This window comes from Bombina bombina, chromosome 9, assembly GCF_027579735.1.
Source record: "Bombina bombina isolate aBomBom1 chromosome 9, aBomBom1.pri, whole genome shotgun sequence".
Classification (NCBI taxonomy): domain Eukaryota; kingdom Metazoa; phylum Chordata; class Amphibia; order Anura; family Bombinatoridae; genus Bombina; species Bombina bombina.
Window position 1 is genome coordinate 69,150,048 of NC_069507.1, and position 72,089 is coordinate 69,222,136.

A 72,089-nucleotide genomic window follows, 5' to 3' on the forward strand; every position below is an offset into this window, starting at 1 on the left:
TCTCTCTCTCCCCCCTCTATTTTGCTCTCTCTCCCCCCTCTTTTGTGCGCTCTCCCCCTCTTGTTTGCGCTCTCTCTTGCTCCACCTCTCTTTTCCTCTCTCTCCCCTCTCTTTTGCTTTTTCCCCTCTCTTTTTGCTCCCTCTCTCCCCCCTCTCTTTTGCTTTCTCCCCCCCCCCCTCTTTTGCTCTCTCCCCCCTCTCTTTTGAACTGTCTCTCCCACACTCTTTTGCTCTCTCTTCCCCCTCTCTTTTGTGCTCTCTCCCCCCTCTCTTTTGCGCTCTCTCTCCCCCTCTCTTTTGCGCTCTCTCCCCCTCTCTTTTGCGCGCTCTCTCTCTCCCCCCTTCTCTTTTGCGCTCTCTCTCCCCCTCTTTTTTGTGCTCTCTCTCTCCCCCCTCTCTTTTGCTCTCTCTCTCTCCCCCCTCTCTTTTGCTCTGTCTCTCTCCCCATCCCTCTCTTTTGCTCTTTCTCCCCCTCTCTTTTGCGCTCTCTCTCTCCCACCTCTCTTTTGTGCTCTCTCTCTCCCCCCCGCTCTTTTGCGCTCTCTCTCTCCCCCTGTCTTTAGCTCTCTTTCTCTCCCCCCCTCTCATGCCCGGCCACGCCCACATTCGCGTGCGCCGGCTTTTCAGGTAGGGACTCTAAGGCCAGGTGTGTTTGTCCTCGCGCGCAGTCTCTACTGTGCATGGCAGCTTCGGACAAACACACTTGGCCTTTTATTATATAGGATGTAAATGTCTTTTGATTATTGTACTTTGCAACTGTATAAGTAATTTACTGTGTAATATGTTGGAGATTTATTAAAGTGATGTTAAACTCTCCCCTTTTTAAAATCAGATCCAGCTTGTTAGTAATATTTTAGATGAAGTTTAATTCAAACCGTTCAGTCACAGAAAAACTGGCTTTGGAGCGCTTGGTATTTGAATTTCATATCTATATTAAAAAGTAAATTAAAGCGCTTCTTCATTACAACTGATTAATTAAACTCCATCTAAAATATTACTTTCATTCCAGGGGCGAGATTACATATGCGGCATAGGTTAGCGCTGCAGAATCTGTTGGGGCTCTACAAAAAAACGATAATAATAATAATAGGTTTCAGCGCAACTTCTGAAACCCTCATCGCCTGTAAGTTCAACTCGCATATCGGGTGAATCACATAAACCGAGCCGGTGTTCTATCAGATTCTGCTCCTTCGTCAGAATCTGCTCCCTCTGACTGCGCATGCTCTGTATGACGTAATCGCACTCCACATATGTTAAATAGGAATGTGTGGAATGCGATTATGTCAATCAGCAACATGCGCAGTCAGAGGGAGCAGATTCTGACTTGGAAGCTGTAGTGTTGGATTTTACTGCCCAAACAAATGCGTGCATGCGCTGTTAGATCGCTTGTCATGGTGAGGAGGATAAATGCTACAATTAAGGCTGTGACACATTGCAAGAGATGCAGCGCGAAGCGAAGCAGTTGCTTCGCTCCACGTCGCATTGCTTCTGAAGATCAAATATTAAATCTCTGAGCGCTCAGCTACGCGACCTGACACAGCAAAGTGCTCAGAGATGAAAAGGCAGGACACACTGAGCGCGCACAGCCGCATCTACAGGCGGCACGCCGCTCCGCTTGCAGTGTGTCACAGCCTTCACTCTCTCTTCCTTTTCCCTCATCCCAGTCTTCATCCACACATCACTTCTATTTAACCCCATGCAGTGCCACAACACAGCAGGTGCAGTACATCTCAAAGTAGCTAGTTTAATAAAGGCTGTACAGTTATGAAAGAGATGTACTGCACCTGCTGTGTTGTGGCACTGCATGGGGTTAAATAGAAGCAATGTGTGGGTGAAGCCTGGGATGAGGGAACGGGAGAGAGAGTAATTGTAGCCTTTATCCTCCTCACAGTGACAAGCGATCTAACGGCGCATGCACACATTTGTTTGGGCAGCAAAAGCCGACACTACAGCTTCCAAGTCAGAATCTGCTCCCTCTGACTGCGCATGTTGCTGATTGACATAATCGCATTCCACACATTCCTATTTAACATATGTGGAGTGCGATTACGTCATACAGAGCATGCGCAGTCAGAGGGAGCAGATTCTGACAAAGTAGCAGAATCTGATAGAACACCAGTGTTCTATCTTATTTTCATACCCGTTCTATCTGATTTTCATACCCATCCGATTTTGCTTCCCTCTAACTGAGCATGCTCAGTATGAAGTAATTGCAATTCCACAGCTGACTGAAATGAATGTGAGGAATGCAATTAGGCACGCACAGAGTTAGTGAAAGCAAAATCTGAAGAGACATTTACCTCTTAAAGAGGCAACTCACCCCCACGCGCATGCTCAGTAGAAGCAGAGGGGATTTTGTCCGATATTCATACCCCTCAAACTGCCCATGCGTGACAGCCATAGGTATCATAGCCATTAAACAAGTTCTTTATTCTTAAAGGTGCAGGTGTGTGGGGGGGGGATTTTATTACATATTCATACTATATATACATTGTGGTGCCCTCAACTGCGTGTCTTAAAGGGGTAGCTGTTTTTTTATGATATCCCTGTGTCTTAAAGGGGCAGTTGGGGGAATTTAACTGAATCCCCTGTGTCTTAAAGGGGCAGTTGGGTTAATTTTTAATGACTATCCTTTGTCTTAAAGGGGTATTTGAGGTGATTTTACTTATTGCTCTGTGTCTTAAAGGGGCAGTTGGGTTAATTTTTAATTCACACAGAGAGTGGAGGTGATAAAGTCACTTCCACGAAAGAATGCGGTTCTAGCACTCACTGTCTTAACCTCTTATGCGGCGTTAACTTCCAGAGTGTAAAACTTAACTTTTATTTATTTAACTAAAATAATTGGAGAAGGGGGGAAGACAGGGGGGAAAAAAACATAAACAGTTAAAAACCTAGGATAGAGTAGTCCTGTATAGATTTTGTTATATGTAATAATGTGTCTGAATAGGCCTTTGGGGTATGATAGCCCAGATAATAATATTACAGTATAATCTATACAGAAATCAATGTGGCACACCGGCTCAATTAAATAAAGCTGTGTTGATGTAGTGTAGATTGTTATAACGATACCCAGTGTGGGATTATTTCAGATCAACTGGCCGGGTTAATTTTTAATGATTACCCTGTGTCTAAAAGCGGTATTTGAGGTGATTTTAACTTATTACTCTGTGTCTTAAAGGGACAGTTGGGAGAATTTAACTAATTACCCTGTGTCTTAAAGGGACAGTTGGGTGGATTTAACTGATTACCCGTGTCTTAAAGGGACAGTTGGGGAATTGTAACTGATTACCCAGTGTCTTAAAGGGGCAATTGTGTTAATTTCTAATGATTATCCTGTGTCTTAAAGGGGTATTTGAGGTGATTTTACTTATTGCCCTGTGTCTTAAAGGGACAGTTGTGGGTGATTTTGCTTATTACCCTGTGTCTTAAAGAGACAGTTGGGGGAATTTAACTGATTACCCTGTGTCTTAAAGGGACAGTTGGGTGGATTTAACTGATTACCCTGTGTCATAAAGGGGCAGTTGGGTTAATGTTTAATGATTATCCTGTGTCTTAAAGGGGTATTTGAGGTGATTTTTCTTATTGCTGTGTGTCTTAAAGGGGCAGTTGTGTGTGATTTTGAAGAGTACCATGTGTCTTAAAGGGACAGTTGGGGGAATTTAACTGATTACCCTGTGTCTTAAAGGGACAGTTGGGGTGGATGTAACCTATTCCCCTGGCCCTTAAAGGGAAAGTTGGGAGAATTTAACTGATTACCCTCTGTTTTAAAGGGACAGTTGGGTGAATTTTTATTGATTACCCTGTGTCTTAAAGGGGCAGTTGTGGGTAATTTTGCTGATTACCCTGCGTCTTAAAGGGGCAGGTAGGAGAATTTTAATGATTACTCTGTGTCTTAAAGGGGCAGATGGGAGGATTCTACTGATTGCCATGTGTCTTAAAGGGAAAGTTGGGGGGATTTAACTGATTACCCTGTGTCTTAAAGGGTCAGTTAGGGGGAATTTAACTGATTAACCTGTGTCTTAAAGAGACAGTTGGGATGGATTTAACTGATTACCCTGTGTCTTAAAGGGGCAGTTGGGTTAATTTTAAATGATTATCCTATTTCTTAAAGGGGTATTTGAGGTGATTTTACTTATTGCCCTGTGTCTTAAAGGGGCAGTTATGGGTGATTTTGCTGAGTACCCTGCATCTTAAATGGGCAGTTGTGTCTTAAAGGGACAGTTGGGTGAATTTTTATGATTACCCTGTGTCTTAAAGGGGTATTTCTGGTGATTTAATGTATTACCCTGTGTCTTAAAGGGGCAGTTGTGGGTGATTTTGCTGATTACTCTGCGTCTTAAAGGGGCAGGTAGGGAGATTTGAATGATTACCCTGTGTCTTAAAGTGGCAGATGGGAGGATTCTACTGATTACCATGTGTCTTAAAGGGACAGTTGGGGGAATTTAACTGATTACCCTGTGTCTTAAAGGGTCAGTTGGGGGAATTTAACTGATTACCCTGTGTCTTCAAGGGGCAGTTGGGTTAAATTTTACTGATTATCCTGTGTCTTAAAGGGGTATTTGATGTGATTTTACTTATTGCCCTGTGTCTTAAAGGGGCAGTTATAGGTGATTTTGCTGAGTACCCTGTGTCTGTCTTAAATGGACAGTTGTGAAAATTTAACTGATTAGTCTGTGTCTTAAAGGGTTATTTCAGGTGAATTAACGTATTACCCTGTGTCTTAAAGGGGCAGTTGTGGGTGATTTTGCTGGTTACCAAGCATTTTAAAGGAGCAGGTGGGAGGATTTTAACTATTACCCTGTGTCTAAAAGGGACAGTTGGGGGAATGTAACTGATTACCTTGTGTCTTAAAGGTACAGTTGGGGCAATTTAACTGATTACCCTGTGTCTTAAAGGGGCAGTTGTGGGTGAGTTTACTGATTACCCTGTGTCTTAAAGGGACAGTTGTGGGTGCGCTTACTGATTACTCTGTATCTTATAGGGACAGTTGGGGGAATTTAACTGATTACCCTGTGTCTTAAAGGGGCAGTTGGGGTTTATTTTACTGATTACCATATGTTTTAAATGGGCAGGTGGGGGATTTTAATTATTACCCTGTGTCTTAAAGGGGCAGATTAATTGTAGATATCACTGACAATTGTTTTATACTGCTATTAATTATTATTATTTATAATTACAAAGATATACAACATGTATTGGTTGGCAAATGCTGAGATAAGTACACCAGCATTTTACTGGAGGTTACTGCTGAGATAATAATAAATTATATTGTAACCCTAGTATATACAACATTCCAGAGGCCGGTTACCTGAGCTGTGCCTTAGCCGCTCAAACCACGGCACTGCCCCAGACACTCTCAGTAGGGAAAGGTACCCCTGCAGTCCTCAGTCTGTCACATCTATACATATATATATATATATATATATATATATATATATCACTACTGTTTAATTTATTATGCAGATCCACCGCTGATTTGCTATGTTATGCAGAGCCACCACTTTGGTGCATTATGTCATACAGAAATAAACCATTATAGCTATTATAGTTATAATAAATCAGATTAACAGTAAAACATTTGATGTGATAATGCAAATCTAGTTTTTCCATCATTATAAATAAAAAAGTTATCTGTAGCTGCTTAACAACTCACTAGAATATTTTGTTAAGAAACCGTAATGACAGGGTATATCATTTTATGGGGGGTGGGATGGCAAAATGTATCTTCATCTGTGTAGCCAAAAGTCCAAGCACCGTCCCTGGGGGAAAAAGTCTTTTGTCTGCTTTTAGTGATGGCAGTGGGATGCGACAAAACAGTAGAATGAGACAAGTAGATTGCTAGTTGCGGGGGGCAAATTTTAGGTGGCTCACTGCTAGATCCCTCCTGGTAGCCCCTCAGGCTGCAAGAATGGGTGTGCCCCTATTCTTATAAAGAGGTTGCTCCCCTTACTTTTGGGTTGTGAGACAGAGGAAATTTTGCTGGCCATAGTTATTATTAAGTAATAGTTGAATAAATAATTTTATTGTTGGTTAATAAATGTGACCCCTAAGAGCACCCCACTCCCACTTGGGGACCTTTGTTATACAAAAATTGTGTCTGTGACTTTATTGGGGAGGGTTGTATGTTTTGGGGTTCCCTCAGGGTTGGCACCTAGCTGGGAAGGAATAGAAAGTTTAAAATAAGGAAAGTGAAGGGCTGAATAAGCCCATAGCAATTTAAGGGTTAGCTTTTTTTGAAGTAGCAAGGTGTAGTGTGTAGTGTAGTTGCTTATGTTACTGAGGAGGGTGGAAAAGCAGAGGCTACATTAGTGATTTCCATCCCAACCCACCCTTGAGTAATTTAGTTTTTACAGGTTTTCCAGAAGGATCTGGAGAACTGGCCATGTGGTTTATGTTGATTATGCCGTCAATAGTTTCATGCTGGCTGGGGGCTGAATAATGCCTTAATGGTTCTTATATGGGCCTCGCTTTGAAAAACTAACAGACTATTGATGTACTGGCTTTGAAGGCCCCTCAACCCTTTCTGTTGGTGGACACATGGCGCCATGCATTTTCTGAGTGGCAATAGTGGTTGCAACAAAACAGGCTTTAGCCTAGAGGTGAAATGGGAGGGGTGCAAGTAAAGCAATAGGACTCTAGTTACTGGGGGCTAGCTTTAGGAGGCTCACTGCTATATCGCTCCGGGTAGCCCATCAATTCTTTGTCATTTAGATTTATGAATTCAGAGCTAATTTCTAGTACTTATTTATTTTTTGATTTATAAGTGCTGATTAAAGTATTAGAGAGAGTTCAGCTACTAAGTTTAGTCTTATTGCTCTCATACCCCCAGCTCCTGCTTGGTTACTGTGTTTAACTTGCAGTGTCCTAGTAAGGGTTTCTGGTGAGTTGGGCCTCTCAGCCATTGATTCCAGCTTCTTTAATTTACTGGGACAACAGTACTCCACCTGACTCTTCTGAAGGTGCGGGTTACACTTTTAAATGAGAGGTCACACCCTATTTTCTAAATGTTAGGTGATCACTACAGTAATCGTTCTAAAGCACAAACTTGGGCAGTGTTTTGCAAGAGGGAAGGATACTTTAAGAGATCATATTCCCCCTTAAAACACAAAGAGGCATGAGACACCATTTTGGAAAAAGGGGATCTCCCTTTTCTGTGTGGGATGTCATAACCTTGTCATTAGTAGGTGATTGGTATAAAAAATTGCAATCACCTATGTATTTATTGTATGGGGGCAGTGGCATTTTAAAATAAATGGTGGCATGCCCCTTTAGACAGCAGGTCATTGCCATATAAATCACAATCACATGTATACTAGGCACCTTTTACAGTGCTCTCGCCTATAAAAAGAGACCCTAAAACCCAAAATGAAGCACTTCAAAGGTGCAAATGACCGCACTGTTGAAAACAGAGAGGTCAGAGGACATATTCTTGCAGGAATCTGCTTTAAGGGCATAGGGGACTGGTCTGATAGGCAATAAACTAATGCACAATGATATAGTTTTCACCTGTTCTTTTCCTGGGGCTGTGGACTACAGCAGCACATGACTTACCTATCAGTAAACATTACAAGAATGTGAGACAGGATGATTATGGTCTAGAAATAGCATTGCTACAAAGTGCAGTTATGAATTGTCCATAAGGTGCGATACCCTAAATGCCCTACCTAAAAGCACATGACGTTTATTTTTTGTCATATTATTTCTGTGTTATGATAATTTATAATTTCTCTGTTAGGAAGTCTGACAATTATCTGCCATGTTATGACAGTGACATATCTTGAGATTTCCCATAAACAGTCTAAGAAAAGACATTTATAGATAAAAAGTAAGAATCAGGGTAAAACAAAAACAAGTAATATATTAACCCCTTAAGGACCAAGGCCATTTTTCAATTTCTTTCCCTTAAGGACCAGGGCTATTTTTACATTTCTGCGGTGTTTGTGTTTAGCTGTAATTTTCTTCTTACTCATTTATTGTACCCACACATATTATATACCGTTTTTCTCGCCATTAAATGGACTTTCTAAAGATACCATTATTTTCATCATATCTTATAATTTACTATAAAAAAATTATAAAATATGAGGAAAAAATGGAAAAAAACACACTTTTTCTAACTTTGACCCCCAAAATCTGTTACACATCTACAACCACCAAAAAACACCCATGCTAAATAGTTTCTAAATTTTGTCCTGAGTTTAGAAATACCCAATGTTTACATGATCTTTGCTTTTTTTGCAAGTTATAGGGCAATAAGTACAAGTAGCACTTGGCTATTTAAAAACCACTTTTTTTCAAAATGAGCGCTAGTTATATTGGAACACTGATATCTTTCAGTAATTCTTGAATATCCCTTGACGTGTATATATTTTTTTTAGAAGACATCCCAAAGTATTGATCTATATTTCAAGCCACCATTTCACCACCAAATGCGATCAAATAAAAAAAAATGTTCACTTTTTCACAAATTTTTTCACAAACTTTAGGTTTGTCACTGAAATTATTTACAAACAACTTGTGCAATTATGGCATATATGGTTGTAAATGCTTCTCTGGGATCCCCTTTGTTAAGAAATATCAGACATATATGGCTTTGGCGTTGCTTTTTGGTAATTAGAAGGCCGCTAAATACCACTGCGCACCACACGTGTATTATGCGCAGCAGTGAAGGGGTTAATTAGGGAGCATGTAGGGAACTTCTAGGGTTAATTTTAGCTTTAGTGTAGTGTAGTAGACAACCTCAAGTATTGATCAAGGCCCATCTTGGTATATTTCATGCCACCATTTCACCGCCAAATGCCATCAAATTAAAAAAATCGTAACATTTTTCACAATTTTAGGTTTCTCACTGAAATTATTTACAAACAGCTTGTGCAATTATGGCACACATGGTTGTAAATGCGTCTCTGGGATCCCCTTTGTTCAGAAATAGCAGACATATATGGCTTTGGAGTTTCTTTTTGGTAATTACAAGGCGGCAAAATGCCGCTGCGCATCACACGTGTATTATGTCTAGCAGTGAAGGGGTTAATTAGGTAGCTTGTAGGGAGCTTGCAGGGTTAATTTTAGCTTTAGTGTAGAGATCAGCCTCCCACCTGACACATCCCACCCCCTGATCCCTCCCAAACAGTTCTCTTCCCTCCCTCACCCCACAATTGTCCCCCCCATCTTAAGTATTGGCAGAAAGTCTGCCAGTACTAAAATAAAAGCTCTCTTTTAATTTTTTTAATTTTTTTCCCCCCAGCATATTTACATATGCTGCTGTGTAGGAGCCCCCCATAGCACCCAACCTCCTTGAGCCCCCCACAGCTCTCTAATCTCCCCCCTCTCACTATTTGGTGCCATTTTGGGTACTGGCAGCTGTCTGCCAGTACCCACTTTTCAAACTTTAGTGCATTTTTTTAAAATATTTTTTTTTTCTGTAGTGTAGCTGGCCCCCCCTCAATACCCCCCTCTCCCAGATCCCTTTTATAAATAAAAATTGAACCCCCATCACCCGCTCCCACCACAGATCACCTCCCGCTCCCACCACAACCGGACCGTTTATGCTAAGATTGCGTGCGCGCGCGCACACACACATGCGCGTGCACGCAGCCCCGCCCCCGTGCGCGCTCCCGCACGCACCGGGGACTAATCCGGAAGAAGATTCTCAGCGATGGGCCACCCACCCTCCTCCCTGTAGCTGCTCCCACCCACCAACGATCGGCACCATCGCTGGCCGAGGCAGAGAGGGCCACAGAGTGGCCCTCTCTGCATCGGTGTGCCAGAAAAGGTATTGCCATGATGCCTCAATATCGAGGCATCACGGCAATACCTTGAAAGCGGCTGGAAGCGATCAGGATCGCTTCCAGCCGCTTTAAACACCTAGGTCATACAGGGTACGTCGCTGGTCTTTAAAGACCAGTTTGTGTAAGACGTACCCTGTACGACCCTTGACGTTAAGGGGTTAAAGGGAATTTAAACCCACAATTTTTCTTTTATGATTCTGATCATACAATTTTAAACAACTTTACCATTAACTTCTGTTATCAAATATACTTTGTTATGTCAGTAATCTTTGTTGTAGGAGCAACAATGCACCACTAGGAGCTAGCTGAACACTTTTAGTGAGCCAATGACAAGAGACATATATGGGCAGCCACCAATCAGCAGCTAGCTGCCAGTAGGACATTGCTGCTCCTGAGCCAACCTAGGTATGTGTTTCAACAAAGGATACAAAGTAAATTAGATAGCAGAAGTAAATTGTAAAGTTGTTTAAAACCGCATCCTCTATCTGAATCATTAAAGTTTCATTTTAGCTTTACTGTCCCTTTAACAATGTCTAACTATTAAGACATGAATTATACTAATTGTGCGTCAATTATTAACAATAAGACTTTCAGTTTTAATAGAGAAATGAAAAAACGATCATCTGGGACATTGCTTTTATTACATTTTATTCTTCATTAGGGATATGAGCAACAACATGAATCTAAATAAACTGAGACATTGAACATAATTAATATAACAACATTTTCTTGATTTATCAAAAACAATATCATTTCGTGATCTCTGTGTTTATAGTTAAAGGGACATGAAACACAATTTTTTCCTTTCATGATTCAGATAGTGTGTGCAATTTTAAATAACTTTCTAATTTATTTCTATTATCTAATTTGTTTTGTTACTGGGGCTAGCTTTAAAAGGCTCACTGCTTTGTATGTTTTGTTGTAAAGTATACGTAGGTATGCTCAGAAGCTGCTGATTGGTGACTGCATATACCCAGTAGTGCATTACTGCTCATTCAACAAAGGATACAAGAGAATGAAGCAAATTAGACAATAGTAGTAAATTGGAAAGTTAAAATCACATGCTCTTTCTGAATCATGAAAATGGTTTAGTATCATGTCCCTTTAATCAATAAACAAATGAAATGAGACAGATGAATTAAATTAAATAGTATTCAGCTCTGTATATTACTAATGTATTTTTTATTAGGAGGTGAAATTACTTTTTACAAATAAAATATAACAATTATAGCAGTTAGTGAAGTTGAACTTATGAAAAACAAACATTTGCTCTTATAGAAAATGACATGAAGGATCAATATCAATATCAATCAATAATTTGACATTGGGAAAAAAATCAATACAATTTCTCAGCTTTTTTGTTAATTTTAATAAAAGATTTGCTGTTAGAGATCCCCATCCTCAATAATAATAATATATGAATTATAAGATGTCAAATTATACAGATAGGCTTAGGAAACTGTGTGCAAAATAACAGTGGGAGAGAGTTTTATAATGCAATTGCTCGTGTTAAATATAGCGTAATTAAATGTGTATATACCATCACATGCAGCATTTGTTAATGCTCTGTGCATGTAATAATGAAATGTGTTTTCAACTGAAAGGAACCATAGTGTTTTTTAAACATATATCAAAAATTAAATAGATATGCTTAGTGATTTTTTCTTAAAATCAGATTGGGTCAATTCTGAAGTACACACAGGCCATTGGCAATTTTAGCCATGGTTCTGCTATCTCAGAGCACTCCAGGGATAAACTCCTTAAAAGTTTTAAAGTTAAAACTCTGCTAGAAGAGAGAGTTTTCCAATTCCAATAATTTGGATGAGAACACTTTAGATAACCACAAATACTTAGCACGTGAATATTCCGCATGTCTTGTGCTTCAGACATGTTGCCAGTGGCCGGATACAAAATAACCCTAATCTCTATGGTTACACCCCCCATTGTATTGAGAACATTTTGCCTCTCTGCTGCTGGCTGTTTTTGCTTAGCCCTGCTCTATGACCTGTTAGTTCCTTTTGAACCTTTTGGTAAAGTAATGTGCAAGACACGCAGATATACAAGAAAAATAAGATATCTTTTTGTGTCACAAGATGAGTTTATGTATTAAAAAATATATAGCCTTGTTGAAGTGAACAAAAGCTGTTCTCTGTTTTATAACTCTGACTTTAAAGTGTATTTTTTAAGTTAATTAAAGGGAAAGTAAAGTCAACATTAAACTTAAAGGGACAGTCTACTCCAGATTTTTTTTTTTGTTTCAAAAAATAGTTTATTCCTTTATTACCCATTCCCCAGTTTTGCATAACCAAAAAGGTTATATTAATATATGTTTTACCTCTGTGATTACTATGTATCTAAGCCTCTACAGCAGACATCCTCTGATATGCTGGCTGAGCATCATGGGAAATGTAGTTCCAAAACCTCTAGATGTCTGCTCTACAGACTTCCCCCTTATCTTAGTTCTTTTGAAAGACTTGCATTTTAGCCAATCAGTACTAACTTCTAGGTAAATCCACAGGGGGAGAATAATGTTATCTAGGCACACATGAACTAGGGCTGTCTAGCTGTGAAAAACTGTCCAAAATGAGATAAAAGGCGGCCTCCAAGTGCTTAGAAATTAGCATATGAGCCTACCTAAGTTTAGCTTTCAACAAAGAATACCAAGAGGACAAAGGAAATTTGATGATAAAATAATTGCATGCCCTATCTGAATCATGAAAGTTTAATTTTGACTAGACTGTCTCTTTAAATGGATCAGATAGAGAATGACATTTTAAACAACTTTCCAATTCACTTTTGTTATCAATGTTGCTTAGTTCTCTTGGTGTCCTTAGTTAAACAGGAGCGTGCACGTTTCTTTAGCCACCTGGCAGCCCTTTTCGCAGCAATGTTTATTTATACAGTAGCAAACACTACTGCCATTGACTGCTAAAGTGATGTGCACACTCCTAAGCTCCTATCAGCCCACCTAGGTTTACTCTTTATAAAAAGGATGAAAAGAGAATAAAACTAATTTGATAATATAAGTAAGTTAGAGAAAATAAAGAAAGGGTCCTATCTTAATTACTTAAGGTTTGTTTCACCTTCTGGATGACCTTGTTATAAATATTAGTATCAGGGGTAAGCATCCAGAAGAGTGCTGCAGCATTAAATGTACTTAAATACACATTACATTACCGATGTAGGAAAGGTCAATTTAAGAATGTTTGTAAGCACAAAAAGAAAAGATTATTTATGTAAATAAAGCTTAAAGAAACAGAAAACCCAAAATGTATGTCATTTTAAACAACTTTTTAATTTACTTTAATTATAATTTTTCTTCATTCTCTTTGTATCTTTTGTTGAAAAGCAGCGACATATGCTTAGGAGCAGGCCCATTTCTATAGCACTATATGGCAGCAGTTTTGCAAGAATGTTATCCATTTACAAGAGCACTAGATGGCAGCACTATTTCCTGCCACTTAGTGTTCCAGATGCTACCTAGGTATCTCTTCAACACTGAATATAATGGGAACTAAGCACATTTGATAATAGAAGTAAAATGCAACTTTTTTAAAATGTTATGTTCTGTCTGAATCACAAAAGACAATTGTTAGGTTTCATATCCCTTTAATGTTTAAAGGGACACTGTACCCAAAATTTTTCTTTCATGATTCAGATTGAGCATGAAATTTTAAGCAACTTTCTAATTTACTCCTATTATCAAATTTTCTTCATTCTCTTGGTATCTTTATTTGAAATGCAAGAATGTAAGTTTAGATGCCGGCCCATTTTTGGTGAACAACCTTGGTTGTCCTTGCTGATTGGTGGATAAATTCATCCACCAATAAAAAAGTGCTGTCCAGAGTACTGAAACAAAAAAAAGCTTAGATGCCTTCTTTTTCAAATAATGATAGCAAGAGAACGAAGAAAATTTGATAATAGGAGTAAATTAGAAAGTTGCTTAAAATTGCATGCTCTATCTGAATTACAAAAGAATAAATTTGGGTTCAGTGTCCCTTTAATAACATTAACAAAAATAATAACGATAATCTGCTGCTCCACAGTATTTAAAAACACAACTCTGCCTGAAATGAATGAATACTGTGCAGTAGTGAATACATAAGCACTTGATATACCGTATATTAGTCGCGACCTCAGTAAGAGGGAATATAGAAACAATTTATATCCACAATAATCCTCACTCCCATCCTTCCCTTTTAAAAAAACTTTACTTTCCATTTAGCTATGTGTTTAACCCCTTGTCATCTAGTGAAAATATTACATGTTAATGTCATTGAATAGAAAAAAAAACACAAATAATAATGTGTTTATTAAAATGTACTGACCCAATGTAAATAAATACTATAAACATACTGTTTGAGAAGCTGCTAGTTTCTAGGTAAATGTGACAGAATAATAAGCAGGAAGAGGCATATTTAGAAGTGTATAACAATGGTGGACTTGATGTTTTGTATTGTTCTTGTCTTCTGTTATAATCTAGGTATTTCTAACCTACATTAAGTTTCAGGTCACAGAGCTCACTCAGATATTCTTCGTTATTTGGGTCAAACTTCAATGCTTTCTCATAACATTCAATTGCATCCAACTTATTTTGATTGAGCTTATAAATGAACCCGAGCAAACTAAATCCATAGGCATCACTGGCGTCTGTTTTTACCATTCGGTTCGCTAACGTTTTCAAAGCATTTTCACACTGTCGTCGCTCTCTTGTATTTTCTGGTATTTTTAGCCCTTCTTTATAATGTTTTATAGCATCAGCTTCTGATTTTCTGCAATTTTCTTGAAACTGTCCATACATGAAATGGAGTTGCTGCTTTTCTTCAGCTATTAGATTTTTAATGTTTAAAGCTTTTTCGAATGTCTCTTCTGCTTTGTCATATTCCTTTGCTTTTTTATACATATTTACTAAATCAATGTGTGCAAACACAAAAGATTTTTTATTTTCTAAGACCATTTCAAAATGAAATATGGCATTTTGTATAAGTCTGTTTATTTCCTCGTCATTGGAAACGAGTTTTCGTGACCCTTTCAGTCGGGTCATTTTTTGACTGTAGCACAATCCTATTTGATGGTGAAGAAATCCAGAATTAGGGATAAAGTTTACAGCTCTCTTTAAAAGGCAAAGAGCTTCATCAATCATTCCTGCCCTTCTGTAAAATTTAGCAGCATAGCGAAGTAAATATGGGAGATTTGGCGTTTGCTCAAGAGCTTCTTCAATCCACTTTCGTGCCTCTTTATTTTGCTTTAACTCCTGAAGTTTCAAGCCAAGAAGTGCCTTCACCACAGAATCCTTGGGATTTAGTTCTACAGCTCGTTTCAACAATGGTAAAGATTCATTTCTTTTACTTGAATATTTATTTCTATCAATAACTTCCTTACGATACACTACGGTTGCATAGCCTGTGTTCCACTCAGGGTCATCTGGTTCGGTCTCAAGAGCCTTCTTAAAGCACTCTTTAGATTTCTCATAATTCTTTGCAGAAATTTTCAGCAGAAACCATCCCTGTTCACCATATACCTCAGAGAACTCAATATTATTGTGCAATGAAAGTTGATGTTCTTTATAAATACTTTTCACCTTCTCTAAGTAGATGTTAGATTTTTCATAGTCTTCCATCATATAGTAGACCCAAGCATAGTTAGCATAGGTCACAAGGTATTTACTGTTTGTTTTATCCGTATATGATTCAGAAATCATCTCTTCAGCTTTTTCTAAATGAGAAATGGCTTCTGGGTAATCACCATTCAGATGTTTTATATAACTTAATATATTGTGAACCATATATTTATTTTTTGTAGTCAAAAATTCCAGCTGATCGTACAGTCTTTCTTCTAGCTCATCAAGTTCACTGCCTTTTTCAGTCGATGTCCAAGTAAAATGGCAGTTCAGCTGTAACAGTTGAAGTTTTAAAGTCGTTTTTGACAATTCACTGTGAAAGGAAACAAAATAAGAGGAATTTGTTATTTAAAATTCCACTTAAAAATGTTTTCTATTTTTATTTTATTTTTTTGATTGGTTGAGCTGATTTATTAAAGGTTGTGTGAGCATCTTAGTGTATCAGTCCCAGTTGATTCATAAATTAGGATTGGTTTCAATAAGTAAATATGGAACTTATAAATGTATTAGTTAATTCAATACATATATTTCAAACAATAAAATGTGAACAAATTATTATGCTTTTTTTAAATTAAATGATGAAAGATTTAAAATGACTTTGATGAAGTCTATTTTACTAAAATACATTGGTTTTTAAAACCCCTGCATGCTTTCTTATCTGTTATCTACAATGCAGCCTGAAGTGCAAAATCTCACACCTCACTCTGGCCTGAATCCTATAGAGCAGGGCAATGTAACCAGCCCCCACTGCTAACATTCCTACAAATACTAGAAGCTATTTTAACCCCTTCACTGCAGATGGAATGACCACCTATACGCCCTCACATCTGCACTCCTTAAGACCCCAAAAAGCGGTTGCAGCACTCAGTCCCTCATTAGTGGCTACCCTAAAATCACTCAGCATTTTCAAAGGGACTGACAGGGGCTGTCATGGAGGAAAATCAAAATTTAAAGTTCTATATCCTGACACTATCACAGCTGCCTCACCACCCTGTCCACCCACAAGCCCAATTGAAGTGATCCAACCTAAAAGCCACAAAAAACGCACTATCAAATCAAGAAAATCTCTTTGTGTGATCCCTATTAGAAGACACACTGTCTCCAAAGTACAGAGAAAAAACTCAGAATCCCAAGACTGTCCTATCAGAGCAATCCTATGCAATGCCAGATCAATAAAGAACAAAACAGCTATTATTTCCGACCTTATTGAAACATGCGAATTAGCATGCATCACAGAATCCTGGTTAGATGAAAATGCAGGGCCTATTCTAGAGGCAGCTATTCCAGACAATTACACAGTGTTCCACCGCCCGAGACAAGATCGCAAGGGAGGCAGAGTTATGATCTGTGCAAAATCATCCTTAAATCCCAGACCAATATCAGTCCACAAAACCTAATCTTTTGAATGTGTAGCTGCCAGCCTCTCAATAGAGAGAGGATTCCGAATACTGCTAATATACAGACCCCCAGGAGATGGGAAGAGATTTCTTCAGGAACTCCCAGACCTTTTCGCTGGCTTAATCCTTGAACACCCCAGATGGCTTATATTAGGAGACTTCAACACTTGGATCGACAACACCCTATCCCTGCTTGGGCAGGATCTCCTCAGCTTGATGAGTACACTCTGCTTTACACAAATCGTCACCACTCCCACCCACAGAAAAGGTCATACACTTGATCTAGTGTTTCAGTCTGGACTAGAAGTGTCACCAGTAACTGTAAACCCAGTTACCTGGTCAGACCACCACTCCATCCACTTCTCCATTGTATCACAATCAACCAGACAGCAGCCTCAGAACCTGGTCAAACACTGCTCATTAAAAGGGTTGACACTATTGGATGTAGAATCACATATGGATATAAGTGAACTAATGGGCACCTGCGAAGACCCCAGCTCCTTAGTCCGACTCTACAACAAAACCATGAGAGACACCCTAGAAAGCATTGCACCATCTCGCATACGCACTGTCCAAACCCACAACAATGCACCGTGGTTTGATAGCTCCATCAGAGAAATGAAAAGAACAGGACGTAAGCTCGAGAGAAAGTGGCGCAGAACACATGATCTAGAGGATAAAGCCGCTCTTACCAAACATCTAAATAAATATCAATCCAAGATAACTCAGAAAAAATCTTCATTTTTATCACGTGAAATTGCACTCTCCCACAATAGACCCAGGCAACTGTTTCGCACAGTAGAAAGGCTCTGCAAACCAGCATGCATGCTTAGCCCTACCAACTTTTCTCAGGATAAATGTGAAGCATTTGCGAACTTCTTCAGAGACAAGATTTCCTCAATCCGAACCGCTATCACAGCAGGCCAAACAGTTACACACCAGAACCACTACAAAGGAATGCCAGATTGCCCCAGTTTATGGGCCACTTTTACAAATGTGGATATAAAAGGAGTTAAAAACACCATACAAAAGTTGCACCCTACTACGTGTGACTTAGACCCTGCTCCAACTCAGCTCATATCTGGATGCATTGAAACACTCGCCCCAGTCCTCACAAAAATAGTGCAGTGTTCACTAAAAACAGGAGACTTCCCAGATCCTCTAAAAGAAGCTGTGGTAAAACCACTCCTAAAGAAACCTTTATTAGACCCAGACTGCATGACTAATTACAGACCAGTATCCAACCTCCCATTTCTGGGGAAAGTAATTGAAAAAGTAGTGGCAACTCAACTGGAAACCCATCTATCATGCATAAACATATTCAATCCTTTCCAGTCAGGCTTCAGATGCCGCCACAGCACTGAAACAGCGCTAGTCCGAGTGCTAAATGATCTCCTCATGGCAAGAGACAAAGGTGATTACTCCATTCTAATCCTCCTGGATCTCTCAGCTGCATTTGACACCATTGACCATAGGATTCTAATAGAGCACTTGCAGTACATCTGTGGTCTAGGAGGCACAGACCTTAACTGGTTTAAATCTTTCCTCGCTGGTAGATCACAGAGAGTAATATCAGGATCAAGCTCATCAACACCAACAGAACTGGCCTGTGGAGTTCCACAAGGATCTATCCTGTCTGCCATGCTATTTGCAATGTACTTACTACCGCTGAGGGACATCATTAACCGACATGGCCTAAGGTATCATTGTTACGCTGATGACACACAACTCTACTTCTCCTTTGCTCCAGATACTACAGACCCAGCATGCCGCATAAACAATTGCTTAACAGACCTCATAGAATGGATGAATGCTAGCTGTCTCAAAGTGAACCCGGACAAAACAGAGTTACTCTTGGTGAGGGGACCCCGGTTATCAAAAATATCCCACGATCACCCAACTGGCCTGGAGCTTGGAGGCTCTAAACTCGTTAGTTCAGCAAAAGTACGAAACCTCAGAGTGCTGATTGACGCTGGACTATCTTTTAAACAGCAGATTTCCTCCATAATAAAATCTGCCTACTTTCATCTGAAAAACATAGCCAGGATACAACACTTAATTCCACCGGATGATATGCCAACATTAATCCATGCATATGTATCCTCTAGGCTAGATTACTGCAATGCACTTTACTTGGGCCTCCCAAAAAAAGAACTCCATCGCCTTCAGACAGTACAAAATGCAGCAGCCAGACTAATGACCAATCAAACTCGCTCCTGTCATATAACACCTGTTCTCCACTCCCTGCATTGGCTTCCAATTAAATGGCGAACATATTTTAAAATTGGCCTGCTGACCTTCAAAGCCTTAAACAACCAAGGCCCACATTACCTGAAAGAGCTCCTGACACCCTACATCCCATCCCGTTCACTTAGGTCAGCCAAAACATCCCTCCTCTCAGTGCCAAGAATAAGGACAAACTCAGGCTCCAGAGCATTCGGCCACGCTGCCCCTACTTTCTGGAACTCTTTACAGTGCGCAATCAGAGAGGCACCGTCCTTACAGACTTTTAAAAAAAAGCTAAAGACCCACCTCTTCCATCAGGCATTCAGTCCACTTATCTGACATTCATAACTTTTATATCTTATGTTGGTATATTTGTAAAGTGCTTTGAGTCTCACAGGGAGAAAAGCGCTATATAAATCGCAAATTATTATTATTATAATTATTATTCCAATGTAAATATTTGATGTCCTAATTCGTTAGAGCATACATATTTTTTGCATTACTTACCCTAGATAACTAAGGAGTCAATTCTAATCATTTAGAAAAAAAATGTATCTACTAATTTTCTATGAAAAATCAGCATTCGTTTCTATGGAGATTTTTGTAATTAAATCAGTAAGTTTTTATAAAGGATTGGAATTGACTCCTATATCCTTAAACACCATTAAATACAGTAGGATTGCATTATTAACAAATGCCTAATAAATACAATGCAATAACGCTCCAGATTTAAAATAAGCATTCATTTTTTTTCTAACAAATTTATTTTTTCCCATTTACTGGTCCTCTGTATCATGTGACAGCCATAAGCCAATCATAGACTAGAATACATATGCACTGTGAACTTATACACATTCTTAATAGAAGCTGGCGCGTTAAAGAGTGTGCATATAAAAATTACATAATGGAAGTTAATCTCTTAAAATGGCAGAATCTTTCTGAATGATGAAAGTTTAATTCTAACTTTAGTGTCCCTTTAACGTCTGCAGTGCTTAATCTGAGCAAAACGCAGCTGTGATTAAATGTCCAACAACTATTTTAGAGGAAAATTAGCATATCAGAGTATGTTGTTTAGCAACTCTGACATGAAGGTGTAGAAGACTGACTCCACTCGCATATTTATTTTTAAATATTTACTAAACTAATCAGTTGATTTCTATGTCAGACTACTTTGTTTATTAAATGTATTTTCTCTTGTTAAGTGTATCCAGTCCACGGATCATCCATTACTTATGGAATATATTCTCCTTCCCAACAGGAAGCTGCAAGAGTCCACCCACAGCAAAGCTGCTATATAGCTCCTCCCCTAACTGCCATATTCAGTCATTCTCTTGCAAGCCTCAACATAGATAGGAGGTTGTGAGAGTCTGTGGTGCTTTCTACTTAGTTTATTCTACAATCAAAAGTTTGTTATTTTTAAATGGCACCGGAGTGTGCTGTTTATCTCAGGCAGTATTTGGAAGAAGAATCTGCCTGTGTTTTTCTATGATCTTAGCAGACGTAACTAAGATCCATTTGCTGTTCTCACACATTCTGAGGAGTGAGGTACTTCAGAGGGGGAATGGCGTGCAGGTTTTCCTGCAGATAAGGTATGTGCAGTAAAATATTTTTCTAGGAATGGAATTGACTAAGAAAATACTGCTGATACCGAAGTAATGTAAGTAAAGCCTTAAATGCAGCGATAGCGACTGGTATCAGGCTTATTAATAGAGATACATACTCTTGTAAAAATGTGTTTTAAAACGTTTGCTGGCATGTTTAATCGTTTTTTAACATATGTTTGGTGATAAAACTTATTGGGGCCTAAGTTTTTTCCACATGGCTGGCTTAAATTTTGCATAGAAACAATTTCCACTGTTATAGTATAAAAGTTACAGTTGGTGCAGTTAAAATTACAAACAGTGACATTCAGCTTCCCTCAGCAGTCCCCTGCATGCTATAGGACATCTCTGAAGGGCTCAAAAGGGCTTCAAAAGTAGGAGCTGTTATGACTGTTTAAAACATATTTTTCGTTTTGTTAATCTGTTTTTTGTATTAAGGGGTTAATCATCCATTTGCAAGTGGGTGCAATGCTCTGCTAACTTGTTACATACACTGTAAAAATTTTGTTAGTTTAACTGCCTTTTTTTCACTGTTATTTCAAATTTTGGCAAAATTTGTGCTGCGATTGAGGGACAACCAAGAACTGAGGACTGGGATGCCCAGCCTGCTTTTTATTTAGGTTACATGCACACAGGGCACTCCCAGGGGGGGAAGCATAAAATCCCCCATCACACATTTAGACAAAGCCCTTGGACAGGCCACCGCAGATAACAAGTACACACAAGAAAACAATTGAGTCCTTCTTATCACCTAGCAGTGAATGCTTATCACAAACTTAATTACAGTACACAATATGCTAGGAAACCTGCCTCAGAAAATAGTTTTCTCAAAACTGAACAGAGTTAACCCTTTATGAAATGATACTTGTTACAGTTTTCTTGGAGCCCTTCTTAGGCGCTGGCTTGGCTGGTTCAGGCATTGCTGCTGGGAAATAAGTTTCTTCACCACAAAATAACTAATGCTTCTGTAACAGTGCTCCCTTTCTGTGGAACACTCTGGCAGACACGGTCTGACCCCTTTTCGGGGCAGACTAAGGCTGTCCAGACCGCTGGTTATGCGGGGCTGAGGTCGGTTTGTCTGGACAACCCGTCGGCGTTGCCATTCTGTTTCCCAGGTCTGTAAGTAATGGTGAAATTGAAGGGTTGCAACGATAAACTCCAACGTAATAGCCTGCCATTATCTCCAGAGACCCGGTTCAGCCACACCAACGGGTTATGGTCGGTGACCAGAGTGAACTCCTGCCCATATAAATAGGGAGTCAATTTCTTTAATGCCCACACCAAAGCCAAACACTCCTTTTCGACCGCTGCATAGCTGACTTCGCGGGGCAGGAGCTTCCGGCTGATGTAGGCAACTGGATGCTCCCCTCCATCTTCGCCTACTTGGCTGAGGACGGCTCCCAGCCCGAACATGGAAGCATCTGTATGGACGATAAAACGTTTGTTAAGGGCTGGAGCCGCCAAGACAGGAGCGTTAATTAGAGCATTTTTGAGAGCCTGGAAAGCCGTTTCACAGTGGGGAGACCACAGGACCTGTCGAGGTAAGTTCTTCTTGGTCAAGTCAGTCAGGGGTTTGGCAAGTGTGCTGTAGTCTGGTACGAACCGTCTATAGTACCCTGCCGTGCCCAGGAAGGCTAGGACCTGAGTCTTAGTGATGGGGGTGGGCCAATTGGCGACAGCTTCTATCTTGGCCGGCTCTGGTCGCTGCTTTCCACACCCCACCCGGTGACCCAGGTACTGTACCTCGGCCATCCCAAAGTGGCATTTTTCTGGCTTCAGAGTCAGGCCAGCAGCCCGGATCTGATCCAGAACCATTCCTATGTGAGCTAAGTGGTCCTCCCATGACTCACTGTGGATCGCTATGTCGTCCAGGTAGGCGCAAGCAAAACTCTGGAAGCCATCCAGGAGCCTATCCACCAAGCGCTGGAATGTAGCTGGGGCATTCTTCATCCCAAACGGCATTACCCTAAACTGATATAAGCCGAATGGGGTGACGAATGCCGACTTGGGGATAGCCTCCGGGGCCAGGGGAATCTGCCAGTAACCTTTGCAGAGGTCAATAGTGGTCAGGTAATTTCCCCTGGCTATACGATCGAGTAGCTCGTCTACCCTGGGCATAGGGTAAGCGTCCGTCACGGTCTTTTCATTGAGCCTCCGATAGTCTACGCAGAACCGGGTGGTCCCATCTTTCTTGGGCACCAAGACAACTGGGGAGGCCCAGGGACTATCGGAGGGCTCAATTACCCTGAGTTGGAGCATCTCATCGATCTCCTTCTTCATTCCTATCCTAACTGCTTCGGGGATTCGGTACGGAGCCTGGCGCAAGGGAGCTTGTCCCGGAGTATCTACCTGGTGGGTGGTTAAAGTAGTGTACCCTGGCTTCGGGGAGAAGGTGAGGTGTTTGGACTGTAGGAGTTGGTTGAGCTGCTCCCTTTCAGTGGGGCTAAGTCGGTCTCCTATCTGAACCTGAGCCACTATACCTGTGGGGAGACTCTTTTCTAATAGGTCTGGAATGGGTAGACTGTCGGGGCCTTCCTGAGGGGAACAACATACGGCCGTCACGTTCTCTGGTCGCTCAAAATATTCCTTGAGCATGTTTACATGGAATGTCTTTCTAAGATTGTTGTCGTGGCAGCTAGCTATCACATAAGTGGTGTCTCCCCTTTTCTCTACGATCTGGTAGGGGCCCTGCCAGGACGCCTGCAATTTGTCTGTCTTCACCGGCTTAAGTACTAACACCTTTTGTCCTATGGTGAAGATTCTCTTTCGGGCCCCCCGATCGTACCATACTTTCTGTCTTCTCTGGGCCGACTGGAGATTAGCCCGCACGGATTTGGCTAATTGCTCCATTCGGTCCCTGAGTTCCAGCACGTATGGCACAATGGGGACACCGTCAGTCTCCATCTCTCCCTCCCAGTGCTCCCGGATCAGGTTTAGGGGTCCCCGTACCTTTCTTCCGTAGAGCAACTCGAAGGGGGAGAACCCTGTCGTTTCCTGGGGCACCTCCCGATAAGCAAAAAGGAGGTGCGGCAGGAAGCGTTCCCAGTCTCGGTATTCCTGAGTGAACGTCTTGAGCATTTGCTTGAGGGTCCCATTGAACCTCTCACACAGCCCGTTCGTCTGGGGGTGGTATGGGGAGCTCAGGAGGGACTTAATTTTGCAAACCTGCCAGAGTTGTTGGGTCAATTCAGCCGTAAATTGGGTGCCTCGGTCGGATAGGATTTCTTTTGGAAATCCTACCCGGGAGAACACCTGTACTAGTGCATTTGCTACCGTATCCGCTTGTATGTTGGATAGGGCGACAGCCTCTGGGTACCTGGTAGCGTAGTCCACTACGGTAAGAATGTAGCGCTTACCGGAGGGACTAGGGGTAGCCAGTGGTCCCACTAGGTCAATAGCAACCCGGCTGAAGGGTTCCTCTACAATGGGCATATTTACTAGATGGGCTTTAGGGTGATCGCCTCGCCTTCCTACTCGTTGACACACATCGCAGGTGTTACAGTAAGTTCTAACGTCAGCGTGTACCCCTGGCCAAAAGAACGTGGGAGTAATGCGGTGTAGGGTACGGGTTACAGCTAGGTGGCCTGCTAAGGGGATGTCGTGGCCTATCTTGAGGATTTCTTGACGGTATTTGTGGGGCACTACCAGCTGTCGCCTACGCTGTCCCCTTTTCTCTGTCCAGCGGTATAGTTTCCCTTTTTCCCATAAGAATGTTTCATTATCTGCCCCGCCCCCTCCGGTCTCTGCTCGTTCCCGGTACTTTTGTAAGGTCGGGTCAGTCTTAGACTCTGTCTCGAAAGCATCTGGGGTGTCCCAGGGTATGGGGCCTAACATGTCAGGCAAGGTCGGGGTAGGTCTTACCTGTGTCTCCCGCACTGGTGAGAGCTCTCGCTCCGTCCGGGCTTGGGCCCGTGTAGTCACTGGGTCCGCCTCGTTGTTGCATACTGGAGCATAGGCAGAAGTCATGGGGCCCAAATCATTGCCCAGTAGTACTTCGGCAGGTAAATTATCCATTATGCCCACGTTCACAGCCCCCTTTCCCGCTCCCCAATCAAGATGCACTTTAGCTGTTGGAATTTTGTACACATCCCCCCCCGCCACTCTAACGGCCACAGTCTGTCCAGATCGCTTGTGCTCCGGCCCCAAATGACTCTGTACCAGCGTGATAGTAGCCCCTGTGTCTCTCAATCCCTCGGTAGATCGCCCCTCGAGCCATACCTTCTGCCGATGGTGCTGGCGGTTATCTGAGGCAGCATATACAGGGTCCGCCTCGTGAAGCGGCCCCAAATATTCCTCCATAGGGGCCTCTTGGTTAACACAGAGGGTCCGGGCCGGACGATATGCCCCAGAGGGGTAATTGTAATTCCTGGGTGTCTGGTGCGTATTAAGGGGGCAGCTAGCCATGAAATGCCCTGGTTGCTTGCATCGGTGGCAAGTCGGTCTGGGACGCTCAGAGCTGTTATTGGGTGGTCCTGAGTGTCGGGCGGGCCCTGCGGGCACCGGGGCTCGGAATTCAGCACAAGGGGGTGCACGGTAAACCTCTCTGGGTTCGTGAAGACGAGAGTCATAATGTTCATCGGCCAATTTGGCTGCTTCTTCTAAGGTAGAAGGTCGCCTGTCTCGCAGCCATTCCTTCCCTTGCTGTTCCATGCCATTATAAAAATGTTCTAAGAGAAACAATTGTAAAATTTCCTCACCAGTCACCGCTTTACTTCCGCTCATCCAGTGATTTGCCGCTCTCCGCATTCGGTGCGCCCATTCCATATGGGTATCGTTAGGCTTCTTTTTCGTGCCCCGAAACTGTCGGCGATACGCGTCCGGAGTTACTGCGTACCGTCGCAACAGTGTCTCCTTAACTAGCTCATACTGTGTCACTTCCTCAGCACCCAGAGTACGAAAGGCTTCCAGGGCTCGCCCGGATAGTTTCCCAGACAATATCGTGGGCCACTCCCTGTTGGGAATCTGGTGCAGGGCACATTGCCTTTCGAAGTCCGCCAAATATTCATCAATCCCTGTCTCGCTCTCTAGGAAGGGTCGAAATGCCGCATAGGGTATCTTGGGCCTCCCAGCATTTTCGACAGGGATGATTACCTGCGGGGCTTCAGCATTGCGGTGTGCGTTCGCTAGGTTGAGTTTGTGGGCTCGAGTCTCTCGTATATCCTTGTCCGCTTCCGCCATCAACTGCTGTACCAATTCCATGGAGGGGTTCGGCCCGTACAGTGAGAGCCTCTCCCGAACAATCCTGGTTTTTTCGTCACTAATCGTGGTCGGTGTTTCCGCCATTGTGAAGCTCTGATCCAGTTCGGTCAATTCTGCGATCAGCTCTCTCCTCGGCCGGTTGCTGGCGTACCCCCCTCTGCTTTCAAGTAAATCCTTTAGGGTTGTACGCTTCAATTTTTCGTAAGCGCTCTCCATCCGTTCTGTACCTCTCCTAGGAAATCCAGGAAATATCCCACCGCTGCCGCCAAATGTTACGGTTACCCTTAGTCTCGCTGAGAGATGGACCGCTTAGTAGCCTGGATTCCTATTGCTGAAGAGGGGAGAAACTGCTTTCCATAGTATTCTATATGAGTCTCGCAAATGTAGAATAATCCCCCTTAGCTGTAGTACAGCTAGGATACCCTTCTGCCCACAAAAACGAGTCAACGCTGCGATTGAGGGACAACCAAGAACTGAGGACTGGGATGCCCAGCCTGCTTTTTATTTAGGTTACATGCACACAGGGCACTCCCAGGGGGGGAAGCATAAAATCCCCCATCACACATTTAGACAAAGCCCTTGGACAGGCCACCGCAGATAACAAGTACACACAAGAAAACAATTGAGTCCTTCTTATCACCTAGCAGTGAATGCTTATCACAAACTTAATTACAGTACACAATATGCTAGGAAACCTGCCTCAGAAAATAGTTTTCTCAAAACTGAACAGAGTTAACCCTTTATGAAATGATACTTGTTACAGTTTTCTTGGAGCCCTTCTTAGGCGCTGGCTTGGCTGGTTCAGGCATTGCTGCTGGGAAATAAGTTTCTTCACCACAAAATAACTAATGCTTCTGTAACAATTTGTTTCTCTTAAAGGCACAGTAACGTTTTATATATTTGCTTGTTAACTTGATTTAAAGTGTTTTCCAAGCTTACTAGTCTCATTATTAGTCTGTTCTAACATGTCTGACATAGAGGAAGCTCTGTGTTCATTATGTTTTAAAGCCATGGTGGAACCCCATCTTAGAATGTGTACCAGATGTACTGATTTCATGTTAAACAATAAAGATCATTTTTTGTCTTTAAAAACATTATCACCAGAGGATTCTGTCGTGGGGGTAGTTATGCCGACTAACTCTCCCCACGTGTCAGACCTTTTGACTCCCGCTTTAGGGACTCACGCTCAAATGGCGCCAAGTACATCAAGGGCACCCATAGCGTTTCTTTACCAGGGGATTCTGTCGAGGGGAAAGTTATGCCGACAAACTCTCCCCACGTGTCAGACCCTTCGACTCCCGCTTCAGGGACTCACGCTCAAATGGCGCCAAGTACATCAAGGGCGCCCATAGCGTTTATTTTACAAGACATGGCAAAGGTGGTGAATAATATTCTGGCAGCAGTATTAGTCAGACTACCTGAAATTAAAGGAAAGCAGTTAGCTCTGGGGGTAGATACAGAGCATACAGATGCTTTAAGAACCATGTATGATACTACCTCACAATATGCTTAGTCTGTGGGTGATTTTTTTTTTTTTGACTCAGGGAAGATGATTTAACCTGATTCTAATATTTCTACATTTAAAATTTATGCTTGAGAACCTCCACTTGTTGCTCAGGGAGGCTTTGGCTGCTCTGAATGAATGTGTACAATCGCAGGGCCAGAGAAATTGTGTAGACTGGATAAATAATATGCAGTGCCGGTGTGTACTGATGTTTTTCCAATACCTAAAGAGGTTTACTAAAAATTTTTTTTAATAAGGAATGGGATAGACCAGGTGTGCCGTTCTCTTCCCCTCCTATTTTTTAGAAGAATGTTTTCTAATAGTTACCACCACACGGGACTTCTGGCAGACAGTTCCTAAGGTGGAGAGAAGAGTTTCTACTCTAGCTAAGCGTACCACTACCTCTGACGAGGACAGTTGTGCTTTTTAGATCCAATGGATAAAAAATGTTTATTCAACAGGGTTTTATCCTGCAGCCCCTTGCATACATTGCTTCTGTCACTGCTGCTGCGGCGTTCTGGGTTGAGTCTCTTGATGAGGCTTTACAGTTAAGCGACTCCATTGGATGAATATATTTGACAAGCTTATGCTAGCCAATTCCTTTGTTTTCTGATGCCTTGTTCATTTGACTAGACTAACGGCTAAGAATTCTGTTTTTTACTATACTGGCGCGCAGAGCGCTATGGCTTATATCATGGTCAGCTGTCGTGACTTTAATAAATAAGCTACTTAACTTCCCTTCAAGGGGCAGACCCTATTCGGGCCTGGTTTGAAGGAGATTATTGCTTATATCACTGGAGGAAAAGGTCATGCCCTTCCTCAGGATAGGTCTAAATCAAGGGCAAAAAAAAAAAAAAAAGTCTAATTTTCGTACCTTTTAAAAACTTCAGGGCAGGTGTGGCATCCTCTTCCTCTAAGGCAAAACAAGAGGGAATTTTTGCTCAGTCCAAGGCGGTCTGGAGACAATCGGACCTGGAACAAAGATAAGCAGGCCAAGGAGCCTGCTGCTGCCTCTAAGGCAGCATGAAGGAACGGACACCTATCCGGTAACGGATCCTATAGGGGGCAGACTTTCATTCTTTGCCCAGGCGTGGGCAAGAGATGCCCAGGATCCCTAGGCATTGGAATTTATATCCCAGAGATATCTTCTGGATTTCAAAGATTCCCCCCCAAAAAAAGGGGAGATTTCGCCTTTCACAATTATCTGCAAACCAGATAAAGAAGGAGGCATTCTTACATTGTGTACGAGATCCATCCAGTTCCAAGAGAGGAACAGGGACAGAGTTTTTACTCAAATCTGTTTGTGGTTCCCAAGGAGAGGGAACCTTCAGACCTATTTTGGATCTAAAGATCTTAAACAAATTCCTCAGAATTCCGTCATTTAAGATGGAAACTATTCGTACCATCTTAACTATGATCCAGGAGAGTCAATAGAGGACTACAATGGATTTGAAGGATGCTTATCCTCACATTGTGATGCATAAAGATCACCATCGTTTTTCAGGTTTGCCTTTCTAGACAGGCATTACCAGTTTGTAGCTCTTTCCTTTGGGATATCTACAGCCCCAAGAATCTTTATGGAGGTTCTGGGGTCGCTTTGGCGGTCCTTAGACCGCGGGGCATAGAAGTGGCCCCTTATTTAGACGACATCCTGATACAGGCGTCAAACATCCAAATTGCCCAGTCTCATACTGACGTAGTACTGGCATTTCTGAGATCACATGGGTGGAAAGTGAACAAGGAAAGAGTTCTCTATCCCCAATCTCAAGGGTTTCCCTCCTAGGGACTCTGATAGATTCTGTAGAAATGAAAATTTACCTGACGGAGTCCAGGTTGTCAAAGTTTCTAAATTTCTGCCGTGTTTTTTTCATCCCATCCGCGCCCTTCGGTGGCTCAGTACATGAATGAAATCGGCTTAATGGTAGCGGCAAGGGACATAGTACCGTTTGCACGTCTACATTTCAGACCGCTGCAACTATGCATGCTCAGTCAGAGGAACGGGGATTACACAGATTTGTCCCCCTGTTAAACCTGGACCAAGAGACCAGAGATTCTCTTCTCTGGTGACTATGTCGGGTCCATCTGTCCAAGGGTATGACCTTCCGCAGGTCAGATGGGACAATTGTTACAATAGATGCCAGCCTTTTAGGTTGGGATGCAGTCTGGAACTCCCTGAAGGCTCAGGGATAGTGGACTTAGGAGGAGACCCTCCTTCTAATAAATATTCTGGAACTGGGAGTGATATTCCATGCTCTTCAGACTTGGCCTCAGTTAGCAACTCTGAGGTACATCATACTCAGTCGGACAATATACACGACTGTGGCTTACATCAGCCATCAAGGGGGAACAGAAGTTCCCTAGCGATGTTAGAAGTCTTACAATAATTTACTGGACAGAGACTCACTCTTGTCTATCAGCTATCCATAACCCAAGTGTTGAGAACTGGGAGGTGGATTTTCTAAGTCGTCAGACTTTTCTTCCGGGGGAGTGGGATTTCCTCCGGAGGTCAAGACCAAGCAGGAGAGGGCTTTGGTGTTTTTCACAGCGCCTGCGTAGCCACGCAGGACCTGGTATGCAGATCTGGTGGACATGTCATCCTTTCCATCACGGTCTCTGCTTCAGAGACAGGTCCCTCTACCTCAGGGTCCTTTCAACCATCTAAATAGAATCAATCTGAGATGGACTGCCTGGAGACTGAACGCTTGATGTTATCAAAGCATGGCTTCTCCGAGTCAGTCATTGATACCTTAATACAGACATGAAAGCCTGTCTCTAGGGAAATTGAACATAGATATGGTGTAAATATCTGATTGTTATGAATCCAAGGGTTACTCATGGAGTAAAGTCTGGATTCCCAGGATATTATCTTTTCTCCAAGATGTTTTTGAGAAAAGGGTTGTCAGCTAATTCCTTAAAAGGGGACAGATTTTTACTCTGTCTATTTTTTTGCACAAGCGTCTGGCAGGTATTCTAGACGTTCAGGCATTTGGTCAGGCTTTGGTTAGATCCAAGCCTGTGTTTAAAACTGTTGCTCCGCCATGGAGCTTAAACCTGATTCTTAAGGTTCTTCAAGAAGTTCCGTTTGAACCTTTTTTGTTCCATAGATATCAATCTTTATCTTGGAAAGTTCCTTTTGGGTAGCTAATTCCTCGACTCGTAGAGTCTCCAAGTTATCTGTGTTACAATGTGATTCTCCTTATCTGGTCCTTCGTACGGATAAGGTAGTCCTGCGTACCAACCTGGTTTTTTTTCCTAAGGTGGTATCTAACAAGTACATCACTCAAGAGATAGTTGTTCCATGCTTGTATCCTAATCCTTCCTCAAAGAAGGAACGTCTATTACACAATATTGGACGTGGTTTGTGCTTTAAAGTTTTACTTACAAGCTACTACAGTTTTCATCAAACGTTCACCTTGTTTGTTGTCTATTCTGGACAGAGGAGAGGTCAAAAGACTTCAGCAGCCTCTCTGTCTTTTTGGTTAAAAAGCATAATTCATTTAGCTTATGAGACTGCTGGACAGCAGCCTCCTGATGGGATTACAGCTCATTCTACTAGAGCTGTGGTTTTCACTTGGGCCTTTTTAAATGTGGCTTCTGTTGAACAGATTTACAAGACGGAGTCTTGGTCTGCGCTTCATACTTTTCAAATTTAACAAATTTGATACCTTGCTTCTTCGGAGGCTATTTTTGGGAGAAAGGGTTTTTTACAGGCAGTGGTAACTTCCGTTTAAGTACCTGCCTTGTCCCTCCCATCATCCGTGTACTTTAGCTTTGGTATTGGTATTCCATAAGTAATGGATGATCCGTGGACTGGATACACTTAACAAGAGAAAACATAATTTATGCTTACCTGATAAATGTATTTCTCTTGTAGTGTATCCAGTCCACGGCCCGCCCTGTCACTTTAAGGCAGGTAATTTTTTCATTTGAACTACAGTCACCACTGCACCCTATGGTTTTTCCTTTCTCTGCATGTTTTCGGTCGAATGACTGAATATGGCAGTTAGGGGAGGAGCTATATAGCAGCTTTGCTGTGGGTGGACTCTTGCAGCTTCCTGTTGGGAAGCAGAATATATTCCATAAGTAATGGATGATCCGTGGACTGGATACACTACAAGAGAAATAAATTTATCAGGTAAGCATAAATTATGTTTTTGTTCATAGTGTTAAACAATACCTTTATATAATTATGAATTATTAAATTAACATGTAACATTTCAGTATTTAACATTTTAAATATTCATATTTATAGTTATCTTTTCTATGTAAAATATATTAGTCAACATTATTGTCAACTATTCACATGACTTTATATTCAATATATGTATATTTTATTTTTCTGTGTCTGCTGTATTTTGAGCCTTTATGCCTAGGAGAGGCTGCTGTATTTTGACCTTTATGCCTTGGAGAGGCTGCTGTATTTTGAGCCTTTATGCCTAGGAGAGGCTGCTGTATTTTGACCCTTTATGCCTAGGAGAGGCTGCTGTATTTTGACCCTTTATGCCTAGGAGAGGCTGCTGTATTTTGACCCTTTATGCCTAGGAGAGGCTGCTGTATTTTGAGCCTTTATGCCTAGGAGAGGCTGCTGTATTTTGAGCCTTTATGCCTAGGAGAGGCTGCTGTATTTTGAGCCATTTAACAGCTGCATATAACACGCTGAATGTAAACTGCAAATTACCTTTTTTTGTCTTACATAAACTTGAATGGGAGCTGAGAACAAACTTCCACAGACATAGTTTGGTGAGTGCAAAATGCATTGTAAATTGACAAAATTGTGTTATCTTTTTGATAGCCAAGTTAACTATTTTTGACCAGTTGAAAAAAAAAAATACTGCAAAAAATACTACTTCAATAATGTGAACTCAGCTATAGTTAATTATTCCTTATTGCAAAGATGATATGATTAAATGATTTAGAACATGTAATTATTTTGCATTATAATTTACATTTAAAGGGACACTGAACACAATTTTTTTCTTTCGTGATTCAGATAGAGCATGACATTTTAAGCAACTTTCTAATATTCTCCTATTATCAATTTTTCTTCATTCTCTTGGTATCTTTAGTTGAAATGCAAGAAAAAATGCCAGGCAATTTTTGATGAACAACCTGGGTTGTTCTTGCTGATTGGTGGATAAATTCATCCACCAATAAAAAAATGCTTTCCAGAGGTCTGAACCAAAAAAAAAGAAAAAAGAAAAATTAATTATAGGAGTAAATTAGAAAGTAGCTTAAAATTGCATGCTCTATCTGAATCACAAACGAAAAAAAAATCGGGTTCAGTGTCCCTTTAAGTCAAATGTATGTGAGAATAACTTTATTGAAAACTAGTGGGAAAGCCTGCCCTGGTGGACTCCGAAAATGGCAGGGTGGCGAAAGCACCTGGATGCAGCTTACGCTTTTTCACTTTTGCTCTCTCCCCCCCTCTCATTTGCTCTCTCTCCCTCTCTCTTTTCCTGTCTTCCCCCCTCTCTTTTGCTCTCTCTCCTCCTCTCTTTTGCTCTCTCACCCCCCTTTCTTTTGCTCTCTCCACCCTCTTGTTTGCTCTCTCTCTCCCCCTCTCTTTTGCTCTCTCTCTCCCCTTCTCTTTTGTGCTCTCTGTCTCCCCCTCTCTATTGCTCTCTCCCTCCTCTCTATTGCTCTCTCCCCCCTCTCATTTGCTCTCTCTTTCCCCTCTCATTTGCTCTCTCTCCCACCTCTCTTTTGCTCTCTCTCCCCCCTCTCTTTTGCTCTCTCCCCCTTCTCTTTTGCTCTCTCTCCCCCTCTCTTTTCCTCTCTCTCCCCCCTCTCTTTTGCTTTCTCTCCCCCCTCTATTTTGCTCTCTCTCCCCTCTCTTTTTCTCTCTCCCACCCCTCTCTTTTGCTCTCTCTCCCCCTCTCTTTTGATCTCTCTCCCACCTCTCTTTTGCTCTCTCTCCCCTTCTCTTTTTCTCTATCTCTCCCCTCTCTTTTGCTCTCTCCCCCTCTCTTTTACTCTCTCCCCCCTCTCTTTTACTCTCTCCCCTCTCTTTTGCTCTCTCGCTCCCCTTTTATGCTCTCTCTCCCCCTCTCTTTTGCTCTCTCTCCCCCTCTCTTTTCCTCTCTCTCTCCACCTCTCTTTTGCTCTCTATCTCCCCTCTCTTTTGCTATCTCTCCCCCTCTCTTTTGCTCTCTTTCCAGCTCACTTTGATCTCTCTCCCCCCTCTCTTTTGCTCTCTCTCCCCCCTCTTGTTTGCTCTCTCTCTCCACCTCTCTTTCTCTCTCTCTCTCTCTCTCTCTCTCTCTCTCTCTCCCCCTCTCTTTTGCACTCTCTCTCCTTCTCTTTTCTCTCTCTCCCCTCTCTTTTGCTCTCTATCCCCTCTCTTTTGCTCTCTCTCCCCTCTCTTTTGCTATCTCTCCCCCCTCTCTTTTACTCTCTCCCTCCCTCTCTTTTGCTCTCTCTCCCCCTCTTGTTTGCTATCTCACCCCCTCTCTTTTGCTCTCTCTCTCCCCCTCTCTTTTGCGCTCTCTCTCCTCTTTTGCTCTCTCTTTCCCCCTCTCTTTTGCTCTCTCTCTCACCTCTCTTTTGCTCTACCCCCCTCTATTTTGCTGTCTCTCCCCCTCTCTTTTGCTCCTTCTCCCTCTCTCTTTTGCTCTCTCTCCCCTCTCTTTTGCTCCCTCTCTCTCTCCTCTCTTTTGCTCTATCTCCCACCTCTCTTTTGCTCTCTCTCCAACCTCTCTTTTGCTCTCTCTCCCTCTCTCTTTTGCTCTCTCTCTCCCCTCTCTTTTGCACTCTCTCTCCTTCTCTCTTTTCTCTCTCTCCCCCTCTATTTTGCTCTCCCTCTTCCCTCTCTTTTGCTCTCCCTCTCCCCCCTCTATTTTGCTCAACCTCTCCACTTCTCTTTTGCTCTCCCTCTCCCCCCTCTATTTTGCTCTCTCTCCCCCCTCTTATTTGCTATCTTCCCCCCTCTCTTTTGCTCTCTCTCTCTCCCCCATCTCTTTTGCTCTCTCTCCCCCCTCTCTTTTGCTCTCTCTATCTCCCCTCTCTTTTGCTCTCTCTCTCCCCTCTCTTTTGCCCTCCCCCTCACCTCTCTTTAGCACTCTCTCTCCCTCTCTCTTTTGCTCTCTCTCTCCCCTCTCTTTTGCTCTCTGCACTCCCCTCTTTTGCTTTCTCTCTACCCTCTCTTTTGCTCTCTTTCCCCCCTCTCTTTTGCTATCTCTCCCCCCTTTCTTTTGCTCTCTCCCTCCCTCTCTTTTACTCTCTCTCCCCCTCTTGTTTGCTATCTCTCCCCCTCTCTTTTGCTCTCTCTCTCCCCCTCTCTTTTGCGCTCTCTCTAGTTCTCTTTTGCGCTCTCTCTCCCCCTCTCTTTTGCTCTCTCTCTCACCTCTCTTTTGCTCTACCCCTCTATTTTGCTATCTCTCCCCCCTCTCTTTTGCTCTCTCTCTCCTCTCTCTTTTGCTCCCTCTTTCTCTCCTCTCTTTTGCTCTCTCTCCCCCTCTATTTTGCTCTCTCTCTTTTGCTCTCTCTCCCCTCTCTTCAAAAATATATTTGTCTTCACTATGTTTATTTATTTTCTCTTTGCATATAATTTTATATCTTTTATACTTATTAAACTGTAATTAAGAATTAAAATAATTTTATAATACAAAAATCATTTTAAATAAAATAATATCTAACCTTTACAGTTATTAAAATAACAATTGCAAGATACTATTCTATGAAAAAAACAAAACAGTGTAAAATGAAATGATTGTAGGTACAATCAGTAAAATCTTATAGTTACCTCATGATGAGAATAACAAAACATAACAGTGTGAAGTTCTCAAGTCAGGGAAGTAAAGTTGATGCATTGTCTACACGATGCTATATAGATACTGTATATATATATATATATATATATATATATATATATATATATATATATATATATATATATATATATATATATATCTTTCTGGGAGAGGCCCATCTTATTATCCTATAGCCTGTGTGCTGCATCATCAGACACTCGCACAGAGTACATTAGTGAATCAAATCATCTGATTGGGATCTGATTCACTTTATCCTGGTCCACCTGTTTGTTTACAATATTTAAACATTGTGCTTTTATTTAAAAGGGGAGATGTGATCAGTTGTGGGGTCTTTAGTTCACTTTCATGATGTTCTTTTGTAGTGATCAGTTAAATAGTCTGTGTGTGTGTGTGTGTAGTGAGGTGATCAACCCTGATATGATTGATATATATATACTGCTCCTTGTGACAACTAAACATTTTTCTTCATGTGTTTTAGTTGTTTGTAATAAATTACTTGCTATGGTCAAATAAAATAATATGTATGTCACACTAAAACTGCACTGTATTGGGAAATGTGTCAGGATTAGTATGAAATCAGGTCCCTTATGTTAGTGCTGATTTAACTCTGCACCTCCTGAATCCTTGCTTGACATTTGCCGATTTCGATGGTATGTAATGGGGGGGGGGGGGGGGGGCGGCAAAATGTATCCTCGCCTGTGTGGCCAAAAATCCTAGCACCAGCCCTGGATGTAAATGTCTTTTGATTATTGTACTTTGCAACTGAATAAGTAATTTACTGTGTAATATGTTGGAGATTTATTAAAGTGATGTTAAACTCTCCCCTTTTTAAAATCAGATCCAGCTTGTTAGTAATATTTTAGATGAAATTTAATTCAAACCGTTCAGTCACAGAAAAACTGACTTTAGAGCGCGTGGTATTTGAATTTCACTTCTATATTAAAAAGTAAATTACAGCGCTTCTTCATTACAACTGATGAATTAAGGCTGTGACACACTGCAAGCGGAGCGGTGCGCAGCGTGTAGATGCAGCTGTGCACGCTCAGTGTGTCCTGCCTTTTCATCTCTGAGCACTCTGCTGCGTCAGGTCGCGTAGCTGAGCACTCAGAGATGAAATTATTGAACTTCAGAAGCGATGCGACGCGGTGCAAAGCAGCTGCATCGCCTCACGCTGCATCGCTTGCAGTGTGTCACAGCCTTTAAAATCCATCTAGAAAATTATAACTTTCATTCCAGGGGCGAGATTACATATGCGGCATAGGTTAGCGCTGCGGAATCTTTTGGGGCTCTACAAATAACCGATAAAAATAATAATAGGTTTCAGCGCAACTTCTGAAAACCTCATCGCCCGTAAGTTCAACTCGCACATCAGGTGAATCACATAAACCGAGCCGGTGTTCTATCAGATTCTGCTACTTTGTCAGAATCTGCTCCCTCTGACTGCGCATGCTCTGTATGACGTAATCGCACTCCACATATGTTAAATAGGAATGTGTGGAATGCGATTATGTCAATCAGCAACATGCGCAGTCAGAGGGAGCAGATTCTGACTTGGAAGCTGTAGTGTCGGATTTTACTGCCCAAACAAATGCACGCATGCGCTGTTAGATCGCTTGTCACGGTGAGGAGGATAAATGCTACAATTAAGGCTGTGACACACTGCAAGCTTCTGAAGATCAAATATTAAATCTCTGAGCGCTCAGCTACGCGACTTGACGCAGCAAAGTGCTCAGAGATGAAAAGGCAGGACACACTGAGCGCGCACAGCCGCCTCTACAGGCGGCACGCCGCTCCGCTTGCAGTGTGTCACAGCCTTCACTCTCTTTCCCTTTTCCCTCATCCCAGGCTTCACCCACACATCACTTCTATTTATTTAACCCCATGCAGTGCCACAACACAGCAGGTGCAGTACATCTCAAAGTAACTAGTTTAATAAAGGCTGTACAGTTATAAAAGAGATGTACTACACCTGCTGTGTTGTGGCACTGCATAAGGTTAATTAGAAGCAATGTGTGGGTGAAGCCTGGGATGAGGGAAAGGGAGAGAGAGTAATTGTAGGCTTTATCCTCCTCACCGTGACAAGCCATCTAACAGCGCATGCGCACATTTGTTTGGGCAGCAAAAGCCGACACTACAGCTTCCAAGTCAGAATCTGCTCCCTCTGACTGCGCATGTTGCTGATTGACATAATCGCATTCCACACATTCCTATTTAACATATGTGGAGTGCGATTACGTCATACAGAGCATGCGCAGTCAGAGGGAGCAGATTCTGACAAAGTAGCAGAATCTGATAGAACACCAGTGTTCTATCTTATTTTCATACCCATCCGATGTTGCTTCCCTCTAACTGAGCATGCTCAGTATGAAGTAATTGCAATTCCACAGCTGACTGAAAGGAATGTGTGGAATGCAATTAGACACGCGCAGAGTTAGTGAAAGCAAAATCTGGAGAGACATTTACCTCTTAACCCCTTAATGACCGCAGCACTTTTCCATTTTCTGTCCGTTTGGGACCAAGGCTATTTTTACATTTCTGCGGTGTTTGTGTTTAGCTGTAATTTTCCTCTTACTCATTTACTGTACCCACACATATTATATACCGTTTTTCTCGCCATTAAATGGACTTTCTAAAGATACCATTATTTTCATCATATCTTATAATTTACTATAAAAAAATTTATAAAATATGAGGAAAAAATTGAAAAAAACACACTTTTTTTAACTTTGACCCTCAAAATCTCCTACACTTCAACAACTACCAAAAAACTCCCATGCTAAATAGTTTCTAAATTTTGTCCTGAGTTTAGAAATACTCAATGTTTACATGTTCTTTGCTTTTTTTGCAAGTTATAGGGCAATAAGTACAAGTAGCACTTTGCTATTTCCAAAAAAATTAAAAAAAAATTAGCGATAGTTACATTGGAACACTGATATCTGTCAGGAATCCCTGATTAACCCTTCACATATATATATTTTTTAAAAGAACACAACCTAAGGTATTAAACATGGGGTATTTTGCCTCTTTCCATGCAACTATTTTACCACCAATCTATGCCAAAGTTTGAAAAAAAAAAAAAAAAGTGGTGATTTTTTGACAAAATAGCAATTCAAGAATACATTTACTGAGAACGTTAAGGGTTACTGCCAAATAACACCCCAATATGTCTTCAGCAGCATCTCCTGAGTACAGTGATACCACCCATGTATAGGTCTGTTGGGTTCTCTGGGGGCTAAAAGGCCTTATTTTTAGGGGGCGCATTCCAGTTTTTTAATTTGGAATTTTCACATCTGTCGTCATGCACCCATGTCCTATTTGGGACATTTCTGAAGCCGGACAATGCAAATTACCCCCATCAAACCATATATTTTTAAAAAGTAGACACCCTAGGGTATTTCAAATGCTGGTATTTTAACACTTTGCATGCACTAATTCAACCACCAGTCTTTGTCAAACTTTTGGGTAGTCATTTTGGTGTGTTATTTTTCACACGCATTGTACTTTAGGCATGGATTCTCAGTTCCTGTTATATGTTACTGACCAAAAACACCTCAATATGTGTTCAACAACAACTTCTGAGTACAGTGATACCCCCCATGTATAGGTGTGTCGGGTTCTCTGGGGGCTAAAAGGCCTTAATTTTAGGGGGCGCATTCCAGTTTTTCAACTTGGAATTTTCATATCTGTCATCATGCACCCATGTCCTATTTGGGACATTTCTGAAGCCGGCCAATGTAAATTACCCCCATCAAACCATATATTTTTGAAAAGTAGACACCCTAGGGTATTTCAAATGCTGGTATTTTAACACTTTCCATGCACTAATTCAACCACTAGTCTTTGTCAAACTTTTAGGTAGTCATTTTTTTGCATTATTTTTCACACACATTGTACTTTAGGCATATATTCTCAGTCCCTGTTATGTGTTACTGCCAAAAAAAACCTCAATATGTATTCAACAACATCTCCTGAGTACAGTGATACCCCCCATGTATAGGTGTGTCGGGTTCTCTGGGGGCTAAAAGGCCTTAATTTTAGGGGGGGCATTCCAGTTTTTCAACTTGGAATTTTCACATCTGTCATCATGCACCCATGTCCTATTTGGGACATTTCTGAAGCCGGCCAATGTAAATTACCCCCATCAAACCATATATTTTTGAAAAGTAGACACCCTAGGGTATTTCAAATGCTGGTATTTTAACACTTTCCATGCACTAATTCAACCACTAGTCTTTGTCAAACTTTTAGGTAGTCATTTTTTTGCATTATTTTTCACACACATTGTACTTTAGGCATATATTCTCAGTCCCTGTTATGTGTTACTGCCAAAAAAAACCTCAATATGTATTCAACAACATCTCCTGAGTACAGTGATACCCCCCATGTATAGGTGTGTCGGGTTCTCTGGGGGCTAAAAGGCCTTAATTTTAGGGGGCGCATTACAGTTTTTCAACTTGGAATTTTCACATCTGTCATCATGCACCCATGTCCTATTTGGGACATTTCTGAAGCCGGCCAATGTAAATTACCCCCATCAAACCATATATTTTTGAAAAGTAGACACCCTAGGGTATTTCAAATGCTGGTATTTTAACACTTTCCATGCACTAATTCAACCACTAGTCTTTGTCAAACTTTTAGGTAGTCATTTTTTTGCATTATTTTTCACACACATTGTACTTTAGGCATATATTCTCAGTCCCTGTTATGTGTTACTGCCAAAAAAAATCTCAATATGTATTCAACAACATCTCCTGAGTACAGTGATACCCCCCATGTATAGGTGTGTCAGGTTCTCTGGGGGCTAAAAGGCCTTAATTTTAGGGGGCGCATTACAGTTTTTCAACTTGGAATTTTCACATCTGTCATCATGCACCCATGTCCTATTTGGGACATTTCTGAAGCCGGCCAATGTAAATTACCCCCATCAAACCATATATTTTTGAAAAGTAGACACCCTAGGGTATTTCAAATGCTGGTATTTTAACACTCTCCATGCACTAATTCAACCACTAGTCTTTGTCAAACTTTTAGGTAGTCATTTTTTTGCATTATTTTTCACACACATTGTACTTTAGGCATATATTCTCAGTCCCTGTTATGTGTTACTGCCAAAAAAAACCTCAATATGTATTCAACAACATCTCCTGAGTACAGTGATACCCCCCATGTATAGGTGTGTCGGGTTCTCTGGGGGCTAAAAGGCCTTAATTTTAGGGGGCGCATTCCAGTTTTTCAACTTGGAATTTTCACATCTGTCATCATGCACCCATGTCCTATTTGGGACATTTCTGAAGCCGGCCAATGTAAATTACCCCCATCAAACCATATATTTTTGAAAAGTAGACACCCTAGGGTATTTCAAATGCTGGTATTTTAACACTTTCCATGCACTATTTCAACCACTAGTCTTTGTCAAACTTTTGGGTAGTCATTTTTTTTGTGTTATTTTTCACACACGTTGTACTTTAGGCATATATTCTCAGTCCCTGTTATGTGTTACTGCCAAAAAAAACCTCAATATGTATTCAACAACATCTCCTGAGTACAGTGATACCACCCATGTATAGGTGTGTTGGGTTCTCTGGGGGCTAAAAGGCCTTATTTTTAGGGGGCGCATTCCAGTTTTTCAACTTGGAATTTTCACATCCCATGCACCCATGTCCTATGTAGGACATTTCTGAAGCCGGCCAATGTAATTTACCCCCATCAAACCATATATTTTTGAAAAGTAGACACCCTAGGGTATTTCAAATGCTGGTATTTTAACACTTTCCATGCACTAATTCTTTGTCAAACTATTAGGCAGTCATTTTTTGTGTGTTATTTTTCACACACCTTGTACTTTAGACATGAATTCTCAGCTCCTGTTATGTGTTACTGCCAAAGAAGACCCCAATATGTGTTCACCAACATCTCCTGAGTACAGTGATACCACCTATGCATAAGTTTCTTGGCTTGTTCGGGGGGTGTAATGCCAAATGTCCAACATGCGTTTGTGATTTTTTTTTTCACATTTAACATATTTTCTTTGCCTATTGTCTTTTTGGGGGTATTTTAACATACCCCAATTTATTTGTTTCCATGAATGTGCATATTTTTGAAATGTTGACACCCCAAGGTATTGTATATGGTGTGCTTTGATGCATTTGAAGTAACTGTTTTAGCTAAAAAAATTGGAGAAAGTGTATGGTGGCATTTTTTCAATTTTCATTTTTACACACACATTGCTTTTTGACTATGATTTAGGAGAGACTGTTGTAAGTTAGTGCAAAAAAATACTTCAGGTTGTTTTCTGCTAGGCACCCTGAGTACACCTATGCCCCCCATGCATAGGTTTGCCAGGATTTTGGGAAGGTTATGTTACAATTTTATGACTTGTGATTTTAGTTATTAAGTGAGAGTATTTCTTCTGATAGGCCTATCTTTAGTTTGGGGCCTATTGTAAACCCCACTTTTATTTATTGCCATGAATGTGCATATTTTTGAAATGTTGACACCCCAAGGTATTGTATATGGTGTGCTTTGATGCATTTGAAGTAACTGTTTTAGCTAAAAAAATTGGAGAAAGTGTATGGTGGCATTTTTTCAATTTTCATTTTTACACACACATTGCTTTTTGACTATGATTTAGGAGAGACTGTTGTAAGTTAGTGCAAAAAAAATACTACAGGTTGTTTTCTGCTAGGCACCCTGAGTACACCTATGTCCCCATGCATAGGTTTGACAGGGGTTTTTGTAAAAAAAAAAAAAAGAACAGCCCCATTTTAGAAAAAAAAATATATTAGTGAAATGTAAAAATCTGGCACATTAAAAGTAAAAAAATAACAAAAAATTTAACAGTAAACATAACAAAAAAAAAATAACAGCAAATTTATTTATTTTTTAAAAATTGACCATTGTATGGTACCGCTTGAAGCAGTCCCCAATGCAGAGTCCAGGCTGTCCAGGGCAATCAGGACAGTGATATACAGTGTCCCTTCTCTGCCCCCTCTTGGTACAGACTCTGCATTTTTTTTGTGGTCTCTGCTTTGCGGCAGTAGGGGGGATTTTAAAAATAAAATGAGTAGCCCCAACTCTGCTCTCTCCCATCACCGCCCGGGGAGCAGGTGCATCATGGTACAAAATCCCCGAAATGATCTGGAGCTGAAATTGTAAAAAAGTCAGTTTCATTCCGGGGTTTGCTTTTTTGAACAACAAAAAAGCGTTGTGGGTTGCAATCTGCATTAGGTAAATTGCAACCTTTTTGTACCAGGCCCTTGTCTTCCGCATAATTAGGTAGGGCTGCAGCAGCTGATCTGCCAGATCAACCCCACCCATATGTCTGTTATAAGACTTGATGCACACTGGCTTCCTTATGATCTCAGCTCTGCCACGTACAGAGACCGCCACCGTCCTCTCTGTGTGGATGGTGGTAAGAAGGTATACATCCTTCTTGTCTCTGTACTTCAGTGCCAACAGCTCCTCTTGGCGCAGAGCAGAGGTCTCCCCCCTTCGTAGCCGGGTGCGTACAAGTTGTCCTGGGAAACCTTTGCGGTTCTTTTTAATAGTACCGCAAGCTACTGTATCAAAGCAATACAGTAGCTTGAACAAAAGGACACTTGTATAAAAATTGTCTAAGTACAAGTGATACCCTTTGTTCATTAGGGGTAATATCAGGTCCCAGACAATCTTGCCAGTGGTTCCCATATGTTCTGGGCAACCTGGAGGGTCAAGGTGGCTATCCTTTCCCTCATACACCCGGAAGGCCTGAGTATACCCAGTCTCGCTCTCACAGAGCTTATACACCTTTACCCCATACCTGGAGCGCTTGGAAGGAATATACTGCTTGAATCCCAGCCTTCCCTTATACTTCATCAGGGATTCATCAACGCATATATTCCTTCCAGGTGTATAAGCCTCTGCAAACCTGGCAGAAAAGTGGGTAATCAGGGGGCGGATTTTATACAGCCTGTCAAATTGGGGATGCTCCCTAGGGGGGCACAGGCTGTTGTCGCTGAAGTGCATGAAATGAAGAATCATTTCATATCTCTGCCTCGACATACATAAATGGGGGTAGAGCAGATGGGGCTACTGCTCCAGTAGGAGCGAACGGAGGGTTTCTTTATGATGCCCATCAGCATAGTCAATGCCCAGAATTTTTTAAATTCTGGCACATTGATGGGGGCCCATTGCTGCTTTGCCAAATATGTTTCAGGCTTTGCAGCACGGTACTGATGGGCATATAAATTAGTTTGGGCGACAATGTTCCCCAATACATCATCACCCAGAAACACCTCCAGAAACTGTTGGGGGCTAAAACCTGCCACATCTATATTTATGCCAGCATTTGCTGTGAAGGGTGGGATATCTGGCCTCTGGAGATGAGGCGTTACCCACTCTTCAGCGGCAATGGCAGCAACACGCCTCCTTCTAGCAGGGGGGCTGGCAGGGGGGCTAGCAGGGGGGCTGGCAGGGGGGCTAGCAGCCACAGATACATCACTATCAGTTGAGACTGCATCTAATGATGTATCTGAGCATATGGCAGGGTCAAAATTGGGGTCTGAGTCAGACATAGAGGCATCTGACTCTGACGCAAGGATGGCATACGCCTCCTCAACACTATATCTTTTCTGTGACATTTTTGTATCTGTCACAGAAAACCAAAATTAATTAATTAACTAAATGGCCTTTGGGTTTTTTTTTAAAAAAGTACAGCTATGCTAATGCCAGTGATTTATAGCGATCACTGGCAAGCTAGGGGTTAAATACTCTTTAAATTAAATTAACTAAATGGCCTTTGGGTTTTTTTTTAAAAAAGTACAGCTATGCTAATGCCAGTGATTTATAGCGATCACTGGCAAGCTAGGGGTTAAATACTCTTTAAATTAAATTAACTAAATGGCCTTTGGGTTTTTTTAAAAAAAGTACAGCTATGCTAATGCCAGTGATTTATAGCGATCACTGGCAAGCTAGGGGTTAAATACTCTTTAAATTAAATTAAATTAGCTAAATGGCTCTGAAAGGAGCCTTTGGGTTTTTAAAAAATGACAACAACAAAAATTAACCCCTAAAAAAATGCACAGACAGCAAAAATGTACAGCTATGCTAATGCCAGTGATTTATAGCGATCACTGGCAAGCTAGGGGTTAAATACTCTTTAAATTAAATTAAATTAGCTAAATGGCTCTGAAAGGAGCCTTTTGGTTTTTAAAAAATTACAACAACAAAAATTAACCCCTAAAAAAATTCACAGACAGCAAAAAAGTACAGCTATGCTAATGCCAGTGATGTATAGCGATCACTGGCAAGCTAGGGGTTAAATACTATTTAAATTAAATTAAATTAGCTAAATGGCTCTGAAAGGAGCGTTTAGGTTTTTAAAAAATTACAACAACAAAAATTAACCCCTAAAAAATGCACAGACAGCAAAAAAGTACAGCTATGCTAATGCCAGTGATGTATAGCAATCACTGGCAAGCTAGGGGTTAAATAGTCTTTAAATTAAATTAAATTAGCTAAATGGCTCTGAAAGGAGCCTTTGAGTTTTTAAAAAAAAATACAACAACAAAAATTAACCCCTAAAAAAATGCACAGACAGCAAAAAAAAGTGCAGCTGTGCTACTGCCAGTGATTTATAGTGATCACTGGCAAGCTAGGGGTTAATGGCTCTGAAAAGAGTCTTTGGATTTTAAATTTTTTAACAAATGTAAGAAATAAATCTCTCTCTGCTAAATACAGGTCTCTCTCTTTCTCCAACAAAATGGCAAGTGAGGAGAGGGAGGGAGATCCACACTGATCAGAGTCAATATTTACAAATATTGACATGATCAGACAAATGGGGTATTTTATTATTATTATTTTTTTTTTCTAAGAAGGCTCAGATTGGGTGACCCTAGCTTGCCCCTATGGTGAGACAGGCTAGGGACACCCCCAGATGCCCCATGATGCACCGGGCATCGCCATTTTGGCACTTAGCACACTAGCAGAGCATCGGAAGCGTGTCCAATCGCTTCCGATGCTCTGCTGCACTGCCGGGCTCCACGTGGAGCAAAACCGGAAGTGATCACTCAAGGGGGAGTGATCGCTCCGGTCCCGGCACTCCGTAACAGCACTGCAGGGATGCCCAGACATCGAGGCATCCCTGCAGTACTGTAATAGTGCCTGGAAGCGATCTTGATCGCTTCCAGCACTCACTTTAGCCGAGGACGTGCAGGGTACGTCGTCAGGCGTTAACTGCCTTTTTTTTTCAGACGTACCCTGCACGTCCTCGGTCACTAAGGGGTTAAAGAGGCAACTCACCCCCATGCGCATGCTCAGTAGAAGCAGAGGGGATTTCGTCCGATATTCATACCCCTCAAACTGCCCATAGGTATCATAGCCATTAAACAAGTTCTTTATTCTTAAAGTTGCAGGTGGGGGGGATTTTATTACATATTCATACTATATATACATTGTGATGCCCTCAAACTGCGTGTCTTAAAGGGGTAGCTGTTTTTTTATGATATCTCTGTGTCTTAAAGGGGCAGTAGGGGGGATTTAACTGAATACCCTGTGTCTTAAAGGGGCAGTTGGGTTAATTTTTAATGACTATCCTGTGTCTTAAAGGGGTATTTGATGTGATTTTACTTATTGCCCTGTGTCTTAAAGGGGCAGTTGGGTTAATTTTTAATGATTACCCTGTGTCTTAAAGCGGTATTTGAGGTGATTTAACTTATTACTCTGTGGCTTAAAGGGACAGTTGGGAGAATTTAACTAATTACCCTGTGTCTTAAAGAGACAGTTGGGGGAATTTAACTGATTACCCTGTGTCTTAAAGGGACAGTTGGGTAGATTTAACTGATTACAATGTGTCTTAAAGGGGCAGTTGGGTTAATGTTTAATGATTATCCTGTGTCTTAAAGGGGTATTTGAGGTGATTTTTCTTATTGCTGTGTATCTCAAAGGGGAAGTTGTGTGTGATTTTGTTGAGTAACATGTGTCTTAAAGGGACAGTTGGGGGGAATTTAACTGATTATCCTGTGTCTTAAAGGGACAGTTGGGTGGATGTAACCTATTCCCCTGGGCCTTAAAGGGAAAGTTGGGATAACTTAACTGATTACCCTGTGTTTTAAAGGGACAGTTGGGTGAATTTTTAATGATTACCCTGTGTCTTAAAGGGGCAGTTGTGGGTAATTTTGCTGATTACCCTGTGTCTTAAAGGGGCAGGTAGGAGAATTTTAACGATTACCCTGTGTCTTAAAGGGGCAGATGGGAGGATTCTACTGATTGCCATGTGTCTTAAAGGGAAAGTTGGGGGGATTTAACTGATTACCCTGTGTCTTAAAGGGTCAGTTAGGGGGGATTTAACTGATTACCCTGTGTCTTAAAGGGACAATTGGGGTGGATTTAACTGATTACCCTGTGTCTTAAAGGGTCAGATGGGGTTTATTTTACTGATTACCATATGTTTTAAATGGGCAGGTGGGGGATTTTAATGATTACCCTGTGTCTTAAAGGGGCAGATTAATTGTAGATATCACTGACAATTGTTTTATACTGCTATTAATTATTATTATTTATAATTACAAAGATATACAACATGTATTGGTTGGCAACTGCTGAGATAAGTACACCAGCATTTTACTGGAGGTTGCTGCTGAGATAATAATAAATTATGGGATGGACAGTCTATCAGTCTATCTATTGATTTCCTCTGAGGAAACAGACAGAGATCTGAGAAACTAGTTGCTTGTTTATCCATTGTTACGGTCACATGTGTGACATTTTATATTGTATTTTACTGCACCATTAAACTATGGTATTTTAACTCTTCGCTGAGAGCCTGAGCTTGATTGAAATCTACCCTGGAGTGATTTGTTGCACTGCCTTGGTCAGTGAACTGGGACACTGTGAACTCCCAGTCTGCCTCTATAAGCACAACAGAGTGCTGCTTTACTTGTGAGTATAAAATCTGTATTCACCTATTTTTACATTTGTCCAAACTATATCACACGAGGAGGCGCCCTTGTCTTTGTGATTTTCTTTGCACAGAGAGAGTATTTACCCAGACTGGTTTTGTGACAAGGAGCTGACTTCTGGATCTAAGGGAGAATCTTATATATGTGCTACCCAGGAGGACTAATAAACCTCTGAAGTGCCCTCCTAATCTTGAGACTGTCTGAGCATCAATATCATATACAGATAAGAACTTATTAGAGACTTAATACTATTTATTTATTATATATTGTTTTCAGCTGCATTTTCTGTTTATATTGATCTCATCACATCACATTTGATGAGAGTCCATGTCTCATTTTTTCTGTAATTGTCATTATTATTTTGTCTTTATACATTATTATCTGATCATTTTATATTATTTTTATAGTGTTTATTGTTTTTACTATACTTCAGTATTATCCTACAGATTGTTGTAATACATCTATATTTATATTAGGCCTTGGTTGGCCTTTTTTATTTAAATTATATATTTCTTCTAGCGCCCCCTAGAGTTACGCTTGCATAGTGTAACAGGTATTTCTATAGCTTTATAAATAAAGAATAATAATAATAATAATAATAATAATTATATTTAAGTTAGTGGGTGTTAGAGTTATACTTAGATTTAGGGGTTAATATGTTTATTATAGTGGCGGTGACATTGGGGGTGTCAGATTAGGGGTTAATAAGTGTAGGTAGGTTGAGGCGACGTTGAGGGCGGCAGATTAGGGGTTAATAAGTGTAGGTAGGTTGCGGCGACATTGGGGGCGACAGATTAGGGGTTAATAAATATAATGTAGGTTGCGGCGATGTCCGGAGCGGAAGATTAGGGGTTAATTAGTATAATGTAGATGGCGGCAATGTTAGGGGCGGCAGATTAGGGGTTAATAAGTATAATGTAGGTGGCGGAAATGTTAGGGGCGAATTATTAGGGGTTAATAATATTAAACTAGTGTTTGTGAGGCGGGAGTGCGGCGGTTTAGGGGTTAATATGTTTATTCTAGTGGTGGCGATGTCCAGAGCGGCAAATTAGGGGTTAATCATTTTATTATAGTGTTTGCGATGCAGGAGGGCCTCAGTTTAGGGGTTAATAGGTAGTTTATGGGAGTTAGTGTACTTTTTAGTTATGAGTTTTATGCTACGGCGGTGTAGTGTAAAACTCATAACTACTGACTTTCAAATGCGTTAGAAATCTTGACAGGATAGGGTGTACCGCTCACTTTTTGGCCTCCCAGGACAGACTCGTAATACCAGCGCTATAAAAGTCCCAAAGAAAAAAGACTTTACAAAGTTTACGTAAGTCGTTTTGCGGTAAGGCCAAAAAAGTGTGAGGTGCCCCTAAACCTGCAAGACTCGTAAAACCAGCGGTAGTAAAAAAGCAGCGTTAGCACCTGTTAATGCTGCTTTTTAGCTTACCGCAAAACTCGTAATCTAGGCCTATGAAATTATAAAATAAAGTTAAATTGAATAAGGTCTAAACTTTATAGTATTGAGATAATAATTGCAATAAAAAGCTACCATGATAAAAAAAACAGTATAACATAAAACTATTCCAGATACAATCAGTAAAATGTTATATTTACCCCATGATGATGAAAATGTTGTTTATCCTCTAGTATCTCAGGGTGAAGATGATCATCTGATTACTGAGGCTGAGTTTTTATACTATGCTAGGAAAGAAAACAAACTGCTGTATGACAGACTAGTGGGAGGTGAAAGTAAAGAAATGAAACTAAGAGATTGAAACCAACACTGAAAATAGAAACTAGACTTAGAATCTAAAAGTCAGAACAGGTCTGACTGGTGTGTTTTATTCTATCTATTGTAAATACCTTTACTTTTGGCAATGCAATAATAATAATAATAATTATACTAATAATAAGAATTGGTGTTATAATATTTATCATAAACACGCTATATGTTTAGGTATATCCCACTCGAGCGCTAATTGCACTAGATGTAATATTTTTGTGCTCATCCTGTTGCGCTCATATTATGAGTTGAAAGTAAACTGTTTTCGTTTGCGTGCTCACCCGACAAGAGCAAAAAGCAGAAGTTAGAATATTGCGTACGCGTTTGCGTATTCCGCCATAGAAGTCAATAGAGAAAAATGTGGAAAAAACCTAACAGGCCACTCTGCACGAAAACCTAACATATTCTCATTTGCGCTAACCCGACATGAAAATATGAACATTTCACATTCAAATGTTCTACACATGGAAGAATATGTTCTATTTATTCATAAATGAATATTTCTATATATATATATGTGTCACGATTCCACCTTTACTCACAACTGTCCACCTTAACTATTGCACTATATAAGATTATCAGAGACACCTGTTCAATGCTTGATTATTGATGTGTGTAACAGCTGAACTATCTGTGCTCATCTTCTATCCTCTTTCAAGCCTTAAACCAAGCTCTGTGGAATTACCTACTCTACCTTAATTGTATGCATACAATCCTACTACAGCCGGAATCTGCTTAAGCAAATCAACCACGGAACTCTGCCTTACCATTACCCATAGCTGTCTCCGCTGACGTCATCTATCTCCGACTGCCAGCTGAGTCTCACGCTTCCCTGCTGAACTTCTGAGCCCACGCGGCTTACCCTTACCTTCGGCATCTTAGTTGTGACTGTGCTGCTGTGAGGACGCAGCACACGCTACCCTTCACAGAACTTGTCACTCTGCCAAAATCCGTCATCATACTCGAGTCAGCGCTGCTGAGTGTACGCAGCACACGCTTCCTTGCAGTGACCCTGACAGCACATCAAACTCTGATCAGGTACTAATCCTCTCACACCCAGAACTGTGTAACCTCTCTTGTAAGTGCTTCTATTGTTTACCTTTACTTTGAACCGCACTTCTGCATATTATCTGTTATACTGAATCTGTGACTTTATTAATCATCTCTCAGAGTATATTAACCTTATCGTATACTTGCCAGCAGTGATTCTATAAGTGTAATGCATATCATGTGACTAAACCATTATTAGTCACTATCTTAGTTTTATTGCGAATGTCTGCTTAAAACTTCTTAAATCAATTACTCATAGTAAATTTCTGCTTAATCCTTTTGCTTCAATCATTTAAGCTATATGATTTGAACTTAGGATCAAGCTACAAACCTACTATTAAATAATTGTTAGAATTTAGTTCATTACAGAATAATCAAGCCTAAAAAAGTGCTAAGGATTCACACTGAGTTATGAATCCTGCAGCCATGGCAAATGAAATATCTAGTTTAAACCAGAAGGTAGAAATTCTGGCTCAGGGTTTAACTGAGTTAAAGAATGAAAACAATACATTGAAGCGTATCTTGAATGAATTCATCACACAAAAGACTTCTGAACACCCTGAACCAAAAATTAACCCTCCATGTGTGTTTGCAGGTGTTCGCACTCGTTTTCGCGAATTTCGCAACGCCTGTTTACTTATGTTTTCTATGAAACCTAAAACATATTTTTCTGACAGAGTGAAAGTATGTACTGTGATATCCTTTTTAAGTGGTGAACCCAGGTTATGGGCTGATACATTTTTTGAAGTTAATGATCCCATATTAGGGTCTTTGGAGGATTTCTTCAATGCAATGGCCTTACTGTATAAAGACCGCAACACCCAACTTACAGCAGAAAACAACCTGAGAACACTTAAACAAGGAAAAAGACCAGTTGAAGACTACGTCGCAGAGTTTCAGCTATGGGCCACGGAGTCTCAGTGGAACTCAGTCTCCCTACGTAACCAGTTTCGCCTCGGACTGTCCGAACATTTAAAGGATGAGCTTTCCCGTATTGAGTTCCCAGACACCCTTGAGTCTCTTATAAAGATTTCTATCTCTATGGATAGGAGATTCAGGGAACGCCGTGCCGAAAGGGTACCATCTGAAACCTACCCAAAGAAGTACCACTTACCCCAAGTAGAGAAACCTTCTTCTGGTCCTATACCTATGGAAATCGGAACAATAAAGGGACCATTGACATATGAAGAAAAACAACGTAGAAGGAATTTGAATCTATGCATGTACTGTGGAAACAAGGACCATGCTGTATCCACTTGTCCGAATCTACTGCGCCAGAAGAGGGGTAAGATACTGATAGTTAACCCTCAAATAAACTCTAAATTGATATCACACTTAACCATTTCATTGTCTTTGCAGTGGGATCAACAACTTCTCCGGAATGAAGCCATGATTGATTCAGGGGCTTTCAGCATTTTCATGGATCAAAGTTATGTTACAAAAAATAAAATACCCAGTGTGTCAAAGCAATTCCCTGTGTATGTAAAAGTTATTGATGGTTCCACTCATTTAAAAGGTCCAATAACACATCACACTATTCCACTACTCACTACAACTGGTAATGGGCATACTGAATATATCTCAATTAATATACTACCCAATTCCATACACCCTATAATTTTAGGTTACCCTTGGTTACGTCAACATAACCCAAATATAGATTGGGCTACTAATACACTACAGTACACCTCTAAATACTGTTTCTCTACTTGTTACCCCACACTCTCGTTGAACCACATACAACCTCAGATACCCTCAGAATATATTGAATTTTCAGATGTATTTAACCTAAAAGAGGCAGAAAATTTACCACCTCATAGGCCATTCGACTGTCCTATAGACACTAAACCTAACACTACTATACCTTTCGGTAAAATATATCCCATGTCTAATAAAGAATTGCAATACCTTAGAGAATATCTTGACGAAAATTTAAGAAAAGGATTTATATCCACCTCCACGTCACCAGCAGCTGCTGGAATGTTCTTTGTGACCAATAAGGATAGTACGTTACGCCCTATTATCGATTATAGAGGTTTAAACGAAATTACAGTGAAAAACCGTTACCCGCTTCCACTAATCCCCGAACTCCTTGAAAGATTAACTGATGCTCAAATCTTTACCAAACTAGACTTGAAAGGGGCATATAATCTCATACGGATGAGACAGGGGGATGAGTGGAAGACAGCTTTTAAAACACGATATGGCTTATTCCAGTATAACGTTATGCCATTCGGGTTGACAAATGCACCAGCGACATTTCAATCTTTCATTAACGAGATATTCAAGGATTTATTAGACATTTGCGTAGTGATATATTTAGATGACATCTTGATCTATTCGAAGTCCATGACTGAACACATCAAACACGTACGTTGGATTTTAATGAGGTTAAGGGAACATCATCTTTATGCAAAATTAGAGAAGTGTCAATTCCATGTAAAGACAATCAAATTTCTGGGTTATATCATCTCCCCAAATGGTATAGAAATGGATCCTGACAAAGTAAAAGTTGTTTTGTAGTGGCCTGTTCCTACCAGTCTAAAGTCTCTTCAAAAGTTCCTCGGATTTTCCAACTTTTACAGAAGATTCATTCAGGGATATTCATCCCTTGGTCAACCCTTACCTAAATTAACAGGAAAGAATAGTTTTCGTTGGACGAATGAAGCAAATGAAGCTTTTGAACATCTGAAAAGACGTTTTACTACAGCTCCAATTTTACAGCTTCCTGATCCAGATGCGGATTACACTTTAGAAGTGGACGCCTCAAACATTGGTGTAGGGGCCATTTTATCCCAACAACGCATTGGATCTCAGGAACGACACCCTGTTGCTTTTTATTCATGGCTTTTAACACCTGCTGAAAGGAATTACTCAGTAGGTGATCTTGAACTCCTTGCAATAAAGGTCGCCATGGAACACTGGAGGCATATTCTAGAAAGCACACCCAAACCCTTTTTGGTTTTGACTGACCACAAAAATTTACAGTACCTTAAAAGAAACAAAACGTTATCATCACGACAGGTCCGTTGGTCCCTTTTCCTGGATCATTTCAATTATTTGATACACTATAGACCAGGATCAAGAAATACACAAGCAGATTCACTATCCAGAACTTTCCAAAGTGTTCCAGAAAAAGAAGAAGCACAAAATATCATTCCCCCTCACAAATTCTTAGCCTCTATTACTTCATTTCATTCTGATCTACTAACAGCTCAACTTAATGATCCAACTATTCCTACTCTATGTAAAAAGGATCTGAAGACCGATTTATTGCATTATGGCAAATGTCTATATGTACCACCAACACTGAGAAAACAATTACTTCAACATTTCCATGACAACCCTTTATCAGGACATCCGGGAATAACTAAAACCCTTGATTTGTTGAACAGAGAATATTGGTGGCCCAAGATGAAGCAAGACGTATGTAACCATATCACAGATTGTCATGTTTGCTCTCGAAACAAACGAGTACCACATAAACCATTCGGTTTATTGACTCCTTTACCCATACCAGACGTACCTTGGCACATGATATCGATGGATTTCATCGTAGAGCTACCCCCCTCAAAAAATTATACCTGTATCCTAGTTGTTGTCGATCATCTTACCCGTATGGGACATTTCATTCCTCTTAAGAAGATACCTACTGCCACAACCACAGCAAACTACTTCATCTCCAATATTGTGAAATTGCATGGACTACCTCTTTCTATAGTTACAGATAGGGGAACGCAGTTCACCTCCAGATTCTGGAGGGAATTGTGCCGACTATTGAAAATCTCTCCCAGATTCACAACAGCCTTTCACCCACAATCAAATGGTTTAACAGAACGTTTAAACCAAACCTTGGAACAGTATCTCAGATGCTACATCTCACAAGTTCAAGATGATTGGTTAGACTGGCTTCCGATGGCAGAATTTGCCTATAATAATTCAGTTAACACCTCCACTAAAATGTCACCTTTCTTTGCTTCATATGGATACCATCCGAGAACGATACCCACTTCTAACATCACCTCTACATCTCCCTATGCTATTGAGTATTTCACCGAATTGAAGAATTCTTTACCTCTACTGAAAAAACATTTAGAAAATGCGAAAGACACACAAAAACGTTACTTTGACAAAAAGCATGTACTTCCTCCTCCATACAAACCTGGTGATAGAGTATGGTTATCTACAAAAAAATTGGCAAACCAGTTTCTTGGGCCTTTCTGCATAAAGAAAATTGTTCTCCATTTGCCGGATCATCTACGGATTCATCCGTCTTTCCATGTATCACTCTTAAAGCCTTATTCTGGCAGTTCGGATTCTTTAACTGAGGATGAAGACTCCAATACCCCTTTGTGCGCTGACCAGTCTGAATTTGAGGTGGAAAAGATCTTAGATTCCCGCAACCGATGGAGACGGGTAGAATATTTAGTTCGTTGGTCTGGATATGGTCCCGAAGAGGACTCCTGGATACCTCTGCATGACATCCACGCTCCTGATCTCCTGCGTGAATTTCATCTTCTTCACCCATCCAAACCTGGTTCGGTGCCCCCATGAGGGACACTTTGAAGAGGGGGATCTGTCACGATTCCACCTTTACTCACAACTGTCCACCTTAACTATTGCACTATATAAGACTATCAGAGACACCTGTTCAATGCTTGATTATTGATGTGTGTAACAGCTGAACTATCTGTGCTCATCTTCTATCCTCTTTCAAGCCTTAAACCAAGCTCTGTGGAATTACCTACTCTACCTTAATTGTATGCATACAATCCTACTACAGCCGGAATCTGCTTAAGCAAATCAACCACGGAACTCTGCCTTACCATTACCCATAGCTGTCTCCGCTGACGTCATCTATCTCCGACTGCCAGCTGAGTCTCACGCTTCCCTGCTGAACTTCTGAGCCCACGCGGCTTACCCTTACCTTCAGCATCTTAGTTGTGACTGTGCTGCTGTGAGGACGCAGCACACGCTACCCTTCACAGAACTTGTCACTCTGCCAAAATCCGTCATCATACTCGAGTCAGCGCTGCTGAGTGTACGCAGCACACGCTTCCTTGCAGTGACCCTGACAGCACATCAAACTCTGATCAGGTACTAATCCTCTCACACCCAGAACTGTGTAACCTCTCTTGTAAGTGCTTCTATTGTTTACCTTTACTTTGAACCGCACTTCTGCATATTATCTGTTATACTGAATCTGTGACTTTATTAATCATCTCTCAGAGTATATTAACCTTATCGTATACTTGCCAGCAGTGATTCTATAAGTGTAATGCATATCATGTGACTAAACCATTATTAGTCACTATCTTAGTTTTATTGCGAATGTCTGCTTAAAACTTCTTAAATCAATTACTCATAGTAAATTTCTTCTTAATCCTTTTGCTTCAATCATTTAAGCTATATGATTTGAACTTAGGATCAAGCTACAAACCTACTATTAAATAATTGTTAGAATTTAGTTCATTACAGAATAATCAAGCCTAAAAAAGTGCTAAGGATTCACATTGAGTTATGGATCCTGCAGCCATGGCAAATGAAATATCTAGTTTAAACCAGAAGGTAGAAATTCTGGCTCAGGGTTTAACTGAGTTAAAGAATGAAAACAATACATTGAAGCGTATCTTGAATGAATTCATCACACAAAAGACTTCTGAACACCCTGAACCAAAAATTAACCCTCTGTGTGTGTTTGCAGGTGTTCGCACTCGTTTTCGCGAATTTCGCAACGCCTGTTTACTTATGTTTTCTATGAAACTTAAAACATATTTTTCTGACAGAGTGAAAGTATGTACTGTGATATCCTTTTTAAGTGGTGAACCCAGGTTATGGGCTGATAAATTTTTTGAAGTTAATGATCCCATATTAGGGTCTTTGGAGGATTTCTTCAATGCAATGGCCTTACTGTATGAAGACCGCAACACCCAACTTACAGCAGAAAACAACCTGAGAACACTTAAACAAGGAAAAAGACCAGTTGAAGACTACATCGCAGAGTTTCAGTTATGGGCCACGGAGTCTCAGTGGAACTCAGTCTCCCTACGTAACCAGTTTCGCCTCGGACTGTCCGAACATTTAAAGGATGAGCTTTCCCGTATTGAGTTCCCAGACACCCTTGAGTCTCTTATAAAGATTTCTATCTCTATGGATAGGAGATTCAGGGAACGCCGTGCCGAAAGGGTACCATCTGAAACCTACCCAAAGAAGTACCACTTACCCCAAGTAGAGAAACCTTCTTCTGGTCCTATACCTATGGAAATCGGAACAATAAAGGGACCATTGACATATGAAGAAAAACAACGTAGAAGGAATTTGAATCTATGCATGTACTGTGGAAACAAGGACCACGCTGTATCCACTTGTCCGAATCTACTGCGCCAGAAGAGGGGTAAGATACTGATAGTTAACCCTCAAATAAACTCTAAATTGATATCACACTTAACCATTTCATTGTCTTTGCAGTGGGATCAACAACTTCTCCGGAATGAAGCCATGATTGATTCAGGGGCTTTCGGCATTTTCATGGATCAAAGTTATGTTACTAAAAAGAAAATACCCAGTGTGTCAAAGCAATTCCCTGTGTATGTAAAAGTTATTGATGGTTCCACTCATTTAAAAGGTCCAATAACACATCACACTATTCCACTACTCACTACAACTGGTAATGGGCATACTGAATATATCACATTCGATATACTACCCAATTCCATACACCCTATAATTTTAGGTTACCCTTGGTTACGTCAACATAACCCAAATATAGATTGGGCTACTAATACACTACAGTACACCTCTAAATACTGTTTCTCTACTTGTTACCCCACACTCTCGTTGAACCACATACAACCTCTGATACCCTCAGAATATATTGAATTTTCAGATGTATTTAACCTAAAAGAGGCAGAAAATTTACCACCTCATAGGCCATTCGACTGTCCTATAGACACTAAACCTAACACTACTATACCTTTCGGTAAAATATATCCCATGTCTAATAAATAATTGCAATACCTTAGAGAATATCTTGACGAAAATTTAAGAAAAGGATTTATATCCACCTCCACGTCACCAGCAGCTGCTGGAATGTTCCTGCTGCTTAATCCATTTGCTTCAATCATTTAAGCTATATGATTTGAACTTAGGATCAAGCTACAAACCTACTATTAAATAATTGTTAGAATTTAGTTCATTACAATATGATGTTATTTTGGTACAATATATATCTATACCTATATTTTTAGATGATTATATATAGGTATAGAAAAATACAGATAAATATAGGAATATCTATTTAAAACACTTAGAACATAGTGCAGAACATTGGAATGTGAACTATTTATTGTAAATACACAATTAAAAGCTTTATCAAATAAGCAAGGTAATCATACACAAGTATCACAGCAGAGATGCTTGGCTTCAGGAGCTAGGTAAGCATACACAGGTATCACAGTAGAGATGCTTGGCTTCAGGAGCAAGGTAAGCATGCACAGGTATCACGGCAGAGATGCTTGGCTTCAGGAGCTAGGTAAGCATACAGAGGTATCACAGCAGAGATGTTTGGCTTCAGGAACTAGGTAAGCATACACAGGTATCACAGCAGAGATGCTTGGCTTCAGGAGCAAGGTATGCATGCACAGGTATCACGGCAGAGATGCTTGGCTTCAGGAGCTAGGTAAGCATACATAGGTATCACAGCAGAGATGCTTGGCTTCAGGAGCTAGGTAAGCATACTCAGGTATCACAGCAGAGATGCTTGGCTTTAGGAGCTAGGTAAGCATACACAGGTATCACAGCAGAGATGCTTGGCTTCAGGAGCTAGGTAAGCATACACAAGTATCACAGCAGAGATGCTTGGCTTCAGGAGCAAGGTATGCATACACAGGTATCACAGCAGAGATGTTTGGCTTCAGGAGCAAGGTAAGCATACATAGGTATCACAGCAGAGATGCTTGGCTTCAGGAGCTAGGTAAGCATACACAGGTATCACAGCAGAGATGCTTGGCTTTAGGAGCTAGGTATGCATACACAGGTATCACAGCAGAGATGCTTGGCTTTAGGAGCTAGGTAAGCATACACAGGTATCACAGCAGAGATGCTTGGCTTCAGGAGCTAGGTAAGCATACACAGTTATCACAGCAGAGATGTTTGGCTTCAGGAGCAAGGTAAACATACATAGGTATCACAGCAGAGATGCTTGGTTTCAGGAGCAAGGTAAGCATACACAGGTATCACAGCAGAGATGCTTGGCTTCAGGAGCAAGGTAAGCATACATAGGTATCACAGCAGAGATGTTTGGCTTCAGGAGCAAGGTAAGCATACATAGGTATCACAGCAGAGATGTTTGGCTTCAGGAGCAAGGTAAGCATACATAGGTATCACAGCAGAGATGCTTGGTTTCAGGAGCAAGGTAAGCATAGACAGGTATCACAGCTGTAATGCTTGGCTTCAGGAGCAAGGTAAACATACACAGGTATCACAGCAGAGAAGCTTGTTCTCAGGAGCCAGAAAGGGAAACATTGAATAGGCAATAACTCAGTGCAGAATAAACGTTTAGCTGGGTTTTTATAGGGACTCCCACACCTAAGTCCTCCAAGTGGGAGTTCATGTAATCAGTGCTTTGGCGATTTAAGTAACAGCGACGTGCGGCCATGCCGAGACAGAGCACAGCACTCTTGCTGCCTGGTAAGGATCCTGACACTATAGTGTGCAGCCAATGGCTGTGTGGAATATAACAGCGTTCTGCACTTCCATTTCTAACAGGAACTGAAATGCTCGCAATTTTAAAATAGAATTACAGGAAAAGTGGACAAAATAAAAAATGTAACTATACTGTAGAGAATTTATATATATATATATATATATATATATATATATATATATATATATATATATATATATATACAATTTATCATTTTATATTACCATTTAAAAGTGTTTAATGTGCCTTTAACATTATGTAACTAATGACTGTTTAGTTCTAACTAAGGGCTGGATTATAAAATCTTCGCCAGGCTTGACATAGTTTTCCACGCCGATACTCGACGGGGCAGCCCTCATGGAATTAACTATAAAAAAAGGGACTGTCCCTGCGAGTGGCGAGCTGTCTCCCATAAAAATAATGAGAGCTCTCTGCTATGTAAAAGTTTGCAATGCAGGCCGAAGTACACAGGGAGAACCTGGTGTGTATAAACTTTAAAATTAAGCCTTATACAAATCAAATCATGCTTTATACAGTGCACTGTACCTTAAAATCACTGTAATTTTCGTATGCATAGGTTTTCCTTTCAGAGTAAATAATGTTTTGAGTATTTTGATTAAAGTTCACCACCCTTTAATTTGCGAGAAAAAACAGTGAGAACCGTAGGGCGAAAATGTTTAGAGAATTTGAGATGCAACTTTATATGCGCCTATGCTCCGCCTATTTTATAATAAAACAACAATTGTATTTGCAAATTTTTCACATCTGTCATGAGATGCAGGACATATGCAGGACACAGCAATGATGGTACAACTCTATTTTATTGCAGAGCATAGCAATACACATCTAGTCAGGTTGATTGTACTAAACTAACTGCGACACAGACACCGGACCTAAGCCCCGCCCACAAACTAGTGACATGACATCCTGCTCTCATCACATCTTCCCCTTTTTCAAAGGCAAAGCATACATTTGCATATAATAAATAACAAGGTACACCAACAGGGTATACAACAACATTTTTGTTTTTGAACATTATCACAACAGATAGATTAGAAAACATGAACAAATAAATTACATCCTGACTTGGACATCGGGGTAGACTACCCTAGTCCACAGTGACCATGGGATTATTCTGCCCATACGTCCGGTCACTGTTCTAGCTAAAGTCAGTCCCTGTATCGGGCCGGAAGTTTCACCACTCTTCCACTTGATGTAACTTTGCATGAACTGTCCTCTGATACAGAAGATGGTGAACAAGAGTCTGCTGGAGGCAAAGATATATCCCCGCTGTGATCTTGCTGAGGGGAAGGCACCTCTCTTAGAACAGGGGATCCCACCGGCGGTGGTACTGAGGTATCCGGTTCCAGACTCTCAGGTACAGGCTGAAGATGTCTTCGGTTACGGCGTGTAACCGTCCCTCCCTCTGTAAGGACTGTGTAAGACCTTGGTTCTGGAGAGCGGCCCACTACCGTAGCAGGCGTCTTCCATTTCTTCTCATCATCCAGTTTAATTCTGACACTTTGGCCCGCTTTCAGTTCCTGTAAAGGCCTGACAGAATGTCTCCTGTCGTAGAAGAAACGATAACCCTTTTTGGCCTCTTCATCCCTCCTAAGGACTTCGTCCCGAGGAACAGGGCCAGGCGGCTTGAAGACACCCACTGAGGGTAAAGTGGTGCGAATCTGGCGTCCTAGCATCAGCTGTGCCGGGCTAAACCCGGTGGCTTGAATGGGCGTCGCCCTGTATGACAAGAGGGCTAGGTACGGCTCAGATTGCTTTAGAATGAATTTTGTTGTTTGAACTGCCCTTTCAGCCATTCCGTTGGCCTGCGGATAATGTGGACTTGACGTGGAATGTACAAAATCATATTCCCTGCTGAAAGCACTGAACTCTGTAGAAGCGAACTGCATACCATTATCACTCACCAGCTCCATTGGAATGCCCCAGCGGGCGAACAAGCTCTTCAGGCGAATGATAACGGCCTGACTTGTGATATCATTCAGGGGTGCAATTTCCAAATACCTGGAATAGTAGTCGATCACAACAAGAAACTTTTTCCTGTGCAGTTCACACAAATCAGCAGCTATTTTCTGCCACGGCCCCGCAGGCAGCGGAGTAGACATCAAGGGCTCCTTTCTCTGAGTAGGCCGGCGTTCCCGGCAAAAGGCACATTTAGACACGTGATTTGCAATGTCGGAGCTGATCCCAGGCCACCACACGGCTGTAGCTGACCTTTCTCTGCACTTTGTAATGCCTAAGTGGCCATCGTGAATCCTGTTTAACATCTCCTTCCTCATACTGACAGGAATTACAATGCGGTCTTGGAACAGCGCCAACCCCTCCAGCTCCGTGAGCTGCGACCTCTCTGGCTGGTAAGCATTTAAAGACATCCAGGCTGCCCGGCTCTCGGGCCAGCCTTCTTTTATGTACCTTATAACTTCTTGCAGATCTGTGTCCAAATATGTCTCTTTCTTTATCTCTTCCAGTTTCCTTGAAGAAATGGACTTAGAAGCCAGAACTGAATCAACATACACTTTCACATCTGATTCCGTGGAGGATTCTTCAGCAGCAGCCAGTGGGAGCCTGGATAGTGTATCTGCCACAACCAGTTGTTTCCCCGGCACATGCACTGCCTGAACATTGAACCTGAGCAGTCTCATTAAAAGTCTCTGGCATATCAAAGGTGTTTTGTCAATGTCATAAGAATTGATTAGAGGGACTAGCGGTTTGTGGTCAGTTTCCAGACTAAATTAGTTTCCAGACTAAATTTCTCCAAACCCACTAGATAACGCTGAAAGCGCTCACAGGCCCAAACTGCAGCCAGGCACTCTTTCTCAATTTGGGCATATTTTGACTCCGCAGCCGTCAGTGTGCGGGAACAGTAGGCGATAGGCTGTAGTTTGTTGTCATTCAGCTGCAGGAGTGCAGCCCCCAACCCATAACTGCTTGCATCAGCACTAACCACAGTCTTTTTTGAAGGGTCGTAGAACCCCAGCACTGGGGCAGACCCCAGCAGGGACTTGGCATGCAGAAAAGCTTTTTCTTGTGAAGGTCCCCAGACCCAGGCAACGTCTTTCTTCTTTTTTTTTAAATTTTTATTTATAATCCAAACACTGTCCAGAAATATTATTATAAAGCTGAAGACATAGCATAATCAAATAATACAATAGATTCATCAACATAATACTATATTCATTCATGCATATAGTTAAATTTAAACTAATCGTCATATTAATCAAACATAAGCACTTCTTTTCCTGACAATGCTTGGGGTTTTAATTTCCATATAACCCTCCCTTATTTCTCCCACCCATGCGAAGAGAGAACACAACAAAAACAAAAGAGAAAAAAAAAAAAAAAAAAAAAAAAATTTTTTTTTATACTACCACTTCCTTCCTCTTGATGTTTACCAAATCCCTAATAAAACAAATTCTGTATTTCTGAAAGGAAAGATTATATGATCTCTTTCTGAGTCAGGGAAAATTTTTAAAAAAGCCGCCCATTTATTAAAGAATCTTTTGATATCTTGTTCATTATTTATGTCCGAGTTTCTCTGATCTAATATACATTGCTTTTTCAAGCAGTTTTTTATTTCAGAGATACTCGGAGTTGTGTGACTTTTCCACTTCTTACAAATTAAGTATCTAGTGGCAAGAATGGTAGCGATTATTATTTTTTCATCGGTTTGCCTATCATGTTCTTTCTTAAGGCAAAGTATTATCTGAAATAATGTCAAGGATACCTGTTCTATCTTTAATACCTTCTCTAACCAATATTCAACCTTATTCCAGAGATTTTTAATCTTTGGGCAGTGCCAAAACATATGTGTTAAATTAGCTGCTTGGTACGAACATTTAGGACATTTATTAAACCCTACATTCACACATTTGAAGCCTCTCTTGGGAGTAAAATACGCCCCGTGTAGAAGCTTGGCATGTGCCTCCCTCCAGGTTGCAGATAGTGTCACTTGTGCAATTTTTTTAATTGACAGTTGGATGATTTTGGAGTCAATATTACTCTGAGGAATTAATGTATTCCAGTAGGAGACCAACTTTGCCAAGACCGGCTCCCCTTTATTTGTGCCCAGAAGATGGTAACACGGTGCAATAGACATATGGCCATTCTTTGTTAAAACAAGCCAATCATTCAATTTACCTAGTCCCCATTCCCATCCTGCCTTCTTAACTAAGTCTTGAGCAAAATGTCTTAATTGTAGAAATGCAAAAAAGTCTTTGTTAGACAGGTCAAAGTCTCTTTTCAATTCTTGAAATGTTTTAATATATTTTCTTTCCTTATCAATTAATTGATGTACTTTTGTCAGCCCCAGAGTGTGCCATTTTCTAAAAATTTCCGAATGTAAACCTGCTTGAAACGCAGGGTTACCTACTATGGGCAAAAGATCAGTAGCGCTATTATTAATTGAAAGAAGAGTTACTATTTTATGCCAGGCTTTAAGAGGATTAAAAATTGTTTTGAGTCTTTTAATTTCTAAGGGGACTTCCTTAGGTGTTAAATGTAGTAATGCAGGGAGAGAATATGGGTAGCAGATATTGGACTCAAGGTGATTATTCAAAACATAATTGTTAGACGATATCCAGTCTGTTACAACTCGAGCAAGAAAAGAGAGATTGTATAACCTTATGTCCGGGAGAGCAAAGCCTCCATCTTTTTTTGGTACTGAGAGTTTAAGAAAAGATATCTTTGACCTCTTATTCTGCCATAAGAACTGAATCAAAGAAGTATTAATTGAACGTATTTCCTTTCCCAGAAGAATTATTGATGTATTTTGGAGTATGTATAAAAGTTTTGGAAGTAAAGCCATTTTAAAAAGGGCAATTCTTCCAGAAAGTGATATAGGAAGATTTTGCCAGGTTAAGAGCTTCTCTTTAATCACTTTCACCACTGGGGAAATGTTCAAGGTATAGAGATCCGCAGCTCTTGTCAGAATGTGAATCCCAAGATATCTAAAGGAATCTATTACTTGATGGAAAGGGGTTTTTAATACTGAAGTTTTATTTTTCCTAAGCCATAATATCTCTGACTTTGACGTGTTTATCTTATAGCCAGAAAATGCACCAAATTGTTCCAGGATCTGTAAGAGTTTTGGTAAGTTTAGTTTGGTATTGGACAAGTAAAGCAACAAGTCATCAGCATAAAGGCCGATTTTTATTTTGCAGCTGCGAACCTTTATACCATCTAATTGTTGACGGATTTTAATTGCAAGAGACTCAATAGAAATATTAAATAGGAGCGGAGAGAGAGGACAGCCCTGCCTTGTTCCTCTACCTAGAGAAATTGAGGAAGAAATGTTGTTATTTATTATCAATCTTGTAGTTGGTTGTTTGTTTAAATTTTCAATAAATTCTAGGAAGTTACCTCTTATACCAAATTGCCTTAGTGATGATTTGATATGTTCATGAATTATAGAGTCGAAAGCTTTTTCGGCATCTAAGGAAATAATAGCCAGGTCAGGTAGGTCCTCTCCTCCGTTACTGGATGCAGCTTCAAAATATTCAGTCACTAGTAAAGCTTCCCTAATTTTTGAAGCCAAATTGCGATTGTTTAAAAAACCTGCTTGATCGGAGTGTATAATTTCTGAGAGTGGCCCCTGCAGTCTTGATGCTAGAATAGCAGTAAGAATTTTGTAATCCGAATTTAGCAATGCAATTGGCCTATACGATTCCTTGTGTTCGGGATCTTTTCCATCTTTTTATATCAAAGTTGTGTAAGAGTTAGAAAATGAAGAAGGGATCAGTTTACCACTAATAAAAAAACTATTAAAGAGTGTGCAGAGATGTGAAGTAATTTCTCCAGTCAGGATCTTGTAAAATTCGTTAGGCAGACCATCTGGTCCTGCTGCCTTATTTAGAGAGAGCTTAGAAATTACTTCCTCTATTTCTTCCAAGGAAATAGGGGCGTTGAGACTTTCAGCCATTTCTGATGTGAGTATAGGATGTGTAATACCTCTCCAAAAATCATCAGATTTATGTGTGTCACTTATTTTATATGAATATAGTTCCTGGTAATATTCATGGAATGCACCTATTATATCCTCAGCTTCAGAAAGCTGTTGTCCTTTGCTATACAATTTGTCTATGATTGGTTGTTTCATCTCATTTCTTATTAATTTGGCCAGCATCTTACCCGATTTGTTACCATATTTATACAGCTTAGCCTGCATTTTTAGCTCTTTTTGTGTTTCTTGAAATAAGATAAAGGTGTCCCTCTCATTTTTTGCTTTGACATACTTTGCCCAATTTACAGGAGTTTTGTCAAGCAAAAAATGGTTGTAAGAATTAATAAGACATTGGCAAGACTCTTTTTCTCTATTTCGGATTTTCTTATGTAAAGCTGAAGTATATGAGATTATTTCCCCTCTCATTACCGCTTTCGCAGTGTCCCAGAATATTTCAGGACGATTTAGATAATCTTTGTTAAAGTTTACATATTCTTTGTATCTGTTTATAAGCCAATTCTTAAATTTTATCTCAGACATCAAATAGTAAGGAAAGAAAAAACGTGTTGCAGTGGAGCGTGTATATGAGAGCTGAAACTCAAGTATAATCGGCGCATGATCCGAGAGAAAAATTGATCCTATATCTGATTTTACCCCTCCCATTAACATACGTTCATCTATTAGAAATAAGTCAATTCTGGAGAGTGTCTTATGCGCCTTAGAGAGACAAGTAAAACTCTGAGTAAGAGGATTTTGATGTCTCCAAACATCTCGCAATGTTAAGTTCCGCATAATTTTTTTTAACATCTTACCCTCTAAATTATCTTTTTTTTGTTTTAACTGCTTATCATTGCGCCTTAATCTATCAATTGGGCATTGTGGTGCCATATTATAATCTCCTCCCATTATTAGACAACCTTCTGTATAAGATATTAATTTGGTCTGTAGAGCATTCCAAAATTTTGGATCAATTACATTAGGGCCATATGTATTACACAGCGTATACATCTTCTGGGCAATCTTTATTTTCAATAAAATGTACCTCCCTTCAGGGTCAGGTTCGACATGCAAACCTTCAGTGTCAATTTTCTTACCTATTAATATTGCAACCCCTCTCTTCTTCCTAACACTAGGAGCAAAATATATTTCTTTTACCCAAGTTGTCTTAAGTTTTAAAGATTCATCAGCTGATAAATGGGTTTCTTGGATGAAGCCTATGTCAGTCTGAATTTTCCGTAGGTGATTAAGAATCGCCTTTCTATTTATGGGGGTAGTTATACCACCTACGTTCCATGATACTATTTTGCAATTATTCTTCCGTTTATTCATTTATAAAATAAGAAGGGGGGAGGTAAAGGAAGGGAAGAAGAGAAAGAAAAAAAAAAAAAAAAAAAAAAAAAGGGAAAAAAATTATATTTATGTAATAAAAACACTCTCCGCATGGGTGGGAGTTGAACCTTAAGATTCGTGTCTAGAAGAGACACGATCTTACCCATAAGCAAAAGCCTGAATATTATATTTAAACCAATAAATTAAATTCAATCATATTTATAAGACCTAGGAGCCCAGTGTATTATAAAAGCTCTCGGCCAGATGGGCTTCTTCAAAAAAATGCGTAGCCTCACCAATTTTGACCTTTAATTTATAAGGAAATATTATAGTTGCCTGGTACCCTTTTTGTATCAATTTTGAACAAACAGGGGCAAGCTCTCTCCTCCTTGCTGCAGTATCAGCGGAGAAATCTTGAAACATCAAAATTGTAGTGTCTCCTATTTTAACAGGTTGTTGTTTGCGGAAATATTGAAATAATGTAAGTTTGTCTTGGAAATTTAGTATTCTGGCAATCACAGGCCTAGGCCTAGATCTGCCTTTGTTATCGGGACGATGTGTGCCAATTCTATGCGCTCTCTCTATTGGAATAGGGTATAAGGTGGATGGCATCTTTAAAATTGTAGGCAAAGTTTCTGAGATGAAATTGACAAGGTTATCATATTGCTGTTCTTCCGGTAGACCTATAATTCTAATATTGTTCCTTCTAGAACGGTTTTCAAGGTCTTCTAATCTGTTTTGAATTTTCTGTATATTAACATTTACACCTTCTAGGTTAGAGCTATGTGCAGCTGTTAGGTCTTCCAGGTCCGACACTCTTTGTTCGGCTTCCTGCAACCTGTTAGAAAATTGGCAAACCTCTTGTGTGAGAGAAAGAAAATCTTGTTTGATTTCAGCTCTAAGAGCTTCAAATTTAGGAGAGAGCGCATCAGATATGCTAGCCACTAAGCTATGTATATTGGTTGTTTCTTGTATAACTGGTGCATTTAACAAAATTGGTTGAGCTTCCATGGCAACCTCTTGATTGCCCTTCGTTTTCCTGTCTCTCTGTCTTGCTGCCATGGCTGGAGAGGGATTCCGGGGTGAAGCGTGAAGGAATTTATCCATGTGCCAGTGCGAGAAAAGAAAATTATAGTGGAGCAGTTTCCTCTGCGTGTAAAAAATGTGAAAAGGAGAAGGTGATTGTGATGATAGGTTCTATGGAAGAAGGAGTTCTTAGGTAGGTAAGTGAGGGAGGGTATGTGTGCAGTGATGATCAAGTGAGGAAGGAAGGGAAGGGAAGGCGGGGGAGGGGGAAAGAAAAAAAAAAAAAAATGTGAGTTAAACCAGTGCTATTTGGTTGTGAGTAGGTCCAGCCAAGGATGCAAGGATCAGAGTATAAATCAGATCAATTTGTCAAACCACCTAGGTTCTTAATACAGACTATGTGTAGTAATTTATAAGAGAGTTGTTATCTCTAAGGTGTCTAATCCAGTATTTTATTTAAGTTTATAACCATCAAGGTGTTAATATTGTTCCAGAAGTTATATAAAACTAACGAGCAGATAGTTACACAGTAGCTTATCTGGAACTTAATTCCTCCATTTCCACTAATTTGTTTTATTTGTCAGGAGGATGGGAAATCTATTATTCTTTTTTAAAGGAAAAAAAAAATAATTAAGTATTCATATAGAACCCTTCTCCCTACAAGATAATATAAGATTTTTATTTTCAAAAGTAAGAAATTTATTCTTATAGGGGAGTTATTATGTATGGGGGTTGAGAAATTTTTATGCTTATATATGTGCTTCCTCACCAACCAGTAATAAGTAGTAAAATACCTTCAACAGAGATTATAGCAACTTCCCTAATTGCCAAGCAACTATTTCCTAGATTATACTGAATAGCCTTCAATTTCTTTTTCTTAAGACCCAGTAAAACTTTCAATAACCTGTTTCCCAGCCACGAGTTCCCGTTATAAAGGCATGTCACTTTTAGAGAAGAGAGAACAAAAGAGAACAAAAAGGATAGAGTATCTTATTACACGATAAACATATTTTGCATTTTTCTAAACAATGGTATTTCTGCCATGATATGTCAGATATGTTTTTTATAACGATTTTCACCAAACAATGCTGTGATTCAAGTGTCCCAATAAGTCATTAACAGGCAGTAGTTCTGTGAGTACTGAAGATAAAGTCAAAAAATTGTTATGGCGATGTTAAAGTTCAGCCGGCTCTTTTATGTGCATGTAAATCTTTGCCTTACCTGGCTTTTTCGACTTGACAGCGTTCTCCCATTGACCAGGTGAGTGTATGGAGGGAGCCTTTGGATATAGTATCATAAGAATAATAGATACCTACTAAGAGAGCTTAGGATACAGCCACCTTCCTTGCCGCTCTGTCTGTACCCGGCTCGCTGTGTCTCTGAACAGTGAAGTAACTTCTGGTCAGCTCCTCTAGCGGGAACCAAGACAAGAAAAAAGGAACCGGTCGCCGACAGAGCCGTCTCCCGAGGCAGCCCTCTCCTATATCTTCATATAGAATCAGGGCGGAAAGATCCCAAAGCGCCACAAAGAGGGGCCGCAGCTGCAGAATCCAGGGCCGACCAATCACAGCCCCAGCCTCCCACGCAACACCGGTGGGGGAGAGGGGGAGCAGGTAAGGTGGCGAATAGCCTCAGGTCAATGCCCGGTAGGACCGCTTCAAACAACCGTCGCTCCCTGCTTAGTAGTGTGGTTCCGCAGCCCCAAGTAATCTTTCAGCTCTCCAGTGCTTCAGTGAAGGAGAGGAGGATGTACAAAAAGGACCTACGTTCTACTGTAGGTAACCTATCCAGGTAAGTCAGGACAGTTCCTTTGCAAAGGAAAATATTGGTCTACAGCGATGATCTCGACCTCCCACGCAGCACCGGTGGGGGAGGGAGAGATAAGTAAGGAGACTACTGCAGGCCTGCTAATGCTAATAGCAGTATTCAGAATGTTTAATCAGCAAGGCCGGTAGAATGTACAAACGCAGCCTCGACCTCCCACGCAGCACCGGTGGGGGAGGGAGGGGTAAGTAAAGAGTCTGCTGTAAGCCTGCTATTGTTGAAAGTAGTATTTAGGGTATTTAGTCAGCCAGACAGGTAGAATGCACAAACACAGCCTCGACCTCCCACGCAGCACCGGTGGGGGAGGGAGGCACCTGGCTTCTTTTTACAATTTCTCCTTAGCGGTTAGATATAAATGTTCGAATATGTAAAAGAACAAAGGCTCCAAGGTGCAGGCTTTTTACAAGCTGACTAAAAGTGTCAGCGCAGTGGGATGTCTGTCCACTGCCAAGTTTCAAGAGCGTTGATACAAGCTGTCCAGGTAGCTACCCAGCTCTCTGGGTTCGGCACGAGAGGAGAATCCGCCAGCAGCTGCAGGACTGGAAGGTAACCACACACAGGTGTTTGCAGTTAGCTCCTCCTCCGGAACTCCCTCTCAAGAGCATGCCAGGCAACGTCTTTCTTAAGCAACTCTGTGACAGGGTGTAATACTGTTGATAAATCTGGAAGAAACTTGCCCACGTAGTTTACAAGGCCCAATATCTGTCTCAGCTCATGCACATCTGAAGGGCTTTTCATCTGTTCAATAGCACAAATTTTCTCGGGGTCTGGCTTGATGCCATCCCCATTGATGATATGCCCAAAGTAGCATAATTCAGTTTCCCTAACATGACATTTTTCCTTATTCAGCTTCAGCCCAGACTCTTTGATAGCCTGTAGCACACAACTTAAACGCTGATCATGCTCCTCCACTGTAGACCCATACACTAGAATGTCGTCCATGACGACCGCTGTGCCCACGTGGTCACTCAGGAGAGAACTCATTTCCCTTTGAAAGATTTCAGGAGCGGAGGATATCCCAAAGGGGAGTCTGCAGAAGCAGAACCGACCTACCGGTGTGATAAAGGTAGTCAGTTTGCGGCACTTTGGATCCAGGGGGATCTGCCAAAAGCCGCTAGAAGCGTCTAATGTGGAAAAGAACTTCGCCCCAGCCAACTTTGGAGCTATATCTTCCAATGTCGGCAGCACAAATCTCTCTCTCTTTACTGCTTCATTCAACCTTTTCAGGTCCACACAGATGCGCACCTTTCCGTTTTTCTTTGCAACTGGAACAATGGGGGCACACCAATCAGTCGCTTCAACAACCTCTTCAATAACCCCTATAGACTTCATGCGCATAAGCTCTTTCTCCACTTGAGGCATGAGCGGGGTCGAAATACTGTATGGGATTGCGTCACTTTTAAGTGCTATACGGACAGGTTTGCAGTTCAGTAGGCCCAACTCGCCAAACATATCTTCGGAAATCTCATTCACTCTCGCCACGAGGCCCAAGTCACAGGCTGCTTTTCTGCTCAATAAACTGTTAACACACTGACCTCGGATCACATGCACCCACATGGTAAACTTCCTTTGCTTGTACTCACAGCTGGCAAGAAATTTCCCCACACAATCAATGCGGCCACCAGGACTATGGACATTTGTAGTAACCTTCGCCAGCTGGGGCTGTCGAGGCAGTTTCATAAATTCAGCAAAAGACATTACAGTGATATCTGCTCCTGTGTCAATCTTAAAATCAACTTTGGCTCCCATTACAGTAAAAATAACTTTCCAATCTTCCTCTGAGCTTGTCCATTCCACAACAGACCCCACAAAAGACACTTCCTGACCCTCCTGGTCACTGTCCACCTGCATCTCCTTAATGTATTCAGTTTTACACACCACTTCAAAATGGCCTATTCTGTTGCATTTTCTGCACCATCTATCTCTGGCCGGGCATATAGCACTCTGATCATGAGCCCGGTAGCACCGTGTGCATCGCCCATGTTGCGCCCATCCACTTCTAGGCCTTTCCAGTACTTTAGATCTACCGCTCACATTGTGCCTTTCACTAGCAGTTTTCCTAGACTGTTGTACTTCATCCACAATACTCTCAGACCTCAGATCAGCACTTTGCTTTTTCACCAGTTCACTCTGGCGGGCCATCCTAATAGCCCTGTCTAACGTTAAATCAGGCTCTAACTGCAGCTTCAGGGAGACTTCAGCATCTGCAATTCCAATAACTATTCTGTCTCTGATTTGCTCTTCTTTAGCAACACCAAACTCACAGAATTCAGCTAATTCATACAGGCTGCGCACAAATGACTCCACAGATTCTCCCATACGCTGATTACGTTTGTGAAAACAAGCTCTCTCATGAATCACATTTCTTTTGGGCACAAAGTGGGCACTGAGTTTATCCATAACTATATCAAAGTTAAATTCTTCCCCTTCTTGGAAAATAAAAGCATTGAACACTGGCTCCACATCTTTCCCCATAGAGTATAAAAGAGAATTGACTTGTACTTCACCACTCTCCTTGTTCAGTTTGGAAGCAATCCTGAAGCGCTGAAACCGCTGACGCCATGTGGGCCAAGCTGCAGGCTGAGAGAAGTCAAAAGGCTCAGGTGGGGTAAACTTTGACATTGCAATCGATCAGGAACAGAAGCGCAGTCCAGAACTTCTGACACCATGTCATGAGATGCAGGACATATGCAGGACACAGCAATGATGGTACAACTCTATTTTATTGCAGAGCATAACAATACACATCTAGTCAGGTTGATTGTACTAAACTAACTGCGACACAGACACCTGACCTAAGCCCCGCCCACAAACTAGTGACATCACATCCTGCTCTCATCACAACATCTATTGTACTTAAATAACAGTTTGCGCTGTGCATATTTAATACAATTTATTTTTATAATATATGATTTTCGGTGAACAATTTTGTTATGATTCTTGATGTAATTTAACAATGCAGTTTGTTTTCTGCATAATTTGGTGTAAATGGTTCAATTATTACTTTGTATGATTTTTTATTTACTATTTTCATTGTGCACTTTTATAATGTATGCATCTCTCTCTCCCATATGAAAATTCAGTATACGTCCCTTAGAGAGACACCCTGTATTCATAGTAAAAAAAAAAAAAGTGTCTCGTTTAGCTATTAGGAAGTTTTTTAAATAAAGGTAGTTATTCCAAATAAAAGAGAAAATGTTTTAGTGAATTGTTAATGAATACATTTATTTTAATTAATAAATATAATAGTTTAAAATAAAATGATTAAGAAATCAAGTAAAATTTAAATGTTCCTGTGAAATTAATTTTGCTCAAGGCTATAAAATTATTTATGTCTTCTGACCACTCTCAATACTGTTAGTATTTAGCTCAATGTTATAGGTTTG

General features: G+C 40.8%; 1 protein-coding gene across 1 annotated transcript; it reads right to left on the minus strand.

Annotated features, from left to right (window-relative positions):
* Positions 1-10,419: 10,419 nt before the first annotated feature.
* LOC128639935 (interferon-induced protein with tetratricopeptide repeats 5-like) lies at positions 10,420-48,742 on the minus strand. Its single transcript, XM_053692202.1, has 2 exons — positions 48,646-48,742; positions 10,420-15,721 (listed from the first exon to the last, which is right to left on the minus strand). The coding sequence occupies exons 1-2, from the start codon at positions 48,648-48,650 to the stop codon at positions 14,278-14,280; spliced, it is 1,449 nt and encodes a 482-aa protein (XP_053548177.1). The 5' UTR covers positions 48,651-48,742; the 3' UTR covers positions 10,420-14,277.
* Positions 48,743-72,089: the final 23,347 nt, after the last annotated feature.